Below are 72,089 nucleotides of genomic sequence, written 5' to 3' on the forward strand. Positions count from 1 at the left end.
CATTTCATGAGCATAATTTACATTATCGCACCTTATTTCATTATGATTTCATTACTTTTACTTATTTAGTTGGAGAGCTGCTCTTTGCTTGTTTTTGTTGATAGGATGTGAATTCGGAGGTAAAATGAACAAAGAATCCTTAGAATGGGTATTTCCAACATAACAGATGGTCGTGGAAAATACGAGAAGAAAAGGGCATTCAAAAGACCATCAAATTGGAGGTTTAATCAAGGAATACACTCTACCTATGTTCCTTGACACATACATATTCCTACGATTGAAATTTGATAGAAAACAGAGCTAAAACGGAGTCTAGAGCCTCCAAAACATCCAAGTAGTGCTTTTAGGCATAACCATGTCAATTCTGGCCATTTTCCCGAGATAATCATGGTCTGGCTATGCCTTTTAGGAACGACTGTGTTAGCCTCCTCCCAGACTATAGATTTTGAACCACCATAACTTTCATCTCTATTAGAGAAGTTAGATAATTTCAAAATCTACAAGTTTGGTTCAGAGTACAAACCAAGAAAACCAAGTCTAAAAGGCGAAAAATCTATTTTGGCAAAGCACTATAAATCTAGTAAATATGAAAAACTACATACCAAGCTTCAAATGACCATAAATTTCTATCTGGTTTGAGCCATGGGTTGTACGGCCTATAAAAATATAGATAATTTTAAGATCTACAAGTTTGGTACAGAGTCCAATCCAAGAAAACTGAGTTTAAGTGGTAAAAAATCTATTTTGCCCTAGCCCTATAATTATGGCACATCAGGACAATTTGGGGGAGGTATAAAAGAGTCAAGAAAAACCTTCTTTGAGGAATATTGGTCCGGAGACTCAACCCCCTTCCTTGGGAGACGATTTTTCCCTTTAGGGGAAACCCTAGAGCAATCATCTTCTTCCATTAAGATGATTTGTCCACCTTGTGTAGGTGCAGCGGAGGCCGACAAGAGGGGGGTGAATTGCTGAAAACAATAAATAAACTATACCCTCTTCGGATTTCAACTCAGAAAAGTAATAGTAAAATAATAACAAATAAAGAAATAGAAATTAAGCAGAAGACAGGAATTTAACCTGGTTACAACCAAGAGGGTTGTTAATCCAGGACAGTAACAAAAGTGCAGTAGAAGATCTCCTTTTGCTGAAGGCGGAGAAGCCTTTTACACTTTGAAGCTTAGAACTATTGCTAGGAAAGACTATACAATTGATTGCTTGAGTTGTATTGAATTCCTAGTTCCAGGGGCCTTTAAATAGCCTATGGAAATCTGATCTCGAGGGTCCAGGGCGCCTCCAACAAGGGTCGAAGGCGCCTCCAGGTAAGTGGTCGGATAGAACTCTATCCGCGGCTCAACGATCGTTTTGACCAGGCTTAAGGCGCCTTAAACCTTATTGAAGGCGCCTCCAAGGTGGAGGCGCCTTCAACAAGCTTTAAGGCGCCTCCATTACTTGTTGAGGGCGCCTTGAGCTCGGTTTCCAGCCTGATTCTTCCTTTGTTTTGACTTCTGACGCTCCGATCTTTTGGGTGATTGCGGCTAACTGAAATAGAGCTCACCCGAACCTAATTCCCGGCCTTCTCCTCGAGCAGCCTTCCTCCCCGGCTTAACGTCCCTCGAACGCCGCGTACATTCTTCTCTCCCACCGGTGTACTCTTCCGCAGCTCTCTCGTCCTTCGGATGCACCGAGCCCGTCGACTCCCTTCCCATGTCGTCCTTCTCGATAGCTGCATCTTCCGCTCGACTTCCTGCGCTCCTAAGTTCCTGCACACTTGACATAGGGTTCAAACACAAAGCAGGACCTAACCAACTTGGTTGATCACATCAAAACTACCACGGGGTCCAACACCTCAGAGTGAGGATTTCATCCGAGAAGACCGGTAAAGCATTGATAAACATTCTCTTATCTTTATTTCATGTATTGAGTTGTAGATTGCTATTTTTATTTATCTCTTGGGTGTATTTCCTTTGCTATGGAGTAAATTATCCAGATTCTAAGATGTAGGGAGTAATTATGATATGATGTTGATGTGTGAACTATGTATTTGATCATTTCCCTATTCTATGATATGTTTGTACCTTGTTCTTGTTTGATTGAATGTGTGTGAATGAGAATGTGATGGAAGTAATTAGAGTTTAATGAAAATTTTCTAATTTAGTGTTAGAAAGTAAATTGTGTAATCTAAACTGTTTGATAGGGGGCTCAAATATGATAGGATATACTTTTAATCGAACTTTCTAGTGTTTCTTCCTTACTTAATAGCATTGAACTTGATGTAAACATACTAATTAGAGTTTAATAGATTTTTTCTAATTTAATGTTAAAAAGTGATTTATGTAATATATACTGTATAACCAGGGGCTCTCATGTGACGGGGGGTATCCCTTTAACTGGACTTCTATGTTATCTCTTTATTTAATAACATTAAAAATAGTGTAAATACTCCGGTACAACCTTCATACATTTGTATTAGTAATTTGGCTAGAATCCTTACAAGAGTGTAAATATGGAGGTGAGGTGAACAATACATAAAGCATCAACTAGCATCATATTGAAATCAAAATCCTAGAATCATTTTTCCAAACCAATTCCTCATTTTTTGATCATTTGCTCTCACCAGGTCTCTCTCTCTCTCTCACTCTCTCTCACTTCTCATTCTCTTGAGCGCACTTGACTTCACACAACCTTTGATTGTCTAAATAACTACTCAACTAATGTTTAATCAACAGTTCATATGGATCAATATTTTATTACTTGACGATAACCATGCACTTATGGTTAGACAATAAGTTTTGGACACCATTGCTAAGAACTATTTTCGATTAACATTAGTTGATTAACAATTTAGTTAATTTAGATTATCTTTCTTTCTTACCATTCCTATTTCATCTCTCTTCTTTTCTCACATTTCTATTTATGCAAGTGGCAAACTCTCTATTTATGCAAGTGACAAACTCTCTTTGTAAGCTGAATGGATACTCAAACTCAATGGTTTGACAATTTGATGCTGTGAATCTTTCTGACTTTTATTGTGAGCTCTGTAGTGTAGCAACTGTCAGCATATCTATCTCCACCTATAGCTGACTCACACGATGTGCCAAGCTAATCCTTTCTGTAGTCGTCTCCATTATCCCGCTCTTTAGTCGGGTGATTGTCACCTGATCAAAAGCGGGATCAGTTCAGGCGATCGATTTCCAACTACGAGTCCTGAGCCAAAGTCAGAACTTCTTAAGAAGGGGCTACGACTAACTGGTTCTCCAGTTTAGCTATGCGGACCTATAGATCTTGCATGCCTTGCCAGATCTCAAGGTATTATTGGGCAAATATCATTAATTAGGACCTTTGCTTAGTCCTATTCAGTAGAAGTTCCTATGCTAAAGCTCAGATGGGCTTGCCCCTAGATGCTTCTTCGGTGTTCCTCCATGAGAGGGCCACTAGACCATAGAGGGTAAGATCCAACTTGTGCTCTTCTTGAATTGGTTCTTGGGATAGCTCCATGGTAACTGGGACACCCTCTTCACCCCCAACAAATCCTCCCAATGACTCGCCAGATTCAGATCCATGGGAGCATGCGAAGGGCATGCCCTCGTGCGGGAAGTTCTTGATTTAGTATGGGACAGGAAAGAAGGAGTCCTAGGAGATGATGGGATGTGCACCAAGGGAAGATGGGTCATGACTGGGAGGCTCTTCGACCCGACTGGTGCGTCTGGTGGCTGAATTGGCAAATGGATCATTGCACCTAGGGATTCGGCTAGGACTCGGGCGGGGGAGAATGGGCCCGAGCGACCAGTTGAGGATCCAGATGGGTGATGCCTTTTCTGTAAAATTCTAAGAGGGCCTCCGACTCTGCAAATGAAGTCAGTGTTGATACGCTGGATTGATGAATTGGAGACCCCTTCGGCTCCCCTGTCGGGCTCGGTGATCTCACCATCGATTGGGGAACCACCTCCTTTGGGACTGTAGCTAGAGTTGGAGGTGCCCATTCCTCGAGTGCCTGATACCATCATTTTGTCACGATATTTAGGTTTTCATATTCATGTTTTTTATTCTTCTTGTGTATTAAATTCATATTTATAGTATATTTTAAGAGTTTGGATTCATTTTAAGTTTTGATGTGATTTATCTTATATTTGTAAAATTATTGATCAATATTTGAATGTGATATTCTTTGTAGGCAACCAAGAGACATGGACTCGATTCAAATTAAATTTGGAGTCAAAGTTAGGGCTAAAGGAAGAGAACTAATTTGGTTTATTATGAATAGTCTATTTAAAATCTAGGGAGATCTGAGTCATTTGTCAAAGATATGATTCATTCAAGTTAAATGAGAGTAGATTATAGTCATTCATCAAGATCTGAAGTTTTGAATTCAAATCTGAGTGCTCATAACCGTTGGATCAGATCTAAGTTAATTTCCACTATCGTTCAGATCTGAAATCAATTCAAAACCGAGAAGCTACAGTCGTTTCCGTTCGTCAATTTTCTACGAGAGGGATCGAGACAAAATACAGGAGAGAAAAGGCGAGCAGAGGTTCATCTAGCATCGCCACTCCTCCGAGCTTCGATCATCTTCTCCATCCATTGCCAGGTTTTTCTAGCAGCGCTAGCAATCCGAGAGGAAAGGGGATTCCCTTCCTCCTTGGATTTCGTCACCAAGCCAAATCCATATCCGTCCACCTTTATCCCTTTCAAATCGACGTTGTCTCCACTGCAGGCAACCACCGAGCTGCCCTTCGCGTAGTTTGGGGTTTTTCACATTGCCGGAAGCAGTTGGACATTCCGAGATGCCTCCTTCATCCATTCCTCGCCCGCAGCTCCTCTGATCACAGTATCATCTTCGCTATCAACACCAACGCATGATCATCTTCACAGTGCAATTCCGAGCTAAGGGATGCCCTATTGTGAGTTGTAAGATTGTTACATTCCGATCTTTAGATCACTAAATTTTTAATGTGCAATTTCCATTTTCATGTGCTTAAATTTTGGAAGAATGTGGTTTAATTCCCTACATTTGAGTCTGAATTTAGTTGATTGTTAGATCTTAGTGTTCTTATTAATACCATTCATGTTCAATTTCCATATTGCAGTAGATTAGGTTGGTTTAGAATTCCTTGTTTTTGATTGCATGAATCAAGTTGTCTTTGTAGTATAGTTCCTTTATTTTCAATTGATGCATAAGTTAGATTAGATTAGGTGCCATTAGTTGCTTTAGTTTCATAATTGCTTTATGCTCCATTAATTCGTGCAATCATAATTTAACTTAGCTTAGGTTGTCTTTCATTATTCGTCTTTTCCATTTACAGCTTAAGTCCAAAACCCCAATCATTTACCAATAATTTCAATCCCAGGAATTATCATTCAGCCATTACATTCGTTGGGAGACGATCCGAGCCATTCTCTATACTGCATTAGCATAGAGAGAAGGGTCAGTATTTTATTTGTACCCATTTCACGACAAAATCGAGTTTTATCAATTTTGGCATTGTTGCCAGGACTACAACAGTATTTGATAATTTTAGGATTGTTTCTTTTCTATTTGTTCATAAAAAATTGAAAAAAATAGTGTGTCAAGTGCTTTCATGTCCAGATATCCATGTTTTGATTTTATATATTCCTATATCTTTTGATCTTATTTGCTAATGTTTCAGTATAAGAATAGAAAATTTCTTTGATCATGGATCCATATTATCAACAATTGGAGGTGTTAGTGGGACTTATGGTTCTGGTTGGAGAGAAAAACCAGATTATATGTATGGGAACATGCAACAATGAAATCCTGAACCTCAGTACTACTAGCCTCAATGTTATTAACCTAAGCCTCAATACTATCCACTCATGGAACAACAAAATAGGTATGAGTCATTTCAAATACCTATAAGTCTAATTGGGTGGATTATTTACATTTTAGGTATGAGGACGCACAAGGACAATTTACTGAGTCATATTCAGCATATCAATGGGATTTTAAAATGATTATATGCCTACTTGGTCACAACCATGCCAACAAGTCAAGGCAACCTCCTGGGGAGCAATCCAAGACTATAGTGAAGAAGTCTTTGCCCTCAATCAAATAAAAACTTTAATGCTAAAAGTGGATGATCTCTTACAGCAAAATGAAGCATACATGCTCCAATCCTAGCAAAGAAATGAAGCGTCATTACAGAATTGTTAAATATAGTTGGATCAAATTGCAGCATCCATCAGCTAGCTACAAGCACAAGTCTCCAGTTAATTCCACTTAGAGACCATTCCTGATGGGATTGATGTGCTTGAGGAGATGGATTGTAGAGTTTGTAGTAATATTGTCTTTGAGTCTACAACTCTACAGGACTCCTCTACTTCCTTGCATTGTGATATTGTAGTTGTAAATGATCCTTACTCTGATATTATTGTTGTTGTATATTTTGTTTGTAAAATTTTTATTGACACTGTTGATGCCGCAAGAGTAGATTTTGTTGATGATGTAGGTGTTTTTGATGATGATGGGAGCTAGTTGAGTTTGACTATGCATTTGCTGGTGAAGATAGTGTAGGGATTTTTGTTAATGGAGGTAGAGCCTCAAGAATCACTTCCTTTGGTTGTACATTCACCTGAGCCAGAGCTTGACCTAAAGCCAGAGCCATTACCTGACCAAGAGGAGGCCACAGTCATTGTTTCAAAACCTCCAAGTACCTTCCAACATGACAAGGTGAGCATTCCGTCTAATCTTTTAGAAAATTTTATGGAGGTACCCATTTTTGATTTTATTAGATGTGATGCATTCTTCGATACATTCTTTGCAAAGGTTGATTTTATTTTATTTCATTCTTACCCTGTATGCGTACGGGAGGTGTTGTCTTTCCTTGGCTTTGTAGGTCGTTGTAGCCTTCTAGAGTGGTTACTCCATCTAAACCGCCTCTGACTTCTGGGCTGAATTTTCCAAGAGCTCACGGTGGGAGAAGAGGTGATCACCTCAATTCTTAGCATTCCACTTCCGGAGTGGATTTTGTACCTTAACCGTCTTCAACCACTTGGACATACTTACGAGGAGTTAACAATGGAGGGAGCAGTGCACCACAATACTGATCACACGAGGATAGCTCTCTCATCTACCGAGACTACTCCATTATCGGCGTAGCCTTTACTCTTGAACCATCTTCAACTGCTAGGAATAAAGGGGAGTCTATTTTTTTTTCTTTTCTTTTCTTTATACTTTATACTTTCTTTTGTCTTTATACTTGAGTGTTAGTTTGCATTTGATTCTTTGCTTTCACACTTAGCACTTTTCACTTTGTTTTGTCTTTCCTATACTTTGTTTGGTTTGAATAAGTTCCTCATGCATTCTTAGTAATACTTTGAGAATTGTAAAAGTTCTTTAAGTTTGACCGTCAAGTTCTAGGTCATTTGATATGATTGACTGTTTAACTTGCATGATATTGGTTTGTGTGGTGATGGATTCTATTTTGATCAATTGAGTTTGATTGCCAAAATTACTTAGAGAGGACTACTACATGCCTATACTTTATTCTCTTTTTGTGTGATATGCACTCATGACAATTGAAGTCTAGAACTTGCTTTGCTTCTTTTTAAAATCACAATATCATTGGCATGCAATGAATATGATGAAGGATATTTCTTTCCCCATCCTTTGAATTCTTTTCCTTTCAAATGTTAGTTGAATAATTCACTCAACAAATTTATCTTCCACCATACTTGCTTGAGGTTTATGGAGGTTCCATTGTGGGATCAATTCAAGAGTTGTATTGTCAGATGTTATATGAAGTCACAATTCAAGTGGAATTTCAGCCATATTTTGTTGGAAGTCAAAACAGATTTTTCAAGTTTTAAAGAGATAGAAGTGGTGGAATATGTGTGAAGTTTGAGTTCAAATTGGGAAGTTGGTTTTAGAGAATCAGAGCAGGAATTATGGTTACCTGTTGATGTTTTTGTCCTTGGCTCTGTTTAGGGCAGTTTGAAAGTAGGGAAGTCTGATTTTGGCTGGGTTGTAGTGCTGAAAAATAAAAATGAAATGAAAGTTGGGTTGTCCAAAATTGAAGTGGTAGAGGATTGAGGAAGTAAGGTAGCTGATCTGAAACTGGTTTTGGAATCTGACTTCTAATCTCTGAGGTTAATTACAAAAGCTGAATTCTAATTAAGTTACTAGAACCTGTTCTTTCCTCCTGCTGCTGCCAATTAAGAAAGCTTTGAATCAAACTCTAGAAACACTTGGGAGTTAAATGATGAACAAGACTGAATCTCCAACGGAATTTAGGGAATCCAACCAGTACCTTGCAAGACTCTAACAACTTGAGCATCCAACCAAGTAGCTGAACTTTGTGTTACCTAGGGACTGTTGGGTACCAAGTCTCCATGCTGATCTTGACCAGCAACAACATGAAATTAGTCTCCTGTTAGTTTAGTGTTAAATGAGATCTTTCCTTGATTTCAACTCCTCATAAATAAAAGATGAATTTCCTTGGATCCTCAATTCTGAAACTCTGAAAGAATTCTGGATTACTGAATTGTAGAAGTTCTTTGACGATTGGATTGGAATCTGATCTCAGAAGCTGCAGTTGAAGCAATGGTGATCTTTCTCTTGCTGTCCTGTTAGCCTAGTATCAATTGATTTATTCTTCAAAAACTCAACTTGTCATGACCTAGCAGTTGGAATAGAAGTTAGAAACTGAAATCTGGAAAACCAGAATTCAGAAACTAGTTCATTCCTGGAATTCTTTGGTGACTCTGAAATTTTATCTGTTGAATTGAAGAGATTGATAACAGCTTGAACTTTAATTCCTGTGTTGCATTAACAATTGATAACCTCTTCTAAGCTAAATTCTTGATGACTTGAGATGAAACTTCCTTAAATTCGAAGTTTTGAAACTGAAGATTGAAGCAACAAGGCTTACGGATCAGTTTAATTTTTAAAACTTTTTAGAATGGTTTATGATCCTGTTTTCTGAGTTCTGAAGTGCAGGAAGTCATTAAACTACTTTGAATCTAATTTCTAGAATTTAGGTCTGTGGATTCCAACTTCTGAACCTGAGTCTGTAAAATTTCAGAAGCAGTTGGATTCTAGTGTAAACTTTAATCTCAGGAAAGAAGAAAAAAAGAGAAGCCACTTCATGTGCCAATGTCTTTTGTGGTTTCTTATCAGTAACAATTTGAATTCAAGCTCCTAGTAGTTCAATGTTAAATGAGAACTCATTCCAAGCTAAACCCTTCATGATTTTAACTGAGATTCCCTTGAATGAACAATTCTGAAACTGAATGCAGTGTTGTCCCTGGAACTCAAGCTTGAGTTCTGAAATGGATCTGGAATTCATACATTGCCCACAGTTAATGTTGGTGGGGATGCTGAAATCCTGAAGAAAGTACCAAGTGTTCAAGTAAGAAGGGAAAAAAAACCCGTGAAGCTAAAATTCTGGAATCAAATGCAAAGTGGTGGAGTCAAATTCTCTTGGATGATTTCCGGTCTAATTCTTTTCTTGAAGGGAGTTTTTTTTTTTTTCCCGATACAAGGAGTGGATACACTTTTTGATACTAGAGTTTAGAGAAATAACAGAACCACACCAAGTACATAGAATTAAGATTCAGATGTTAAACCTGGAAATTATGCAACTACTCAAACATGTTGGATGATCATGCTTGCAATTTTCTGGAATTTGAATCTGGTTTCTGAAATTGATCTTTGAAATTCAGAAATTCCTTAGGCATTGAGTTTGTTCTAGATTCAAAAAAGTAAGCTCAGAAAGGTGCAAGTGCTGCTATGGAATTGAACCCTAGAATGTCTGAAACTATAAAGTACAGATTTCTCTGATGTTTTCCAAATCGAATTGCTTTGTACGAAAGTCTGGTGCTAAACTTGTTGGGAATGAGTGCTCTTGAGTTATATGGTGCACAGAGGGAAGTATTTTATAGAATAATGGAGAGCTTATGTGGATATGAAGTTACCTGTTTTGGCTAAGAAGTTGAGTTGTAATTGGATTAACAGTGCTATGTGCCAAGTTTTCTCTGCAGAATTTTTATCAGTGAAAAGTTCAAGAGAGGTTTCTACCTTTTCATTATTAATTGGTGACTCCTTCTCTCCAAGCTCTTATGATTAAAAAAAAAACCTGCAAGTTTTTTTTCCTAGAGCTGCGAAACAAAACCCTGAATTGTTGCTGCTAATGCCAGAATTGCTGGAAATTGAGTTGCAAATGCTGAAACTGAAATCTGGGACTGGTTCAATCTGGTAATTCTATTGAATCTCAATTTTGGGAAATGACTTTTGAACATCTATAAGTTCAGGATTAACAGGGACTTGACCTATCTGTACAGATTGCTGCAGAACCAGGATCTGTGCAGTTCTGAATTGAAATCAGAAATTTCAAGGAATGGTGAACTTTGGTTGATAATCTCAGCTCATCAACTCCAGGAGTCCTTGCTTCTTTTCAGCTGTGTATAATTTGACAATGAAGATGATAGAATTTGTAGACCTTCACCAAGTATGCAAGGACCAGAATTCAACCAATGAAGAAAAAAAACTGTGAAAACTGTTTCGTGCCAAATCTTCTTGCTATTCCTGATTTGCAGCAACTTGAATTTAGGCTTAAATCATTGCAGTGTTAATTGAAACCCTTTTCCAAACTTAATTCTTCAATGACCAAGCTAAAGTTATCTTTGATTCCAAAGTTTGTAACTGCAATCTGGAACCCAGAATTCAGAACCTGCAGCCCTGGAGTGAAATTTCTGAAGCTTAATCTGAAAATTTTAAATCTGTTTTTGCTGAGAGTTTAAACTGTTCATCAGTAGCAAATTCTTTTCGCACCAAGCCTTTGATGAAAGTATCTGATCAGTTAAAAACCAACCCCAGACATGCTGGAATGTCAGTCAACTAAATCTCTAAATAGGTAGAATTCTGGAAGCTGAAGTCTTGCTGATTTAAGTTGAACTCACTTCAACTTTCAGAATCAGAAATCATTTGCAATTTTGAATTCCTTTTGGTATGATTTCTAAAATCCTGAAATGCAATGGTTGGTCTCAACTTAGAGGTTTCTCTGAGCACAGAAATTTGGACACCATAGCATTCCTTTTGCAAAGTTTTGTTGGTTCATGAAGGAAGAGAGAAAAGAACACTTGCTCGGAGAGTATCAAGTAGAGAGGATAGCATGACAAGATTCTTGGGTGGTTATCAAATTGAAGGAAAGTTTGGCTTAATCTTCTATTTTGTCATTGACAAATGATGTTCTTCATTCCCCATGATAAATTCTTTGATACATCTCAAATTGGGTAACTCATAAGGTTTATTTCTCCAATTCTCTCATTGCTTTCCTTTCTTTTAAATTGTTTTAATTGTTTCACTTTGTTTCTTCTTGATCTCATTTCATTCTTAATAGATCCTTTTGATTCGTTCATGTTATATATTTATGGTGGTGGAGAAATAGAAAATGAGCAAGCTTATAGTAGTGAAATGTTGTGACATTGAATGAACCTCCACTTCCATGCATGATTGTGAGAGTTAGAGTGGGTACACCCATTTCCTATCATGTGAGGTTGCATCTTTCTTAGTTTATTAAGTGGATTGGAATCACCATTCTTATTGATTGATGTAAGAATTATATTCATGAATGTTTAATCTTTAGATGGTCTTAGTTAATTACCTTTTACTATCTTATAAGTATTGCCAGGAAATTATTTGGGAGATGATTTTAAGTCTTGTTTCATAGTTTTGTTTGCTTACTTGAGACGTACAAGAATAAGTATGAGGGATTTAAAAACAATCATTTTGTCATGATATTTAGGCTTTTATATTCATACTTTTTTTTTTATCTTCTCGTGTATTAAATTTGCATATATACTACATTTTATGAGTTTGAATTCATTTTTGAGCTTTGATGTGATTTATCTTATATTTGTAGAATTATTGCTAAATATTTGAATGTGATCTTCTTTGTAGGCAACCAAGGGAACATGGATTCAAGTCGGATTAAATTTGGAGTCAAAGCTAGAGCTAAAGGAAGAGAACCAATTTGGTTTAATCTTGGAAGTCCATCCAAGATCTGAGGAGATTTGAATCATCCATCAAAGATCTAGTCCATCCAAGTCAAAGGAGAGTGGATCACAACCATTGATTAAGATCTGGAGCTTTGGATTCAAATTTGAGTGTTCACAACCATTGGATCAGATCTAGGCCAATTTCCACCATTCGTTCAAATCTAAAATCAATTTAAAAGCAAGAAGCTACAATTGTTTTCGTTCACCAATTTTCTATAGGAGGGAGCGGGACATAATAGAGGAGAGAAAAGGCGAGCAGAGCTTCATCCAACATTGCCACTTATCTGAGCTCTAATCATCTTCTCCATCCATTGCCAGGTTTTTAAGCAATGCTAGCAATCCGAGAGGAAAGCGATTCCCTTCATTGAATTTCGTCACCAAGACAATTCTAGATCCGTCCACCTTCATCCCTTTCAAACCGATGTCGTCTCCACCACAGGCAACCACCGAGCTTACCTTCGCGTAGTTTGGGTTTTTTCCCATTGTCGGAAGCAATTGGACATTCCAAGAGGTCTCCTTCATCCATTCCTCGGTCGTAGTCCTATGATCGCAGTATCATCTTCGCTATCATCACCAATGCATGATCATGTTCACATTGCAATTCTGAGCTAGGCGATGCCCTAGTTTGAGTTGTAAGATTGTTACATTCTGATCTTTAGATCACTCCATTTTTGATGTGCAATTTCCATTTTCATGTGCTTAAATTTTGGAAGAATGTTGGTTTAATTTCCTGCATTCGAGTATGAATTCGGTTAATTGTTAGATCTTAGTGTTCTTATTAGTACCGTTCATGTTCGATTTCCATATTGTAGTAGATTAGGTTGGTTTAGAATTCCTTGTTTTTGATTGCATGAATCAAGTTGTCTTTGTAGTATAGTTCCTTTATTTTCTATTGATGCATAGGTTAGATTAGATTAGGTGCCATTAGTTGCTTTAGTTTCTTTAATCGCTTTATGCTCCATTAATTCGTGCAATCATAGTTTAACTTAGCTTAGGTTGTTTCATTATTCTTCTTTTCCATTTATAGCTTAAATCTAAAATCCCAAATCATTTACCAATAAATTCAATCTTAGGAATTATCATTAGGCCGTTACATTCATTGGAAGATGATCCGGACCATTTCTTTACACTGCATTAGCATAGAGAGAGGGGTTTCAATATTTTATTTGTACTCATTCCATGATAAAATCGAGTTTTATCAGTTCTTCCTCAGTAAGATCAACGATGGCTACTCTACATGCCTCCAGTTCTGTAATAGTAAGTTTTACCACCTTGTTAAGTGATGCTCTCATCATCGTGTCAGCTGTAAAAGATAATATGCATTTAGTTAGATATCAAAACTTATGATGATGAGAATTCTTACCAAATGAAACTTTGAGGAGAGTGAGGAGAGTCAGTCTAGGGTTCAACCCCAACATATACAACATCCCTTCTTTGATTAGGACATTGCTATTAAACTGCAAGCCCAACAACTTTTGGGATGCACTGAAGTAGCCCCACTCTAGATGATAGCCCTTCAAAGTGGGAGGTGGGGCTACTTCTCAGTGCCAGTGAGTCGACCAAGATATGAAACTTGGGGATTTGACGAAGAAGAACTGGGGTTTCTACCCTTATGTGATGAAGGGAGCTCCTTGACCAGGTTAATCCTGGCTCAGGAGGAAAAGAAGACCGCATCTTCTATCTTCTTTGGATAAAAGAAGAAATGGAAGATGCGGGGAGAAAGTAGGATACGATACAAACGAAAAAGAATTACCACCCAAGTTAAGATGCGGAATGAATTGGGGCGAAACTGTGATAATGAGATATGAAAATATTACGACATTTCGATAAAGAAAGCTGGGATAAGGAAGCGCAATCCACTCAACATGTGACTTTGGAAGAAAGTCACAAAACCTAGAGAAGGACAATATGGCCGGTCGTTATCGTTTGGGATCCCTAATAGATGATCAACGGGAATCCCATAAGCAGTCCTTAATTGATCCAAGGATGCATCGGTAAAGCTTGAAATGGTGGATCTATATCAGAGAGCAGAAGAAGATTCCTCACCCACAGAGTGCGCCGTTAGATTGCCAAAGACCGATAAAAATAAAAAATTGTAGGGATGAACTGAAACAACTTACTGAGTAGGAAGGAGAGCTCATAGACGAAGAAGACGAAGCGCGGAGAATGTAGAATCAACAATGTCTACAAAGATGTTCTTATCCAACCTAATATAGCCCGTGTAACACCTCCAAAATTTAAAAAAAGTCTACATAAATCATATGCTTGAAGAATTTAAATGTGCTAAAATAATTTAAATAAGCGATTTAAATAAATATTTATTTTAATGGCTCGAAAATATGTTTATTTAAGTATGAAATTTAATAAAAATTTATAGGTTTTCTATTCAATTACGAGTCGATGCTTATTTTATTTTAAGAACTAATTTTTGACAAATTAAGCGACTTCTTGTAGACTAGTCAAATAATTTCTAAAACTTTAATATTATTAACAATTTATGCAGGTTGTATTTGACTTTAATTGTGCCTAATTAACTAAGTTTAGTGGGCTCAATTAACCCTAAGTTTAACCTAAAACCCTAGTCTCCTTAGGTATTATTTTCGAAAAACTCACCATCAAACCTAGGGTTCCTAGAGGGGTTGTAGTCGTGGAATATAGCAACAAATAATAGTGACAAAAATGGAATTTTCAAGTGAAGTTAAGTCGTCCCCTGGTCGTGTACACCAATTCCTCTCATCGGTATTCAAAATTTGAGCATTTTAAACACAAAGGCATGTTTTTATAAATCTTTCTTTGCACCATTCAATCCATATTATGCATGCTTTATGTAATTATGCATGTAAATGATTATGTTAAAGTTTTATAAGTGTTTGATGTATTTTTACAAAGTTTTAATGTTTTTATCAAAGTTTGAGATTTGTTATGGATTGCTAGGGACAAGGGCTATTAAGGAGTAAGGGGGATGATGTCTAGTGGTCTTAGAAGTGTTTTATGTATGCTGGAAGGGTCTGGACAGAGAGGGAAGTGGTCGAGCTCATGGCTAGGGTTTTGAGACATGAGGTCGCAGGTTAAGGGAAGGAAGGGGAGGGACTATGCATGGCTAGGTGCAGTGGTGGTGGTGGGTCATGTCAAGGTCTAGAGTGTTGGTGCAATATCCCTAGGTCAAGGTTGACCTGGTTGACTAAGCTTGAGTTGGCTCAAGCTTGAGTCTTGATATTTGGATTTCGATGTTTGACAATATATGGAGATTGCAGATGCAATCGTCCGTTTAGGGAGATTGTTGATACAATTCTCCTCTGGTCAAGGTTGACCAGTTAGATGTGAAGAAGAGTCAAGTAGGTCAAAGGGTTAACCAGATACTTGACTGGAAAAGTTCTAACTGGAGGTTAGGCAGTTGAAAGTCCTAGTGAGTAAAGCCAGATAGTTGGGAAATCCTGGTGAGTGAAGCCAGGTGGAAGACCCAGTGAGTAAAGCTAGGCAGTTGGAAAATCCTAGTGAGTGAAACTAGGTGAAAGTCTTGGTGAGTGAAGCCAGACAGGTGAGTGAAGCTAGGCAGTGGAAAAATCCTTGCAAGTGAAGCTAGGCAGTGGAAAAATCCTGACGAGTGAAGCCAGGTGAAAACCCTAACGAGTGAAGATAGGTGAAGTCTTGGTGAGTGAAGCCAAACAGATGAGAAGACCTAGTGAGTGAAGCTAGGCAGATGGAAAGACTCGGTGAGTGAAGCCAGACACGTGGAAATCTAGGTGGGTCAAGATTGACCGGACACCTGGTATTAAGAAGTCTAAGTAGGTCAAAGGATTAACTGGATACTTGGCACAAGGAAATCCAGATGGGTCAAGGGTGACCGGACATCTGGTGGAAGGAAGTCCAAGTGGGTCATGGAGGACCGGACACTTGGCATGAGACGATAATTCTAAGTGGGTCAAGGAGGACTGCACTTGGTGATCAGAAGTCCAATGAGAAGTTGGCAAAGAGAAAGTTCAGATGGATCAAAAGTTGACCAAACACTTAGCGGTTGTAAGTCCAATAGAGAGTTGACATGGAACTAGGAAGTTCAGATGTAGTAAACTTTCGAAGCCCATAACTTTTGACTCGGATATCGGAATGAGGTAATCTTGGATGTGAAACGAAGCTCATTTCAAGCTCTGCACATTTTTCTACTTACCAATTGATTGGTCAATCAATTGGGGGGTCAATCGATCAACCAATCGATTGGTTGACGTGATTTGGTGCAAAAATGGTCTTAATCGATTGGGTAATCGATCAAAACTTCCCCAATCGATTGGTCAATCGATTGAGAGAGTTTTTGAGTGAATAGTGAGCTTCTGAATCGATCAGTTGATCAATTGACCTCCAATTGATTGAGCAATCGATTGGGGGGTTGGAAATCACACGATAGAGGATGAATCAATCGAGCAATCGATTCAGGCGCTTTCCAGAGAGCACAGAGTCACTCTGAATCGATCAGCCAATCGATTCAAAGCCTCCCCAATCGATTAAGAGTCATTCAATCGATTGGAATTTAACCATTACGCAGGTTATAGCCGTTGGCGAGCATCTTCTTCGCAGTCTTCCTCTCCAGCGAGCACAGCGACTTCTGTGCGATCTCAACGAGCTTCTCCACACTTTCACCGCCAGTTCTTGAAGGCTCTTGGGGACAAGTGCTAGTGCACTTCCAAGGTTCAAGAGGCAACAATAAGCAACAAGTATGCAAGAAGAAAGAGTTTTCATTTGTATTCTTATATTTTTTTCTTATGTGTGTTGTATTTTGTTGTGTGAGTTTGTAGGAGGCTTCTTCGCCTCCGGCTACGACTGAGAAGGAGTGTTTTTATTAGTGGAGAGCGTGTCGTGTGTGGATCCTTGGGTTAGTCCCCTCTTCTTGAGGTGGATACCATGTAAATCCTAAGTGTTAGCATTGCTTGAGTATTTTTCGCTGCATATCATCATCAAAGAAGCAAGCAACGAGTGTTGACAAGCTATTCACCCCCCCTCTAGCACCTATCGACCCTAACAAGTGATATCAGAGCGAGGTCACTCTTTACCATAATCATAGCCGGAAGGGGTAACAAGGCTAGAGGGTGAAGAAGTTTAGGCAAATTTATCAAGTCAAAGATTTCATCAAAGCTCAACTTCAAATGGAATTCAGAGAGGGATTTGGATTCGATACGAGGGTGCCTCCACCATTTGTGTCAACAAGCTTTGATTCTTAGAAATCAAGGATCAAAAATTTTCTTATGATGGAGATAGAGCAATGGTTTGCTATAATGGAAGACTTCGAAGCTTCAAAGAATTCAAAAGGCAAGATCCTCAAGAAGAGCAAATGGAGTCAAGAGCAAATCCAAAGGTGTGAGGCAAATGATAAGGTAACCAAATTATTGGTTAGTTTATTGCCAAGTCCAATTCTATACAAATTGGAGAATTTGGAGGTGCAAAAGAATTGTGGATCAAATTGGCTAAGTTTCATGAAGAACCCTCCACTACACCAAACCAAGAGAAATCCAAAGAGGGCATCTCATTGGAGCAAGTCCAAAAGGAAAAGGACTCGAAAGTTGAGAGATGCTCAACATCCGATGAAGAAGTCCAAGAAGCTTCATCTTCAAAGGAATGCAACAAAAAGGGCAAAGAGGGAGCATACTCTTTGTTCCATGTACAAGATGAAGATGAAGAAGCCTCCACCTTTAGGATTGAGGGGGAGCGACTTTCGATGACACCGGATCAAGAAGAAGGAGAGGCTTCTACTTCCGGGTCAAGTGAAGAAGAAGAGAATGAGGCAACCTCCACAAGTAAAGCAAAATCAATTGGAGGAGCATCATTGTCGAATCAAGAGGAAGCATCTACTTCCGGATCAAAAGGAGAAGATGTCATCCCTACAAGCAAAGGTATAACAATTTGAATTGTTAATAATAAAGATCATATTATTTGCTTTGAATGTAGGGGAAAAGGGTATTATAAGAGTAAGTGTCCTAAATTAGCCATGTAATGCCCCGGCCCGGGCGGGCCCCACCTGGACCGAACTGGGAACGCTACCCATAATTGTCCATCGGGTTGACGACTAGCTCCACAGACCACCGGAGGTCCTTTCAGCGTGCTTTGTCCTCACTCGCACGCACCCTGGAAAACTTCCCAGGAGGTCACCCATCCTCAGATTTCTCCAAGCCAAGCACGCTTAACTTTGGAGTTCTTTGAGTTTGGGCTTCCGAAAAGGAAGGTGCACCTTGGTAATATGGATAGTACCATCTAACCTTTTAAGTCATACTTAATCAGAATCTCAGAACCGGGGTATTACAATCACCCCCACTTAAAGACACAACGTCCTCGTTGTGTAACCACAAATCACACCACAAACAAATCCCAGAATCTCCCTTGCTAGGTGGTGCCCTGGGTGCTCCTGCCACAGGCGCACTCACGGTCGCAAGGTTGCTCTGATATCAAAAGGAGAAGATGTCATCCCTACAAGCAAAGGTATAACAATTTGAATTGTTAATAATAAAGATCATATTATTTGCTTTGAATGTAGGGGAAAAGGGTATTATAAGAGTAAGTGTCCTAAATTAGCCATGTAATGCCCCGGCCCGGGCGGGCCCCACCTGGACCGAACTGGGAACGCTACCCATAATTGTCCATCGGGTTGACGACTAGCTCCACAGACCACCGGAGGTCCTTTCAGCGTGCTTTGTCCTCACTCGCACGCACCCTGGAAAACTTCCCAGGAGGTCACCCATCCTCAGATTTCTCCAAGCCAAGCACGCTTAACTTTGGAGTTCTTTGAGTTTGGGCTTCCGAAAAGGAAGGTGCACCTTGGTAATATGGATAGTACCATCTAACCTTTTAAGTCATACTTAATCAGAATCTCAGAACCGGGGTATTACAATCACCCCCACTTAAAGACACAACGTCCTCGTTGTGTAACCACAAATCACACCACAAACAAATCCCAGAATCTCCCTTGCTAGGTGGTGCCCTGGGTGCTCCTGCCACAGGCGCACTCACGGTCGCAAGGTTGCTCTGATACCATCTGTAATGCCCCGGCCCGGGCGGGCCCCACCTGGACCGAACTGGGAACGCTACCCATAATTGTCCATCGGGTTGACGACTAGCTCCACAGACCACCGGAGGTCCTTTCAGCGTGCTTTGTCCTCACTCGCACGCACCCTGGAAAACTTCCCAGGAGGTCACCCATCCTCAGATTTCTCCAAGCCAAGCACGCTTAACTTTGGAGTTCTTTGAGTTTGGGCTTCCGAAAAGGAAAGTGCACCTTGGTGATATGGATAGTACCATCTAACCTTTTAAGTCATACTTAATCAGAATCTCAGAACCGGGGTATTACAATCACCCCCACTTAAAGACACAACGTCCTCGTTGTGTAACCACAAATCACACCACAAACAAATCCCAGAATCTCCCTCGCTAGGTGGTGCCCTGGGTGCTCCTACCACAGGCGCACTCACGGTTGCAAGGTCGCTCTGATACCATCTGTAACGCCCCGACCCGGGCGGGTCCCCCCCGGACCGAACTAGGAACGACACCAGAATTACCTATCGGTTTGATGACTAGCTCCACAGACCACCAGAGGTCCTTTCAACGTGTTTTTGTCCTCACTCGCACGCACCCTGGAAAACTTCCCAGGAGGTCACCCATCCTCAGATTTCTCCAAGCCAAGCACGCTTAACTTTGGAGTTCTTAAGTTTGAGCTTCCGAAAAGGAAGGTGCACCTTGGTGATATGGATAGTACCATCTAACCTTTTAAGTCATACTTAATCAGAATCTCAGAACCGGGGTATTACAAGCCAAGAATAAAGGCCAAGTGACACCTAAGGGCAAGGAGAAGCCTAAGGAGATCGTTCCCACAACAAAGAAGAGCAAGGAGTATATAGTGTATTTCTTGTGTAATCAAAAGGGACATTACTGGAGCCAATGTCCTGAGGGGAAGAAATCAATCAAGCCTAAGGGAGGAAGCACAAGTAAAGGGGGAGCTTCCAAGGTAAAACCCAAGGTATCATTTATTGAGTGTATCCCTTTAAATCATCGTAAAAAGTATGCTAGTTCAAATTTATATCACTTTAATGCTAAGACTACGACACCTAGGGTTAGGAAGGTAGATAACCATTTAGGAAATAACTTTAAGGATTTCAGTTATAGGACTAAAAATAAAAATGCTCATAGGAATCAAGAAAAATCAAAATCTATAGATTTATGGAAAGAAAATCAAGTCTTGAGGTCAAGGCTTGATAAATTAGAGAAGTCCCTAAAAAGGATGGAAAATATCCTTAAGGGGCAAAATGAGCACAACCTGGGCTAGGAACACAAAAGTCATCCAATAGTTATAGGGGTTTGGGATACAAACCTAAAACCAAGAAGGATGTGTCTTCTTACCATAGGGTTCCATATAACTATAGAACCAACTCTAGGTCTAGGGGCAAAGTCAAGGATATAAGGGAAGTTATCCCTAGGAGTATCTTTGCAACGACCAATGTGACTAAGACTTCTAAGAAGTCTAAGAAAGTCACTAAGAATGTCACAAGGGAAGCGATCCTTAGAGTGGACTTAGAGAAGGTGACCAAGGCTTCTTAGAAGCCTAACAAGGTCATTAGGAAGGTATCTAGGGAGGTTATCCATAGTGAGTACCTAGAGCATCCAAGAAGCACCAATAGGTTTTGGCTTCCTAGAAGCATTTTCTCTACCCCTTAGATGGCTTAGAGAGTGTTAACTCTAATTGGAAGGGTAGTTAACCCAACTTTGATGAAATTGATACTCGGAGAGCATTTTCAAGGTTAGTATTAACCTTTGAAAATGAAGTGGATTATCATTTACTTTTTGGAAGAGTAAAGTGTGCCAAAATTTGAGGAATTTAATTTAATTTTCATTGGCACAAAAAGGAAAGAACAAAAGAAATGTCAAGTTGGATTTTAACATTCTCTTGGGAAAAAGTGGACAATCTAGGAGTTAATTTTAAATTAGCTAAGGTTTAAAGATACTTAGATAGGTAATCTAGGTATATTTTATTTATGCAAATTTGCCATGATTGTTTGCCCATCATATGCCATGGCATTATATTTTGCATCTATGCTTTATTATGAAAAATACAAAAATATCATATCATGTCATACATACATCATGTAGTTATAATAAATATTCTTTTGAAAATTATTCATCTTGATGTATACCATAAATCATCACGCATTAGTTTAATTTTCTTACAATTAAGGACTAATAGCATTCACTAACAAGTAACATCCTAGGTAGATGTTCATAATTCAAAATGCCTAGATAGATATGCACGATCCCTAGTTTAGGGCAAAACTAAACTTTACATTTCACAAAGAACTATAAGGTGACTTGTATGTATTTTAGTACACACTAGATACAAGTGAGATGTTAGGATGATGAACAAAACTCGAGATATTGATTTAGTACATTCTTTGAGTTTTAAGTTCATCAAAACACATAGTTACGTGTTTTCCAATCATTGGGAAAGCTAATGTACAAGTCATGTGCATTGAGCCCAAAGAACATTGTTGGATATTGGTTTTGAAAATGATTTTAAATATACTTTGGAAAACCATGGTGAAGACTATCTTTTGATAGTAATTATCATTGAAAAGTTAGACACAAACTAGAAGAGAATATTGAAGTTTTTACAAGTTTTCAAGTATGTATCAATCTTTGAAAATAGAAAGTATTTTCATAGAAACCTATTTTTCCATGATAGTATATACCCTAATTAAGTAATGTCTACATGAGTTTTCATGATTTTTAAATCTTTTAGGACATTTCTGAATTTTGCTGAAATTCACTTTCAGGAAATCAGAGCTTTAATCGATCACCCGATCAATTGGAGTGTCTCAATCGATCGGGCAATCGATTGATATAGGGTTTCACGCGAGCAGAAGCTCACTGAATCGATTAGCTGATCAATTCACTCCAGCCTGGATTGATCAATGGATTGATTCACGTAGTTTTTCTGTGAGCAGAAGCTCGCAGAATCTATCATGCGATCGATTGAAATGGTTTCAATCGATTGAGACCCAACCCCAATCGATTGAAAATGCTAATTTTGGTTGGGAAAGTCTGATTTCAGTATTTTAAACCATTTTTAGTATAGGTAATCATTTCTAACCCCTTAAAACACATTTATATACATTTAGGGAGAGTTTTCATGATGAAAACAAGGATGGATTGGTTAAGGGAGACTAGAAGTTTAGGTTGAGGTTTAGTTCCAATATTGAATTTTTGAATCACAAAACTTCTAAATTTGGGTTTCCTAAAGATTTAGGGATTCCAAGTCATTGTTGGTGCAATGCCAGAGGTTACGAGCATGTCTTAAGGGGGAGTTACTCTTTAAGGACATGAAAATTGATTTTTCATAAACCTTGGAAGGTAGTTAACCTTCCTTAGTGTAAATGCTCAAGATTGAGCATTTGAATACAATGGAGAGTGGATATCTTCATTGTTTGGTTGTGTATGCTCAAGGATGAGCATTCGATACAAATGATGGGCATGAGACCTTCATTTGGATTGCTGGATTGGTTAATGCTCATGGGTGAGCATTGAATATGATGAAGGGTATGGGACCTTCATTATGGTGTTGTGAACAACGAGTGAAGTTGTGAACAACAGTGAGTAACTCTTCAAGGGAAGAGTTTTTTTTTATGTGTACCAATAGGGGAGAATGTAGGGTTTAAATTAGGTCTCCATTACCTAAACAGGGAGTTTGCCCTCTAGGAAAGGGGGAGAATGAAGAAAACCCTCATTCATGCCTTAGCATGAAAGGAAGTTGAGGCTATGGGATTAGCCTAACTTAAAGGTATTGTCAAACATTAAAAATGAGGAGATTGTTGGTGCAATATTCCTAGGTCAAGGTTGACCTAGTTGACTAAGCTTAAGTTGGCTCAAGATTGAGTCTTGATGTTTGGATCTCAATGTTTGACAATACATGGGATTGTAGATGCAATCGTCCATTTGGAGAGATTATTGATACAATTCCCCTCTGGTCAAGGTTAACCAGTTAGATGTGAAGAAGAGTCAAGTAGGTCAGAGGGTTGATCGGATACTTGACTGGGAAAATCCTGATTGGAGGTTAGGCAGTTGAAAGTCCTGGTGAGTAAAACCAGGTAGTTGGGAAATCCTGGTGAGTGAAGGCAGGTGAAAGACCTAGTGATTAAAGTTAGCCAGTTAAAAAATCCTAGTGAGTGAAACTAGATGAAAGTTCTGGTGAGTGAAGCCAGATAGGTGAAAGTCCCGGTGAGTGAAGCTGGGTAGTAGGAAAATCCTGGTGAGTGAAGCCAGGTGAAAACCCTAGTGAGTGAAGCTAGGTGAAAGTCCTGGTGAGTGAAGCCAGACAGATGGGAAGTCCTAGTGAGTGAAGCTATGTAGATGGAATGACCTGGTGAGTGAACCTAGACACGTAGAAATCCAGGGGGGTCAAGATTGACCGGACACCTGGTATTGAGAAGTCCAAGTAGGTCAAAAGGTTGACCGGATACTTGGCACAAGGAAATCTAGATGGGTCAAGGGTGACCAGACATCTGGTGGAAGGAAGTCAGACAGGTGAAAGTCCCGGTGAGTGGAGTTGGGCAGTGGGAAAATCCTAGTGAGTGAAGTCAGGTGAAAACCCTAGTGAGTGAAGCTATGTGAAAGTCCTGGTGAGTGAAGCCAGACAAATGGGAAGTCCTAGTGAGTGAAGCTAGACAGATGGAATGACCCGGTGAGTGAAGCTAGACACATAGAAATCCAGGGGGGTCAAGATTGACCGGACACCTGGTATTGAGAAATCCAAGTAGGTCAAAAGGTTCACCGGATAATTGGCACAAGGAAATCTAGATGGGTCAAGGGTGATCGAACATCTGGTGGAAGGAAGTCCAAGTGGGTCATGGAGGTCCGAACACTTGGCACGAGACGGTAAATCTAAGTGGGTCAAGAAGGACCACACTTGGTGATCAAAAGTCCAATGAGAAGTTGGCAAAGAGAAAGTCCATATGGGTCAAAAGTTAACCAAACACTTAACGGTCATAAGTCCAATTGGGTGTTGGCATGAAACTAGGAAGTTCGGAGGTAGTAAACTTCCGAAGGCCATAACTTTTGACTCGGATATCGGAATAAGGTAATCTTAGATGTGAAATGAAGCTCATTTCAAGCTCTACACATTTGTCTACTTGCCAATCGATTGGCTAATCGATTGGGGGGGGTCAATCGATCAGCCAATCGATTAGTTGACGCGATTTAGTGTAGAAATGGTCTTGATTGATTGGGTAATAGATCACAACTTTCCCAATCGATTGGTCAATCGATTGAGAGAGTTTTTGAGTGAACAATGAGCTTCTAAATCGATTAGTTGTTTGATTGAAACCTCCAATCGATCGGGCAATCGATTGGGGGGCTGGAAATCACACGATAGAGGCTGAATTGATCAGGCAATCAATTCAGGCATTTTCCAGAGAGTACAGAGGTGCTCTGAATTGATCAACCGATTGATTCAAAGCCTCCCCAATTGATTGAGAGTCATTCAATCGATTGGGATCCGATCGTTGCACAGGTTATAGTCGTTGGCGAGTGTCTTCTTCGCAGTCTTCCTCTCCAGCGAGCACAACGACTTGTGTGCGATCTCAGCGAGCGTCTCCACACTTTCACCGCCAATTCTTGAAGGCTCTTTGGGATAAGTGCTAGTGCACTTCCAAGGTTGAAGAGGCAACAACAAGCAATAAGTAAGCAAGAAGAAAGAGTTTTCATTTGAATTCTTATATTTTCCCTCTTGCATGTGTTGTATTTTGTTATGTGAGTTTGTACGAGGCTTCTCTGCCTCCGGCTACGACTGAGAAGGAGTGTTTTTATTAGTGGACAATGTGTCATGTGTGGATCCTTTGATTAGTCACCTCTTCTTGAGGTGGATACCAAGTAAATCCTAAGTGTTAGCATTGCTTGAGTATTTTCTGCTGCATATCATCATCAAAGAAGCAAGCAATGAGCGTGCGACGAGCTATTCACCCCCCCCCCCCCCCCCCTCTAGCACCTTTCGAGCTTAACATAGAGAAGTCCTAGGGGAGGTGCTAATCGGTCTGGAGTCGAGGGAACTATGGAGGGATAGACTATGAGCTTGTTCCCCACCTAGGAAGCATCATTTGAGGGAAAAGGGATAGGATTGTGCATGGGCTATGTGCAGGCTGGTTGCTGGTTTATCATGGTCCAAGAGGGTCCTAAGATGGTTATAAGGGTCTAGTCGAATCATGGTTCAAGTTGGGAAGGAAGTTTTTAAGGTTTAAGTTGAAGTTTTGTGGTAAAAAGTTGAAAACGTAAAGTTTAGGAGTTTATGAGTATGATAAAGGGTAAAATGGGAAAGTTATATTTGAGGGAAAAAAATAGAAGTCCTAGCAGTGTCCTAAGTAACCATAATAAATGCTTGAACAATTATATGAAAAGTTTAATAAGTTTCGAGGCTTTATGCTAAATGTATGAAATTTTTGGATGCATGCTTATTTCATGAAAATGATAAAAAGGACATTTATTTTTTAAAAGAAAAGGAAAGGAAAAGTATTTTTGAGGAATGTGATTTGACTATGACAAAGAGGATGTGTGAGGAATTTGTCAAAAATATGGATGGTGAACATACAAATGATTGATGGGAAAATCACGAGGGAAAAGGTCCCAGAGGAACCCCATTTATGGAAAAAGGCTCTAGAGGGACCCCAACATCAGATTTTCATATTTGTGCCAAAGGGATGCGATGAAGAACTGGTCATTAAACTCTGCCACCTGGTACTGTAACGACCCAATTTTCCCTATTTCAAGTTCTAAAAGTCCATAAAAATATTTGGAAATACTTTTAAAATATTCTAGAGATTTTTAGGAATTTTTAGAGTATTTTTACGTAATTTTTTGGAGGTCGTTTAGTAGGGTTACAAAAACAAAGAAGTTTTAAAAAAAAATGTTGAAGGTGAGATTCGAACCCACGATCTCGGGTCGGACTGACCCAAGCAAAACCGGCCCAACCAACTGAGCTACACGGTTTTTGTTAATCATATATGGAGCGATATATATTTAACTAGTAGTTAGGAACAGTAAAATAAATTGGAAATAAAAGGGGCGCGGCTGAGAATCGAAGCCCAGACCTGTGGCTTCGAGCAAAACTCAACGGACCAACTGCGCCAGCGGTCTTTGCTGATCAGATATGCAGCGACAAGTATATAAGGTAAAGTTAGAAACGAAAATAACCTAAAGTATAAGATTTAAATCTTATTTCGAAAACCAAAAATTTTCTCTCATAATTCCCGATCCTTCACGCGCGACGGCGTTCCTGTGCTCGGGTAGAAACAACGCCGAGCCTAGGGCATCGATTTCAACGACCGGTCGAGCATCTTTTTGTGAGATCTTCACACGGTGGTGGTCACCTCGTCGAGGAGAGTACACGGGTGTCAAGGGCTCGCCGAAACAGCCACACCTCCGAAGCCCTAGAGGTCGTCTCCGTCGGTTGTAAGTGCAAGAACAAGGGGTGAGTTGCTTCTCACCTGCAGTAGGAGTGGTTCCGAGCTTCGATTTGTTTTCATGGTTTTCGGATTTTTGGTTGTAGAGAAACATGATGTTAGGGATCTTGGGATAGATTTAAGATTTTGCTTGCTCTGTTACTAATCTGTTGAAGCATGTTTAGAGTTTAGAACAACTTTTTCTTTAACTTCATATTTGCAAGCAAGAACAATTTTGTATAGGGCTGATAACAGTCATAGCCGATTACCTCAAGCCAAAGTGTGCAGTTCCAGTACCTTTTAGTTACTGCCGTGCATGAATAGCCCTCATCTTAAGCCTACTGTTTAGATCTTGGGCAGCATTTTAGTTTTGATTTCTTCTTGTTGTTTTAATGAACATGAACAACCCTTATATTTAGCATTTCAGTTTGCTTGGATTTCCTTACTAGCTTGTCAAGCAGAGAACAGAATTGTTTCCATATTCTAATCATAACCATGTGCTTAGTTGAAAATTAGTATTCCAGGAAATACCCTAGATTATTTAGATGATAAGCTCATAGTATGCAAATTTTAGTGCTTTATTATTAGATATACATGAGCAGATTTTCTAGATTCCATTGCATGCCTGGTAGTTGAATTTGTTTTACTTTCACAGCATGCTTAAGTCCTCATTACTACTTGCTTAGTTGGGATATTTCACAGTTTGATCTTCTATAGCATTTCTAAGAATTTCTTAAATTGCATGCTTAGCTTTACTTTCACAGCAGGTTTAAGATGATTTATTTCCCTTTGCCATTAGATGTGCACGGTGATACTTTCTAGTCTCTTTTGCTATTAGAATATCTTGAGCATGCAATTATTAGTTTCTTTGCTATCACATAAGCATGAGTTTCTGTCTTTAAGAACTATAAGCTAGAAAGACTAAGGTCTAGACTTGATTTCAATTCCAGAAGATTGAATATCAAAAGCGCACACAAGGTCCATTGGGTGGGCTCCTAGATCGCCCCTAGGCACAAGATCGCCTAGAATTACCTTAGTAGTTTCAGGATTAGCTACCTCGACTCTTATTAAGGATGCACGTAAATTGGTACTATGCCGAGCCCAAAAGAAGTTTATTATTATTTTGAAGTATTAAAGTATGAGTTTTGAAACAAATGAAACAAGTTTCAAATATGTTTAGAATTAGAAAGTTTAGTTTCTTGTTGTTTGAAGCATTCAGTAGTAGTTTTATTTGTTTCTTGCTATTAGATTATTCAGCATGTTTAGTTTTATTTGCTTTCAGCATGCTGTTATAGTTTTATTCTTATGAGCATGTTTAGTTTTACATGTTTAGTAGTTTTACATGTTTAGTAGTTTTACATGTTTGGTAGCTTTACATGTTTAGTAGCTTTACATGTCTAGTAGTTTTACATGTTTAGTAGTTTTACATGTTTAGTAGTTTTACATGTTTGGTAGTTTTACATGTTTAGTAGCTTTACATGTTTAGTATGCTTCTCTTATTGGTTTATGAGCATATTTAGCTATACAATGATTAACATTTCAGTTAGCATGATTTCCTTTGCTATTTATAAGCATGAGTAATTTTATATGTTAGCATTCAGTTTTAGCATGTTTTTATTTATATACATGCATATCGAGTTTTTGTGAGTAGATAGCGCTCACTAAGCTTTATGCTTATAGACTGCATTTCCTCCTACTGCAGATAAAGGGAAAGAAAAGATACAGTGAAGGAAGGCGACAAGGAGATGCAAGAGGAGTGTGTGATGTGTGGACTATGGAGGTCCTTGGGACTTAGCTAAGGAATTCATTTAGTTTAAGAATGTGATTAGTTTGATTTCTTATTAAGTTGATAAGGAAAGGATGTAGTAAGAAGTTATGTTTTCGGTTTTTCATTATCTGCATGATTTGAATTATTAAACTGCGTGGTTGTGGTTAGTTTTCATTTCTTATTAAACTGCGTGGTTGATTGAAATATATTTCCAGCCGCCTGTGGCTGAGTATATTATGCTTGTATTATGGAAAATGATCACCGGTACAGGGGAGACTCTGCCGAAATTTTTCGATAGGGTTTTCCTAGAGATTTTTAATAAACTGGTTAAGTAGAGTTAGTAGATAAGTAACGGTCACTCTTAGAGAGTAGTAGTAGTAGTAAGAAGGGTGGTCGTTACAGGTACCATAGTTTTTTTATAGATTGATTAATCAAACAGAGAATAAAGGAGTCACTTTCAATGAACAAACTTCACCTAAAATGTTTATGATTAATGATGAGGAAAAAGTTATATCATACTTAAAGTATTTTAAAGATTTTTATGAATATAAATGCAAATGATTTTAAAATTAAATGTATTTTTCTTAAAATTATTTTTAAATGTATGTGAATGTATATTTATGTATTAGTTATCATGGTTTGAATGTGCTAAGTCATTAGACTCACTAGGTTTGAATGGTTGCAGTTGAGGATGAGATTGAGGTAGGAGACTCTGACTCTTGATTTGATCGGGTTGGGACTCCCTAAGATCTTACATTTCCACATAAAACTATGATTAATGATTTTATGAGAAGTTTCATGAGAGAATTAAATACTTTTTAAGTTAAATGTTGGGTTTTTTTTACTAGTTGGTTTTGAATAATTTTGGATAATATGGATTAGACTGATTTTAGATGGATGATAAATTTAGATTTTTATTGTAGTTGGGATTTATTTTAAGAATGATAGTAAATTATCTTTTAAATATTATATTATATATATAGTATTTCTCATCTATATTTTTTCTTCTTAAAAATAATTTAAGTAAAGTGGAAGTTAAGGTCATTTCAGTTGGTATCAGAGTAAGAATCTTGTAAGGGTTATGTTTACTACCTGTTCTGGAAAGCTCAAGGAATCAATTCTCAAGTTTGTAAGTTTGCTTTTATGAATGTTAAGTTAAATGATTAAATGTTTTATTGTTATTTTTGAGGTTTTTGAAAGTTATGTTATATTGAATGATTTACATTTTGATTAATGTCGTCCATGATTTATTCTTTTTTTTATTAGCAAAGTGATCTTTTTCTTAAAATAAGCATAAATAAGAAAATATAAAAAAATAATTGATTATTATTGAATTATCAAATCATTAGAACTACTAAAAAAAATAAATAGATAGATAAAAATTCCCTTAAATTATAATTTTAGTTAAACCATGTCATAACTTAAAAATAGTTTTTTTTTATATAAATAGTCACTAAGTTCATTAAAATTTTACTTAAAGTCTAATGTTAGTTATTATATCATTAAATTTATAATAGTTCTTAAATGTTTATTTTAAACCATTAAGGGTCGATTTTCTTGGATCAATAAGTAGGAGAAAGGAATTGGAAGTAACTAGTCATATTACATTAATCAGGTGCAATGTTTTGACAGATTCCCTCAAGCCTAGTGTTTATCATTCCATTAATGTGGTTGCTACAATAGGGCTACATGCCATTGATCCTTAGTTGTTTTAATGGAATTAGGTATAGGGGATAATGAAGATGAAATTCCAAATGTTAGCAGACAATTTGCAAAAGCAAAGAAATAGTAAGACCTTTACATACTGAATTTATTATTGAACAAGATAAGCTTAGATGTAACAAGAGTAATAGCTTTGTACTATGTTTTTATACTAACCTGGCCAAAACAATTTTATTCTTGCTCTTAAACATATTAAGTTATCCCCAAGAAGAGCACAATATTGATGTAAACTGTGAAGAGTTTGCTCGATTTATATTGATATACCTATAGTTTGTAAATGACCATCATCATGGTCTAAAAGATCCTTCTTAGAGCATTTTTGAAATGTCATAGAATTCTTGAGGATGCTTCTCTATGATCATGATATGAAGCTTCAAGAATTCACTAATCAGACATACAATAAATAAAATGTTAAGCCCTGTGAAGGTAAGGCTATTTAGCATCTAACTATTCTCTTATATTTATTTGGACCTGATAATAACTCTTTTTATCCTGATATCAATATATGACATTTAAATCTATGGGAATATCAACTAGCTTTATTCTTCACATACCATCCTCCTTGAGTAAGTCAAGTATATACTTCCATTAAGATATTGAGAAACATAGATCTTTCCCTCCTAATTGAACAATCTTTTTGTTATGAAAGTGTGGTAGATTGCCAAGATCTTTAAATTTGATAATGAAGGTATGCTTTTGGTGTTGTGATTCTTAGAGAATCATCACTAGCAACGATGATATCATCCAAATCGATAATAAAAAAGGACATGTGCCATGGCATGATAGGTATAATAAAATATTAAGATTTTTTTGATACACTTTTAAACAACCCAAACTGAAGAACAAAGCTGAGTTTATTACATCCTAAGGAGTCATTTCTTTAGATTACACATGAAAACTATCTTTCCTGAGTAACAAATTGAGATATTTGTTGGATATATAATCTTCATATATATAAGTGCCCCATGGTACTTTTGATGTGGTCAACCAAGTCAAGTTATGTCCTGTTGTGGTTTGATCCTTATGTCTAAGTGTGTGGAGCTTAGGAGCACAGAAGTCAAGCAAAAGATGTAACTAGCCAAAAGGACGACACGAGAGAGAGTCGACAGGCTCGGTGTGCCCGAGGGACGAGGTGTTGCGGAAAAGTACGCTGGCGGACGAGAAGGAGGCGTGCAACGTTTTAGAGGGACGAGAAGCCGAAGCGGAAAGTTGCTCAAGAAGGCCGAAAAATAGGTTCAGATAAGCCCTATTCCGGAGGTTGACTTCGGTCTGGGCGCTCAGATCACCTGGGCGCCCCTAGGTGCCTCACCCAGCGGGGATCGAATTGACACCATCCGAGCGCCCGAAACCCTTTCGGGCATCCAGATTGAAAAGTTTATCAAAACATGATGTGGCACGATCCATTGCAAAGTGGATAAAATTCTATCCACATTCAGACACCTAGAATCCTTCCAGGCGCTCCGATCAGGACTATAAATACAGCCCTGATCCCAGAAGCTAAACTGTAACGACCCATTTTCCCTATTTAGAGTTCCAAATGTCCATAAAAATATTTAAAAATGCTTTAAAAATATTCTAGAGATTTTTAGAAATTTTTAGAGTATTTTTGCACAATTTTTGGAAGTCGTTTGATATTTTTATTAAACGAAAGAAGTTTAGCTCAAAAAAAAAAAAAATTGTGCAAGCCAAGGTTTGAACCCATGACTCGACCCGAGCCGAACCTCAGCCGGACCCAGCCAACCAACTGGGCTGCGGTTATTTCATGAAAAGATGGGAACCGAAATGTAATTAAGATATAGTAAAGGACAGAGATAAGCCTAGGTATTAAAGGATAAGTTAAGGAGAGGAAATTTCACCCGAACCCTAACATCTTTTCCTCTTCTCCTCACGCGTGCGTCGGCGCTTTTGGGCTCGGGCGGAAACGCAGCAAGTTAGGTTTTGGTCTCCGGCGCCGGCGAAGCCCTTTTTCTGGCTGGCCTTCGACCGTGGGTGGTCATCCCGACGAGGGGATCTCGGAAGCACCAAGGAGCCGCCGAGTTTCAAGCTCCACCCGGAACCCTAGCCGCCTCTCCCCTTCGGTTGTAAGTCCAAGAACCCTCGGTAAGTACTACTCACCTGCGGTAGGAGTTGCTCCGAGCTTCGATTTGATTTCCTTGCTTCCGGATTTTGCTGTGCCGAGTGGATTTATATGCTAGGGCTTATACTTCTATGCTCCGATTATCTAGCCTAATTGCTAAGGTTGGTTTGAGTTGTACAGGGTGCTTGCTAGGACCTGTTGATTTCGGTATATGCTGTAGGTTGTTTTTTTTCTGTTCGGATTTCTTCCTATGGTTTCCGGATCATGCTTTACAGAATAGGGATTCGACCTTCTTGTTCTGTTTCGGATTTAGCCATGTAGTGCTATTTTGATGCTAGGGTTTGGCTTCATTCTGTCCTTCAATTACTACTTAGTTATCTTACCATGTAGTGCTATTTAATTAGATTCTCCATTGATGAAACGTTTAAGGACAGCCTTGAGGTTTGCTATGTAATAGAATCGGTATAGTGCTGTTCGTTCCTTTAGATAGGCGGTTTTAAATCCTTGTGGCCGAGTAAATAGCAATGAACAGCTAGGGATGCTTGTTGGATAAGTGTAATTGCTTAGTTTCAGTTTGGTTTGAAGCATGCTTAAAGGTTTCCCTTACTCTATAACAACTTAAGCTGTGAATAAGTTTGTATAGGTCTTTTTGTGCTTTGCATTGGGCAAGAACAACCCTATAATCAGCATTCCTGTTAGACCCTTCTTTTGTGCTAGGTAGTGGGCACGAACAACCCTAGACCCAGGAACATAGTGTTAGCTTTCTTGCTATTTAATAAACATGATCAGTTCTGTTTAGTAGCACTGAGAATTTAGTTTTTCTTGCTATTAGAATATCATGAGCAGAATTTAACGCAGAATTTTAGTATAGTTAGATCTCTTTGTATGCAGAATTTTGCATTGTAGCTTAGTTCATCCTTGCTAATTCCATGCACATGAAGAAAGGTTGTTGAGTATTGCTCTTAATTGCTAACTATGGGTTAGAATGCTCTTGGAAAAGAAATTCTGAATTTTCTAGCATTAATACAAGTATGATCAGCATTTGAATAGCAAGAACAACCCTTACCTAGTTAGAATGGATTAGCATTTTCCTTCCTACTCAAAGGGCAAGAACAACCCTGCATTTAGTTAAAATGGTTTAAGCATTTTATTGAGTATAAGTGCAGATTTTTTTTATTAGTCATATGTGCAGATTTTTATTAGTCATGTATGCAAATTTTCTAGTGTTCATTTGCTATTTTAACAAGCATGAACTGCCATGTATTCTAATGGAAAAATAAGAATCTTATTAAATACTTTTAGAAGTATTAACAAGTAAAAGAAAGAAAAATAAAAGGAAGAGAAAGGCCAAGGCCTTAAGTAGATCTCAAAGTCAAGACTTTAGGGATTCATGGCACACAAGGTGTTTATTAAAATGCCAAGGCATTTAAAGAAGAAGGAATTAAGATTATAAGTATTTTACTTTTAAAAAGAGGCTAGTACCCGACTTCACAAGGTTGTCGTTAAACAAATCCAGGTGTCCAATTCCAAGGTCTTGGCCCTGGTAGACCAAGGTCTGCTCTTTTAGGATTGGTGGCTCGCTACCCCAACCTATTAGGGAACGCGCATAAGATGGTACTATGCCTGGGCCCAAGAAGAAGTTGATTATTATTTTGAAGTATTATAAGTATAAGTTTTTGAACAAGTAAAACGAGTTTTACATAAACCTAAAGTATTAAAGATTAAGTTTAGAACAAATGAAATAAGTTTCATATAGTTCTAAAAATCAGTAAGTTTAGTTCTTTATTCTACCATGTTTATCTAGTAGATGAGTAGTTTTTCATGTTTACCTATTAGATGAGCAGCATGATTAGCTATTAGAATTACAGGAGTAGATTCTTTAGTTTTCCTTTGCTATCAGTTTTACATAAGCAGGTTCCTTTAGTATTATTTCCAGTGTTCAGTTTTATTTCTGTACACCATGAGTAATTTGCTATTAGATGAGTACATGCAGCTTTTCCTTTAGCATTTCAGTTTTCGTATTGTTTTTATGCACTTCGAGTTTTTGTGAGATAGATTAGTACTTACTAAGCGTTTTCGCTTATAGATCTTTTGTTTTTTTTTCCTCCTACCGCAGATAAAGGAAAAGCTAAGATATGAAAGGGAGGCAACAGGGTGGTGGTGGTGATGAAGATGTGTGATGACTAGACTATGGAGAGATCCAGTATTAGCTGACAAAATTGTCAAGACTTTATGTTTAATCCTTTTAGTTTCCTTAAGTGTTATTATGAGTTGAGACTGTATTTAAGTTTATTCCGTACTTTACTTTTATTATTTGTGGAGTGATGTAGTTGGTTGTTTTTGCTAGAGTAGTTGCTTTGGTTATAGTGTGATTTTATTACTGCGTGGTTGTGAAAAAATGTGTTCCAGCCGCCTGTGGCTGCGTATTTATTGTTTGTATTATGGATTTGGTCACCGGTACAGGGGAGATTCTGCCGAAATTTTTCGGTAGGGATTTCTCGTAGTTAACTAGCGTACCGGTTAAGTAGAGTTAATAGATAAGTAACGGTCACTCTTAGAGAGTAGTAGTAGTAGAAAGAAGGGTGGTCGTTACAGTTGGTATCAGAGCAGTGTTCCATTCTCCAGCATCACACACACATCAGCATCATCCTTGCCGTCTTCAAGTAAGAAAGTATTTAAGTTTTCTTTCTTATGCTTTCCTTATTATTTGCAGTATAGAGTATTTGCTTGTATGCGCTTTAGTAAGATAAAAAGTTTGTTTCTCTTTATGCATACATATGTATGTTTAGAAAGGATTATGTTAGAAAGGATAAAGAATATATCAAGTCTTTCTTTTCTTTGCATAATTAGATGTCAAGAAGAGGACGCCCCCGCACCGCTCGTACTGAGGACCAGGCTCAGGAGAACGAAGAGCCCAGAGCAGCTGAACCAAATCTCGCTGAAGTTGTTGCTCAACTCCAGAGACAGGTAGCAGAGCAGCAGCAAGTGATCGTCAATCTGATGGCGAATCAGCAGCCAGTTCCTCCCACTCCTCCAACAATCACTGTGGAGACTCCAGTGGTGACTGAGGTTCCACCAGCCGTCCTGGAAGTCCCCACAGCACCTAGAAGACAAGAAGCATATCTGATACAGTGGCTGAAACTGAAGCCAGAGAGTTTCTCAGGCACGACTGAGCCCTGGGATGCTCAAGCTTGGTTTAAGACACTGGAAAGCACCATGGAACTTCTTGACTGGCCAGAAGTCGAGAAAGTCAAGTGTGCTTCATTTTGCCTATCTAGAGATGCTCGTATGTGGTGGGAGAGAGTTAAAAGTAAGAGAGCAGTTAATCAGATGAGCTGGGCTGAATTTGAAGCAGAGTTTTATGAAGAATTCTTCCGTCAGCGAATCACCAATAAGCATTATGAGGAGTTCATAGAATTCAGACAAGGTGACTTGTCAGTGGAAGAAGCAGTAAAGAAATTCAATAGGCTAGCTCGTCTCTGCCCAGAGCTAGTAAGCACGGAGAAGGAACGAGTCAGACTGATGCTCAGGATGCTGAGGCTAGTGATAGCACTTAATGTGAGTAGTGGAGCTCAACAGCCTCAGACTGGTGAAGAGCTGGTCAGTAGAGCATTAGTTGCTGAGCACTATCTGGACAGCATCAGAGCACAACGAGTGCAGCAAAAGTCAGTCAAGATCGAAGACAAGACAGCTGGGAGTCAGAAACCTCAGGCAAATAAGCAGAACTGGAAAGGCAAGGGTAACAAAAGAAAGCAGTGGAACTCAGGAGGTAACCAGAAAGGAGGACCAGCAAATAAGCAGACCAAGATCCCTCTCTGTCCTAAATGTGGGAGAACACATCCAGGAGCCTGTCTTTTGGGTAAGACTGGATGTTATGCATGTGGGCAGGAAGGACACATGGCTAAAGAATGTCCTAACAAGCTCAAGGCACCTCAGCCACAGCTAATACAATATGGAGGCAAACCTCAGCTACATTATATGCCTGCAACTTTGGAAGGACCTCAGATCAGTCAAGGAAGGTTGGAAGCCCCACCAGTTCCAGCCAGTGCCAGAGTATTCTCCCTCACCAAAGAAGAAGCTGCTAGTGCCTCGACGGTCGTAACAGGTCAAGTAGTTATTTTTCAGCATATAGCTACTGCACTATTTGATACTGGGGTGACCCATTCTTTTGTATCCATACCTTTTGCCAAAGAATTACAGGTACCTACAGAAAACATGAAGTTCTTGACGACCCTACCTTCGGGAAGTCATGGAATCCAAACAGTGGCTTCGGGCTGTACCAGTCAGTGAGCTATGTATAAATCTGGTGGTCCTCGCCATGCGAGATTTCGATATCATTTGGGTATGGATTTCCTCGGCAAGTACAGTGCGACTGCTGCAGAAGGAAAGTGATCTTTAGTCCGAAGGTGAATCATCCTTTGAGTTCACGGGGTGCCAAGGAGGAAGACCCAGTTCCTTTCTCTCTCACAGCTCACCGGATGTTAGCTAAAGGGTGTGCTGGTTTTCTTACATTGTGAGTGCTGAAGAACAAGAAAGACCCAAGCGGGAGTAGTCTGTGGGTATCCGGAGGTATTCCCGGAAGAACTACCGGACTACCTCCCAGCAGAGAAGTGGAGTTTGAGATTGAGTTGGTTCACTGGTCCAATTTCAAAAGCTCCATACCGCATGTCTCAGCAGAGCTGAAAGAGTACAGGAACTGCTTGACAAAGGCTTCATCCGCCTAGTCATTCACCATGGGAGCTCCCGTGTTGTTCGTCAAGAAGAAAGACGGATCTAGCGGATGTGCATAGATTATAGAGCTCTAAATCAAGTGACAATCAAGAACAAGTACCCCTCCCGGGATCGATGACCTATTTGATCAGTTGAGAGGGGCGACAGTATTCTCAAAGATAGACCTGCGCTCTGGGTACCATCGGCTAAAAGTGAAGGAAAGAGACATACCTAGAACGGCTTTCAGGACCAGATACGACACTACGAGTTCGTAGTCATGCCTTTTGGTGTGCCTGCAGTTTTCATGGACCTGATGAACAGTGTTCAGAGAATACCTTGACAAATTTGTCATTGTGTTCATCGACGACATTCTAATCTATTCCAGAACCCCAGAGGAGCATGACACGCATTTGAGGATAGTACTGCAGACTCTTCAGCAAAAGCAACTTTACGCTAAGTTCTCGAAGTGCGAGTTCTGGTTAGATCAGGTGGCATTTCTAGGTCACATAATTTCTAAAGAAGGCATTCAAGTGGATCCAGCAAAAATAGAAGCAGTCAACAACTGGAGTAGACCCAAGAACGCCAGGGAGATCAGAAGCTTCCTTGGTTTAGCTGGGCACTACAGGAAATGCGTGGAGGACTTTTCCAGGATAGCCTCTCCACTAACAGCCCTCACCAGGAAGAACAAGAGATTTGAATGGTCAGATAAATGTGAGCAGAGTTTCCAAGAGCTCAAGAAGAGACTGACCAGTGCTCCTATTCTGACTGTTCCAGAAAGTGATAGGAGTTTTGACATCTACAGTGATGCTTCCAAGATGGGCTTAGGAGCTGTACTCATGCAGGAAGGAAAAGTAATAGCTTATGCTTCCAGACAACTCAAAGATTATGAAAAGAACTACCCCACTCATGATCTTGAGCTGGCAGCTGTGGTCTTTGCACTAAAACTCTGGCGACATTATTTGTATGACGTTCAGTGCAGAATTTTCACAGACCATCGGAGTCTTAAGTACTTCTTCACTCAGAAGGACTTAAACATGAGACAACGTAGGTGGCTAGAGTTGGTCAAAGATTATGACTGTGAAATCCTCTACCATCCAGGCAAAACTAATAAAGTGGCAGATGCACTAAGCAGAAAATCCAGTGCATCCCTGATGTCTTTGTCATCATTAGCCCTACCACTGCAGAAGGAGTTGTCAGATTTTGGAATGGAAATTATTTATGGGCAACTCTCTACATTGACCTTAGAGTCAACCTTGCTTGAGGATATACAGAGAAAGCAAAGTGAAGATCCAAATATCCAAAAGATCAAGCAAGGGATACAAGAAGAAGGAAATTCGGAGTTTCGAGTATCAGACAGTGGAATTCTTTATCAGGGGAGCCGCCTGTGTGTCCCCAATGATGAAAAGCTGAGAAAGAAAATTTTAGAAGAAGCTCATAGTACACCTTACTCCATGCATCCTGGTTCTACCAAGATGTATCAAGACGTGAAACAGAGATTCTGGTGGTCTGGACTCAAAAGAGATGTAGCCAAATATGTCAGTACCTGCCTGACATGTCAGAGGGTCAAAGCAGAGACCAGGAGGAGTTCTACAGCCTCTTCCTATACCAGAGTGGAAGTGGGAAGACATATCCATGGACTTCATAATAGGTCTCCCAAGAACCACAAATGGATATGATGCGATATGGGTGATAGTGGACAGATTGACCAAGTCTGCTCATTTTCTAGCCATCAAGGTGTCCCACTCTATAGAGCAGTTGGCACAGCTGTATGTTAAAGAGGTGATCAGACTTCACGGAGTTCCTAAATCTATTGTTTCTGATAGAGATGGGCGTTTCACCTCTCATTTTTGGGAGTGTGTTCAGACTGCACTGGGCACCAAACTCAAGTTCAGCACAGCCTTCCATCCTCAGACTGATGGACAAACAGAGCGAGTAAATCAGATTCTAGAAGATATGCTCAGAGCTTGTGCACTAGATTTCAAAGGAAGTTGGTGCAAGTATCTATGTTTAGCTGAATTTGCCTACAACAACAGCTATCAAGCCACCATCAAGATGGCACCTTATGAGGCACTGTATGGTAGGAAGTGCAGATCACCCATTTGCTGGCAAGAAGCAGGTGAAAGAAGAGAGATGGAAGTGGAACTAGGCATTCAGACAAAGCTGATAGATGAGACTACTCAGGTTATCCAGAAGATCAGACAGAGGATTGAGACTACCCAGAGTAGACAGAAGAGTTATGCTGACACATGTCGTAGGCCACTTGAATTTCAAGTAGGGGATTTAGTCTTTCTCAAGGTCGCTCCTATGAAGGGAGTGACGAGATTTGGCAAGAAGGGCAAATTAAGTCCTCGTTATGTAGGACCTTACCTGATCACAGAAAGGATTGGGAAAGTAGCTTACAAGCTGGACTTACCATAAGACATGTCAGCAATACATAATGTATTTCATGTCTCCATGCTAAATAAGTGTTTTCACGACCCGAGCCAAGTGATTCAGCCTCAGTCAGTGCAGATCCAAGAGGATCTTAGTTATGAGAGCAGACCTACACAGATAGTGGACAGAGCAGTCAAGAGACTAAGAAACAAAGAAGTACCACTATTGAAGGTGGTCTGGCAGAACCAGAATCACGAGGGGACAGTATGAGACAGAAGTATCCAAAGCTATTCTAAGTTCGAGGACGAACTTTTTATAAGGTATGGGGGATTGTAACGACCCAATTTTCCCTATTTAGAGTTTCAAATGTCCATAAAAATATTTGGAAATGCTTTTAAAATATTCTAGAGATTTTTAGAAATTTTTAGAGTATTTTTGCGCAATTTTTGGAAGTCGTTTGATATTTTTATTAAACGAAAGAAGTTTAGCTCAAAAAAAAAATTGTGCAAGCCAAGGTTCGAACCCATGACTCGACCCGAGCCGAATCTCAGCCGGGCCCAGCCAACCAACTGGGCTGCGGTTATTTCGTGAAAAGATGGGAACCGAAATGTAATTAAGATATAGTAAAGGACAGAGATAAGCCTAGGTATTAAAGGATAAGTTAAGGAGAGGAAATTTCACCCGAACCCTAACATCTTTTACTCTTCTCCTCACGCGTGCGTCGGCGCTTTTGGGCTTGGGTGGAAACGCAGCAAGCTAGGTTTTGGTCTCCGGCGCCGGCGAAGCCCTTTTTCTGGCCGGCCTTCGACCGTGGGTGGTCATCCCGACGAGGGGATCTCGGAAGCACCAAGGAGCCGCCGAGTTTCAAGCTCCACCCGGAACCCTAGCCGCCTCTCCCCTTCGGTTGTAAGTCCAAGAACCCTCGGTAAGTACTACTCACCTGCGGTAGGAGTTGCTCCGAGCTTCGATTTGATTTCCTTGCTTCCGGATTTTGCTGTGCCGAGTGGATTTATATGCTAGGGCTTATACTTCTATGCTCCGATTATCTAGCCTAATTGCTAAGGTTGGTTTGAGTTGTACAGGGTGCTTGCTAGGACCTGTTGATTTCGGTATATGCTGTAGGTTGTTTTTTTTCTGTTCGGATTTCTTCCTATGGTTTCCGGATCATGCTTTACAGAATAGGGATTCGGCCTTCTTGTTCTGTTTCGGATTTAGCCATGTAGTGCTATTTTGATGCTAGGGTTTGGCTTCATTTTGTCCTTCAATTACTACTTAGTTATCTTACCATGTAGTGCTATTTAATTAGATTCTCCATTGATGAAACGTTTAAGGACAGCCTTGAGGTTTGCTATGTAATAGAATCGGTATAGTGCTGTTCGTTCCTTTAGATAGGCGGTTTTAAATCCTTGTGGCCGAGTAAATAGCAATGAACAGCTAGGGATGCTTGTTGGATAAGTGTAATTGCTTGGTTTCAGTTTGGTTTGAAGCATGCTTAAAGGTTTCCCTTACTCTATAACAACTTAAGCTGTGAATAAGTTTGTATAGGTCTTTTTGTGCTTTGCATTGGGCAAGAACAGCCCTATAATCAGCATTCCTGTTAGACCCTTCTTTTGTGCTAGGTAGTGGGCACGAACAGCCCTAGACCCAGGAACATAGTGTTAGCTTTCTTGCTATTTAATAAACATGATCAGCTCTGTTTAGTAGCACTGAGAATTTAGTTTTTCTTGCTATTAGAATATCATGAGCAGAATTTTAGCGCAGAATTTTAGTATAGTTAGATCTCTTTGTATGCAGAATTTTGCATTGTAGCTTAGTTCATCCTTGCTAATTCCATGCACATGAAGAAAGGTTGTTGAGTATTGCTCTTAATTGCTAACTATGGGTTAGAATGCTCTTGGAAAAGAAATTCTGAATTTTCTAGCATTAATACAAGTATGATCAGCATTTGAATAGCAAGAACAACCCTTACCTAGTTAGAATGGGTTAGCATTTTCCTTCCTACTCAAAGGGCAAGAACAGCCCTGCATTTAGTTAAAATGGTTTAAGCATTTTATTGAGCTTAAGTGCAGATTTTTTTTATTAGTCATATGTGCAGATTTTTATTAGTCATGTATGCAAATTTTCTAGTGTTCATTTGCTATTTTAACAAGCATGAACTGCCATGTATTCTAGTGGAAAAATAAGAATCTTATTAAATACTTTTAGAAGTATTAACAAGTAAAAGAAAGAAAAATAAAAGGAAGAGAAAGGCCAAGGCCTTAAGTAGATCCCAAAGTCAACACTTTAGGGATTCATGGCACACAAGGTGCTTATTAAAATGCCAAGACATTTAAAGAAGAAGTAATTAAGATTATAAGTATTTTACTTTTAAAAAGAGGCTAGTACCCGACTTCACAAGGTTGTCGTTAAACAAATCCAGGTGTCCAATTCCAAGGTCTTGGCCCTGGTAGACCAAGGTCTGCTTTTTTAGGATTGGTGGCTCGCTACAACAAGTAAAAGCACAGATGCTGGGCCCAAGAAGAAGTTGATTATTATTTTGAAGTATTATAAGTATAAGTTTTTGAACAAGTAAAACGAGTTTTACATAAACCTAAAGTATTAAAGATTAAGTTTAGAACAAATGAAATAAGTTTCATATAGTTCTAAAAATCAGTAAGTTTAGTTCTTTATTCTACCATGTTTATCTAGTAGATGAGTAGTTTTTCATGTTTACCTATTAGATGAGCAGCATGATTAGCTATTAGAATTACATGAGTAGATTCTTTAGTTTTTCTTTGCTATCAGTTTTACATGAGCAGGTTCCTTTAGTATTATTTCCAGTGTTCAGTTTTATTTCTGTACACCATGAGTACTTTGCTATTAGATGAGTACATGCAGCTTTTCCTTTAGCATTTCAGTTTTCGTATTGTTGCATTATTTCTATGCACTTCGAGTTTTTGTGAGATAGATTAGTACTTACTAAACGTTTTCGCTTATAGATCTTTTTTTTTCCTCCTACCGCAGATAAAGGAAAAGCTAAGATATGAAAGGGAGGCGACAGGGTGGTGGTGGTGATGAAGATGTGTGATGACTGGATTGTGGAGAGATCCAGTATTAGCTGACAAAATTGTCAAGACTTTATGTTTAATCCTTTTAGTTTCCTTAAGTGTTATTATGAGTTGAGACTGTATTTAAGTTTATTCCGCACTTTACTTTTATTATTTGTGGAGTGATGTAGTTGGTTGTTTTTGCTAGAGTAGTTGCTTTGGTTATAGTGTGATTTTATTACTGCGTGGTTGTGAAAAATGTGTTCCAGCCGCCTGTGGCTGCGTATTTATTGTTTGTATTATGGATTTGGTCACCGGTACAGGGGAGATTCTGCCGAAATTTTTCGGTAGGGATTTCTCGTAGTTAACTAGCGTACCGGTTAAGTAGAGTTAATAGATAAGTAACGGTCACTCTTAGAGAGTAGTAGTAGTAGAAAGAAGGGTGGTCGTTACATAAACAACATTGAAAAATACTGAGAACAACACTTGTAATCGATCTTAATGAGTTTAGCTTTGAGTTGTGATCTTTGACTACTATAAGAGGCTTCTCTGCATGAAGAAGACATTAGTGAGCTTTCAAATGTCTTGGATTAGCAATCCGCTGATTGCAAACCAAGTAAATTATTATGCCTCGTTTTCTTATCTATTAATCAGTTTCTTTTTATACAAGTACTTTATTTCTAAAATTTCAAGAAAGGTGCTTGCTTTTATTGTACAGGGTTATTCATCCCCCTCTAGCTGACTGCCAAGGGACTAACAAGTGGTATCAGAGCAAGGTCGCTTCCAAAGGACTAATCGCTGACCGAAACACAAGAAATGGCTAGAGCTAGCATCTACCCTCCCGTGTTCGAGGGGGAGTTAGTAGTTTGGAGGTGTCGAATGGAGGTATATGTAGGTGCAGCGGAGGCCGGCAAGAGGGGGGGGTGAATTGCTGATAGCAAAAATAAAACTACCCTCCTCGGATTTCAACTCAGAAAAGCAATAGTAAAATTAAAACAAGCAAGGAAATAGAAATTAAGTAGTAGACAGGATTTAACCTGGTTACAACCAAGGAGGTTGTTATTCCAGGGCAGTAGAAAAAGCTCAGTAGAAAAATCTCCTTTGCTGAAGGCGGAGAAGCCTTTTACACTTTGGAAACTTAGAACTATTGCTAGGAATGGCTACACAATGATTGCTTGAGTTGCTGTTGAATTCCTATCTCCAGGGGCCTTTAAATAGCCTCTAGAAATCTGATCTCGAAGCTCCAAGGCGCCTCCAACGAGGGTCCAAGGCGCCTCTAAGCGAGTGATCGGATAGAACTCTATCCGAAGGCAAACGGTCAGATTGACTGGGTTGAAGGTGCCTTCAACCTGGCTGAAGGCACCTTCAACCTGGCTGAAGGCACCTTCAACCTGGCTGAAGGCACCTTCAACATGGCTGAAGGCACCTTCAACCTGGCTGAAGGCGCCTTCAAGCTGGCAGCTCAACTTCTTGACTTCATTTCTAGCTTGCTTTGACTTCAACGCTCCGATCTTTTGGGTGATTGCGGCCAACCGGAATAGGGCTCACCCGAACCCAATTCCTAGCCTTCTCTTCGAGCAACCTTCCATCCCGGCTTAACGCCCCTCGAACACCGCACACGCTCTTCACGCCCACCGGAGTACTCTTCCGCAGCTCTCTCGTCCTTCGGACGCACCGGGCCCGTCGGCTCCCTTCCCGTGCCCTCCTTCTCGCTAGCTGCGTCTTCCGCTTGACTTCCTGTGCTCCTAAGCTCCTACACACTCAGACACAGGGATCAAACACAAAGCAGGACCTAACCAACTTGGTTGATCACATCAAAACACCACGGGGTCCAACAGTATATTTTAAAACTAATTTCAATATTTTACTAATGATTAAGTATGATTTTAATATGCCCGAGAGCAAAGAAGGAAAAGAACTTGAGGAACATCGATGGACTGAGAAGCAACGCAACGATTTTATGGAAAATGGTAAGGATGAGTTCCACCTTCTGAGCATTTTGCCTACTAAAGATCTCGATAGAATCATCAAATACAAGAGTGCAAAAGAACTTTGAGAAAAGTTCTTGAAGCTCTACGAATAACCAAAAGAAGTAGAATCCAACTCCTCGATGGATACCGAGTCATCGTCAGAAGAATCCGAGACTGAGAAAATTGCCGGAACATCCCTTGTAGCCGAATACCTACCTGAACACAATGAAAGCTCGTCCGAGATGAGCATCGATGAAGGGGGATAGTCTTCGGAAGAAAGCAGCAATGAAGGGGGGATCATCTACTGATGAAAATGATATGGTAAGTTAGGTATGTAAACTTCCTCTAAATCAACTGTCTGAGTGCATTAAAATGATAAGTGGATCTTTTTGCAAAACCAGATTTAAGTATGTAAAATCAAAGAAAGAATATGGATGTCTAAAAGAAGAAATTGATAAATTAATAGATAAAAATACAAAATTGAAACATAAAATTGAAATGCTAGAAAAAGACAATCCATGCTCAAATCTTTCACATGCTCTAGAAAGAAATTTCAATTACCATCGAAGGCTAAATTGGTATTTTAGATATCATGAGGGTCAAATTAAAAAATTGTCACCAAAGAATATTCCTAAAAAGCTTTTAATTAACCGAAGGAACCTATTTTGGATTTCAAAATCATGCATAATTTTTTTTTTTCATATTATACTTTTTGTTTGCTTAGAATTATCAAATAATTTTTTTTTGCATGATTTCTATTAGAAATTAATCATATTTTAATTTTTCCAAAAATACTTTCATTACTCATCTATGGAAAAAATTTTAAATTTTTTTAATCGTTGTATTATTTTTCTATAAATTTTTAACAATTTTATATTTTTAAATTTAAAAATATCTTGCAGTACTATTTTTTGTAAAAGTTATTATTTTGTGAAACTTTATCATTTTTCTCTATCTAAGAAATATTCTGATTTTTTTTTACCGTCGTTGATGAATTTTCTATGAATTAATTTTCCAAATATAAATTTTCAATTCTTGAAAATTAATTTTTTGAAAGTTTATTTTTTTTATAAAAATAATTCCTCTATTATATTATCATAAAATTTCTCATAATTTTTTGAGCTTAGAAACAATTTTTAAGCAATTTTTAAAATTTTAGCGAAAATGAATCTTTATATTGAAAAGAATTTACTACCACTTAAATTCAATTCAATTTTTTGTAAAAAATTTATTTCAGCTTTGGATATTTATGCTTAATAGTTATAAAAATTCTTAGAAGTTTTGAATAATTAAAAATATTTTTTTTTTCAATTAATGGTTTATAAATTATAAAAATCCAGATTTTCAAAATTTAACAATTCATGATTTTTCTGGATAATAAACATCTTTTTTTTACCCTTAAACTTTATTTTACATTTATTTCAGGTTGTTTTCATGGATAACCCCTATTTTTAATATGATGAAAGGGGAAGAAGTGGACATTAAGTCTAGGGGAAGCGTAATTTATCTAATTTTTTGCACATTTTGTACTTGCAAAATTTAATACCTTGTTATTTATTTCTTGATTTATCCTAACTTAACTTAGGGTGCTCACATTAAAAAGAGAGAGATTGTAAATATCCCGTGGTAGTTTTGATGTGATCAATCAAGTCAAGTTAGGTCCTGTTATGGTTTGATCCTTGTGTTTAAGTGTGCAGGAGCTTAGGAGCACAGGGAGTCGAACAAAAGACGCAACTAGTGAGAAGGATGGCACGGGAGAGAGTCAACGGGCTCAGTGCATCCGAAGGATGAGGTGCTGCAGAAGAGTATGCCGGTAGACGAGAAGGAGGGGAGTGGCGTTTCCGAGGGATGAGAAACCGAAGAGGAAGGTTGCTCAAAAAGGTTGGAAAATGGGGTCGGATGAACCCTATTCCAGATGGCCTGAATCACCCAAGTAAGCAGAGCTGGAGCGGAAGATCTGGACCCAAGCGAGTAGTGCTGGAGTGAGAGCCCTGACAGAAAAGACAGTAGGGAGGTTGACTTCGGTCCAGGCGCCCAAACTTGGTTCGAGCGCTCAGATCACTTCAGTGCCCCCGGGGTGCCTCATCCAGCGAGGGTCGGATTGACACCATTTGGGCACTTGGAACCCTTCCGAGTGCCCAGATTAGAATGTTTATCAAAACACGACGTGGCGCGATCCGTTACAAGTGGATAAAATTCTATCCACGTCTAGGCGCCTAGAACCCTTCCAGGTGTCCCTATTAGGGCTATAAATATAGCCCTGATCCCAAAAGCTAAACAATACTGAAAAATATAGAGAACAACACTTGTAATCAATCCTAATTGAGTTTAGCTTTGTAGTTATGAGTTTTGACTATTATAAGAGGCTTCTTTGCTTGAAGGAGACATTAGTGAGCTTTCAAACGTCTTGGATTAGCAATCCCCTGATTGCAAACTAAGTAAATTACTGTGCCTCTTTTTCTTGTCTATTAATTAGTTTCTTTTTATATAAGTGCTTTATTTCCAAAGTTTCGAGAAAGGTGTTTGTTTTTATTATACAGGGCTATTCACCCCCTCTAGCTAGTTGTCAGAAGACCAACAATATAGAATATGAAGCTAAAGAAGAAATGAAGAGAAAATAGACAAATGAGGGATACGAATATGAGATATATCTAATAAGAGGATGTGAAATAGTGCACTTGTAGAGTGCTTTTAAAAAAGCAATGTTGCAGTCAAAATCAAAAGAAGCTAGAAAACTAGGGTCCTTAATGCTGCTAGGTTGGTGTTTAAATAATTACAGATAGTAAATAAAAAAATTGTCTATAGACTATAGAGAACAAAAAAAGGTGATAAAGATGTAGAAGTTTTCCGACCAACACCCTTACTCATCAAAGTGACCTTTCTGCTAGAGTGACATGAATAGGATGAGATGTTGGTTTACACAAAGAGAATACTAGACATGCTTAGAGTTTCTAAAATTTGGAATTTGTATTCATCTAGTAATCGCTTTGTGCAAGTAGTAGAATTACCTATATGTAACAATAATGACACAGACTAAATATATTTGAGAGACTTGCCATATGAGAAAATGTTGATGCACTGCAATTGATACCTAATGATCTAGCAGTGAAGAACTTGCTATTAAGAATACCATAATGAAGAATTACTTTAGATGAACCCATACTGGGGAAAGTGATAATCTCCATAAATTGACAATCAACACTAGTGGACTGATGGAAGATGTCTTTTGACATAGAGTCCTGATAGGAATTTTAATCCGAAATATGATGAAGAAATCTGCTTAAGAAACTAGAAAACATGTACCTAGCAAAAGCATGATAGAGTGCAAAATTTTAGACAATTAGATTAAGTATGAACTGAATATGTGAGTTTATGCTTTTCAATTATCAAGACAAGGTGGATTTCGAGGATGAAATTCATTTTAAAGGGGGTAGAATTGTAACACCCCCAAAATAATAAAAAAAAAAAGTTCATGTAAACTACATGCTTAAAGAATTTAAATGTGCTAAAATATTTAAATAAATAATTTAAATAAATATTTATTTTAATGGCTCCAAAATATGTTTATTTAAGTATGATATTTTCTAAAAATTTATAGGTTTTCTATTTAATTATGAGTCAATGCTCATTTTATTTTAAGAACCATTTTTTGACAAATTAAGCGACTTCTTGTAGACTAGTCAAATAATTTTGAAAACTTTAATATTATTAACATTTTATGTAGGTTGTATTTGACTTTAATTGGGCCCAATTAACTAAGTTTAGTGGGCTTAATTAACCCTAAGTTTGAATAACTAAAACCCTAGTCTGCTTAGGAATTAATTTTGAAAAACTCACCATCAAACCTAGGGTTCCTAGAGGGGTTGTAGCCATGGAATATAGCAGCAAATAGTGATAAAAATGGGATTTTCAGAGGAGGAATAGTGAAACTAAGTCATCCCCCGGTCGTGCACTCTGACTCCTTTCACTGATATTCAAAATTTGAGCATTTTAAACGCAAAGGAACATTTTTTTAAACCTTTATTTTGCACCATTCAATCCATATTATGTATGTTTTATGTAATTATGCATGCAAAATGATTATGCTAAAGTTCTATAAGTGGTTAATGTATTTTTACAAAGTTTTGATGTTTTTATTGAAGTTTGACATTTGTTGTGGATTGTAAGGAACAAGGGCTACCATTAAGGAGTAAGGGAATGATGTCTAGTGGAACTAGAAGTGTTTCTTGTATGCTGGAGGGGTCTGGATAGAGAGGGAAGTTGTCGAACCAATGGCTAGGGTTGTTGAGCCATGAGGTTACCTATTAAGGGAAGGAAGGGGAGGGGCCATGCATGGCTAGGTGCAACAGTGGTTGTGGGTCATGTCAGGGTTCAGTGGAGTCCTAGGAGATGTGCTAACTAGTCTGGAGTTGAGGGAACCATGGAGTGCTCGACTATGGGCTTGTTCTCCACCTAAGGCACATGATTTAAGGGAAAAAGGGCTAGGATTGTGCATAAGCTGTGTGTAGGCTAGATGCTAGTTTGTCGTAGTCCAGGAGGGTCCTAGGATGAATGTAAGGGTCTAGTTGAGTCATGGTTCGAGTTGGGAAGGAAATATTCAAGGTTTGAGTCAAAGTTTATGGTAAAAAGTTAAAATTGTAAATTTTAGGAGTTTATTGGTATGATAAAAGGTAAAATAGAAAAATTATGTTTGTGGAAAAAATAGAAATCCTGGCAGTGTCCGGAGTAACCATAATAAATGCATGAACAATTATATGAAAAGTTTTATAAGTTCCAGGGCTTTATGTTAAATGTATGAAATTTTTGGATGCATACTTATTTCATGAAAATGAGAAAAAGGACATTTATTTTTTAAAAAAAAAGAAAGGAAAGGAAAAATATTTTTGAGGAATATGATTTGATTGTAACAAAGAGGATGTGTGAGGATCCTTCAAAAATACAGACGGTGAATTTACAAATGATTGATGAGAACTAAGGGAGTTTAACATCGGATTTCCATATTTATGCCAAAGGGATGTGACGAAGAAGTGGTCGCTGACCTCCACCGCTTGGTACCATGATTTTTTTATAGATTGATCAATCAAACAGAGAATAAAGGAGTACTTTTAATGAACAAAGTTCACTTAAAATGTTTATGATTAATGATGAGGAAAAAATTATATGATGCTTAAAGTAATTTAAAGATTTATATGAATGTAAATACAAATGATCTTAAAGTTAAATGTATTTTTCTTAAAAGTATTTTTAAATGCATGTGAATGTATATTTATGTATTAGTTATCATGGTTTAAATATGCTGAGTCATTAAACTCACTAGGTTTGAATTATTGCAAGTGAGGATGAGATTGTCGCAGGAGGTTCTGACTCTTAATTGGACTGAGTTGGATAGTACATTTCCGAAGACCTTACATTTTCATATAAAACTATGATTTATAATTTTATGAGAGGTTTCATGAGAGAATTAAATACTTTTAAACTTAAATGTTGGATTTTTATTTCCTAGTTGATTTTAAATAATTTTGGATAATATGGATTAGACTGATATTAGATGGATGGTAAATTTAGATTTTTATTGCAGTTGAGATTTATTTTAAAATGATAGTAAATTAGATTTTAAATATTATATTATATATATAGTATTTATCAACCATATTTTTTTCTTCTTAAACATAATTTAAGTAAAGTGAAAGTTAGGGTTGTTTCAGCCCGACTCGCTCAATAGGGACCGTTGGATCTCTGTTGTTATAGGAGCGACACAAATCTTTCACTGTAGGATCAAGTACATAGAACAAATAAAATCTAAGTAATCATTACCTAGTAAAAGACGATTAGTCTTCTCTACCACGGGTCATATCATATTAATTTGATACAATATCGGAGGCACACTAGTGCATTCTGGGCTCAAGAATTGAGGCAGATGACACAAGCGGTGTTCTTAAAAGGAGTGGTTGTATTTAAAGGCATAATGGTCGAGGCATGCTGACATTTAGTATGTAATCTCTTTAGAAATACATAATGGATCTACCACGTGGCTTAAGTAGTCGAAGCATCTGGAATTATCCCGATCACACAACCGTCCATCAGTTGAACTTTTGCCTCCTTTGACTAGACTTAAAGAAGAGACTCGTGATCCAGAGGATAATTAATGGGTGCCACATGGATAAAAGGAGTTGGTGATCCTACTGAGGTGGTGGTTTTAATAAAGGGAAAATCAAGTCGACCTTTGACTTCTAGGGTGCATCCCAACTTCTTGGGCACACCCTGACTTCTTGGGCGCACCTCGACTCTTGGGGCACGCCCCGACTTTTAGGGCACACTCTGGCTCAGCGTCCTGACTTCTTAATCTCCCATCTCCTTGGTGTCTCAACTTGGAATGCAAGACCATTTCTAGAAAAGTATAACTGTTGCAAAAATCTCAAATAATTTCGAGAAAAGGATAATTATCAAATAAATCTCGAATTATTTCGGAAAGAAACAACATCATGAATAGGTCTTGGATTATTTAAGGAATTAAATATTGATAATATGAGGATCCGAATGGAAGGAAAAAAATTATCGTTTCCTTATAAAAGGTAGTCCTTTCCGACATTCAAGGTACATGCACACATACGTCTAAACCCTAATACTCTCTTTTCTTTCTTCTTTATCATCTAACTTGAGCGTTGGAATGGTTGTACCGGGAACCTTGACTGTCATTATAACTTTTTTCTTGTTGTTTGCTATCATCTAGGCTCGTAGAACCACACTATCCTCATTGTCATCAAGTGATTGGTGATTAAATTGCCAACAAAATCAACTCACAAGTGAATCACTCGTCGCCGTTCCTAGGAAGGATCATAGTGATTGTTCTATGAAACTTATGCAAGTTCTACATTTTGTGTGGAATTATCTCTAAATTTATTGAATTTTGATATGTTTGCATTAAACTCTTCTCATGAGCAACGGAAGAGTATTTATTTATATTGAGACCACTAATCCCCAACTGATCGTATTGTTTTCCTACTTAGGCTTCTTTTATTTGCTTCTTTGATTCTAATATTAATAGCCACCAAAAGATTTTAAATTCCAACTATCAACACAAATACTCAAAAGTATTGCGCACATGTTTTCAGTCTTTTGAGTTTTACATACACGACTTAATAGGTATTCAATATCATGATCATTATTATCTTTCTTTCGTAGCTATTGATGCTTAAATTTTATGCATGTCTCTAATATAATAAGTGTGTTCTGTTGCTTAGAAACTTAAATCCAATTTGTGCTATTTTTCAATGAGTGATTTTTTTTTTTGACAAATTGCTAGTTACGTCATGGAAGATTGTATACTTGTGTTTAATTTAGCATACACTTTAATAGAGGAGATACTTAAGTTTTGTTTACATTACAGAAATATCCACTAAAAAAATCAAGAATACCGACAGGTATACCGACAGAATATTTATTCAATCAGAAATATTTTCAGATTTCTGACAGAAGTATAATTCCTTCGACAGTCCTCGACAGAATCTATATTTCGTCGATAATCTCCGACGGAAGTATAATTCCGTCGGAAAACCCTCAATTGGAATTAGGGTTTGGCTTGTTTTACTAATAGAATTAATATTTTCGTCGGTAAACTTTATCATTTCTGATGGAAATATATTCCATCGGTATTGCCACTTCAAAAGAAAACCCTAACCCTTTGCATTTTTTCCACCCGCGCTGACTTCGCTCCATTTTCCTTGATCGCTGGTAACCCCTCCTCTCCCCCTTTCCGACGCAAGCGGCTCGGGTGGTGGCCGCCAGCTGCCTGCTGGCCCCAGTTGCCAGCTGGCTGCCCATCGGCCGCTAACTACCTGCCTAGTGGCCTCGTCGACCGCTAGCTACCTGCCTAGCGGTCGCGCCGATGACCAACTGCCTGCTACCTATTGGTGGCTATGTTGGCTTACGCCGGCTGCTAGTAGCAGTTCCTACTTTGAATTTGTCATTTTTTGTAAAAGTTTGAGCTAAATTATTTTTATTTTATTACCAGATAGCATTTGTTGCTCTTCTCTGGGTGACCTACACATCTTCAGGTATAATTTAATAAATTATACTTTATATTATTTAACATGTTTCAATTAAGATATATGTTTTTCTAGTATGTTAATGTATAACATAATATAGTCATTTTGCTTGTTTTGTATTAGTATGTTAATCTAAGCTAATTTTTAATTCTCAATTTATTAGTTTTAGTTGAAAGTGTCATAAACAAATCTTTGATGTACAATCAATTAGAAAATGGATGTATTAGAGATGATTTTATTGCTGAAGTTGAAGAGTTTGTGAATTTTGCTAAGAGTCATCTAGAATGTATGAATGATGCTAAGTTATGGTATCCGTGTAATAATTCGAAATGTAGGAATAGAGCCTACCATAATGAGGATACCGTGAAAATATATATTTGTAGAAATAGTTTTGTGCCAAATTACTACAATTGGTACTGTCATGAAGAATCTTATTTGTATGAATCAATTGGGCCTTCTGGTGGTTCGTCATCTGCCATAACTTTTCCTGTGCTTGAATCATCAACTAATGATATTACAATGCAATCAATGATTCACGATGTGATGAATGCTGCAGTTGATTATTCCAATATAGATAAAACACCAACACACGAATATTAACAATTATATGAAATGTTAAAGGCTAGTGGCCGAAAAGTGTGGGAAGACATTCTCTCTGGTCATTCCCAACTATCAACTACTGCAAGGTTATTGAATATGAAAGCAGAACATTATTTTTCAGAAAGATATTATGATGACATATGTCAATTGATGCCAGAATTACTTCCTTCTGATAACATAATGACTGATAGTTTTTACAATACAAAGAAATTAGTTAGAGGTTTAAGTTTGCTGGTAGAGAAGATTGATTATTGTATAAACAACTGCATGATATTTTAGAATGAAGACAATGATTTAAGTGAATAAAAAATCTGTACACACCCTTGTTATAAGCATGATACTCGCTTACCAGGGTAGAAAAAGAAAAAGATTGTTTGGAAAGTGATGTATTATTTTCTGTTAACTTCTAGACTTCAACGTTTGTATGCATCTACTGCTACAACTTGCCACATAATGTGGCATCATCAGCATGAGCACGATGGAGGTATAATGTGTCATCCTTGTGATTCCCTTACATGAAAACATCTTGATGTTGTATTTTCTTCTTTTGCAATGGAATTACGTAATGTGAGATTGGGACTTTCTGTAGATGGATTTCAGCCATTTGGTCAGTTAGGACAACAATATTTATCTTAGCTAGTTATATTAACACCATACAATTTACCACCATGGATGTGCATGAAAGATGAATTTATGTTCCTTACAATTTTTATTCCTGGTCCAACCAATCCCAAAGAGAAGATAGATGTTTTCTTGCAACATCTGATTGCCAAGTTGAATGAATTATGGAATGTAAGGTTGGTGACGTATGATGTTGCAAGTAAAACTAATTTTAGATCGCATGCTACATTATTATGGATGATCAGTGATTTTCTAGCATACTCAATGTTGTTAGGATGGAACATGACTGGTAAATTAGTATGCCCACACTACATGATAAAGTATGATGTATTTTCATTACCTTACAGTGGCAAGGTATCTTGGTTTGATAATCACTATAAATTTTTACCACTTGATCACCCTTGTAGGTGAAATAAGAAAAATTTTCTAAAAAATATTGTAGTCAGACAACCTCCTCCAATCCATGCTTCTGGTGAACAAATAGATAATTATGAATTTCTACCAGTATCTCAATTGGTTCCTATGAGATAAATAAATATATTGTTAGAATGTGCAAGTGTGGTTGAAAGAAAATGAGTAATTTTTGGAAGTCGCCGTATTGGAAGTATCTACTTATTCAACATAATTTAGATGTCATGCATATTCAGAAAAATTTCTTCGATAATATCTTTAACACTATGATGAACGTGCCTGGAAGAACTAAATATACTGTAAAATCACATGAGAAATTAAAAAAACTAGTTAATAGACCAGAGTTGTATTAGGATAAAACAACTAATATATTTTCAAAGGCTTGTTATACATTGGACAAAGATAGTAACAAACTTTATATAATTGGTTGAAAGAAATCAAATTTCCAGATAGATATGCCTCAAATATGGCTTGATGCATGGATATGAACAGATTAAAGATGTTTGGAATGAAAAGCCATGATTGTCATATATTCATGCAAAGACTTATTTCAATAGCTTTCCATGACTTACTTCCTTAAAATATTTAGCAAGCACTCACTAAATTAAGTCTATTTTTTTAGAGATTTGATTGCGAGGTACATTATGATGGATAATATGCTTTGGCTAAAAATAGACATTCCTATCATATTATATAAGCTGGAGTGCATATTTCTACTTAGTTTTTTTTATTTAATGGAACATTTACTAGTATATTTATCATATGAGGCACAAATAACAAGTTCTGTGCAATACAGATGGATGTATCCATTTAAATGATTTTTAAGGAAATTAAAAAATAATATTAGTAACAAAGCAAAAGTTGAGGGCTCAATATGTAATGCTTATATGGTTGAAGAAGCATCTTCTTTCTGCTAATATTATTTTATTGATAGTGTGCAAACAAGATATCACAGAAATTCTAATGATGATCCTTAGCCGATAGACCCATCGATGCTTTCTATTTTCAAATTTCTAGATGGCTAATGGGTGCATCACTTTCTAGATGGTTAATCAAAGAAGAATACCATGCTGCAAAAACATCATACTCTTAAACTGTGAAGAGGTCAAATCATACATAAAGTAAGTTAACTTCTTTAATCAAATATTTATTCTCCGTTTAATTATTTTGTTTGGTATCCAAATTTTATATAATTACTTTCTTTTTTAGTTTATACGAACAACAACTATATCTATAAAATTCATCAATTGTTGCAAGTGAGGTAGCTGTAAAGTTAAAAACCGAATTTGTATTATGGTTTCAAATATATCCAAGTTAGAGAATTTGTGAAATTTTTTAGTTTATGTCTATTAATAAGTATACTAATTTATATCATAACAATTTTTATAAGTGAAAGACTGTAGAATATCAAATGTATAAGATGATAGGATAATGAATATTACAGCAGGACCGCTCCATAAAATAATGGTGCACTCTGGTTACTATGTTAATGGTCGTAAATTTCACGTGGCACAACGAGATTTTTGGGGATTAACCTATAATTCTGGTGTTTCCGTCAAAGGATCTATGGATAACAATAACACTGAGTTTGATTACTATGGTAAACTTGACGATATCATAGAGATTGAATATCCTGCATTACCTATAAAGAGGTTTGTGTTGTTTAAATGTTCATGGTATGATTCAACCCCAAGAAAAGATACCAGAATGCATCCAAATTATAATTTAGTTGAGGTTAATGCAAATAAAAGATTCAACAAGTTTGAACCTGTCACGCCCCCAGAGGAGTCCATGCAGAAAAATTTTGACAGCATCTCCCCTGCACCGGTGACAATCTGAGGCATACATACATACAAAATACATCAGTCACATACGGCTGGAATATACACATAACCACGCAATTATATAATCATCCCACTCGGCTGTAACAAGAATAAACACAACTACGCAGTTATATATATATTAAACAGCCCACACGACTGAAAGTAAAACACAGCAGAAATCACAAATAACGATCACAAAACCACAATACAACCAACTTCGAGCCGACTCGGCTTGACACGACAACCACCACATCAAATCAAATACAAGATACTACAAAGCCAAACTCCATATAAAAGATACAAATACACGATTCAGTACAAAACCAAAATAAAGTGTATAGAAGCACTAACAGTACGGGAAGCTCGGTGTGACATGGGACTGGTGAGCAGGATCTCCAGGCGACTCCATAAATCCTTTACCTGCCTACCTGGCGAAATAATCAATTTATGGGGTGGTGAGTATAAAGACTCAGCGGGTAATAGATAGATAGTGCATGAGTATAGTAAAGAACTAGAGATACAAAGGTATACAGTCTCGTAGGGAAAATAGCAGATACTAAAGTGATATCATAGTAAATGTCCATACCTGAAACCATATCCTAGGCTAGTAAGGTCGGGAATAGTACAGACTTGCTGTGGTTTTGCTCATAACTACAAGAGCATCATGTGAGGTATACTACCAATAAGTAAATCAGTGTCTAAACACATACCTCAGGTATATATCTCAACCTATGTGAGCATATCAGCATAAGTAAATAACAACAACATAATTAAGCAATAGCAGTATAAGTAAGCAACAGTATCAGCACGTATAATAATAACAGTGTATGCACGGATGGTCACTCCCGCCCACCACCCCTGTACCATGACCCCTATATGGTCGAGAGGCCGGGACAATGACAGACTGTAAACCACTCCAGCTACCACTACTCTCGAGTGACCGATGGGGCAGTTGCATTGTAGCTGAATAGTTACGTCTGCGATGGGGGTCCCTGCTGCCCACGACTCCAGCTATCACTACCTAGGAGTGTGCGAGTGGAGGGGGGCACAACAGGACAAGCGACACACTCCAACTACCACTACCCATGAGTGGCCGAGCGTGCGACCCAGGACAACGACCCTCTCAACCATAAGGGAGACATGGTCACCAGCATGCATGCAATGACATGCTGTGAAAATGCAGCAGTCATCATATATATATATATATATATATATATATATATATATATATAAACAGAAAACAGATATGCTACATGAAGCCAGCATGTTCAATATGAAAAATGAATAAATAGCAGTCAAAGCAGGTAAACATGGTATCTGGTATCTATATATATCCAGTATCTAGTATCTAGTATCTGGTGTCTGGTATCTGCTAAATATCATAGATAGCAATGAGAGACTGTATAGATACAGAAATGAGTAGCTCAAAGATTGAGTAGAAGTATTAAACACAGGAAAAATAAGAGTGGAGTCAAGATAAACACAGTAACTATTTAAACATTTAGCTCATGCACCAAGATTAATGTACTAAAGAGATAAAGCAAGAAGTACTCGCCTTTATACGTAGATCGTGACAAATAATCTCACGTCAAGACGCTCGTTCCAAATCCAAGTCTTGCGATCACATATACATTTAGTTAATTACATAGAATGTAATTAACTAACAACTCCCCCACTTAATTAGAGTAATTCTAATCACACATGGTTATAGATTAATCCTCAATTAACCTTAACCATACAACAACCAAATTAGATTAGGTTTACCATGAATCATCTCTATAGCACCCCAAATCAACGAATCATTTAATCCAATAAAAATTCTTCTCTTAATTACAAATCCACTATATAATATAATCAATTTCTAACTACCACATCTGATAATCCAACCAACACAACTAGTTACTCATCCGTAACCAATCACAACTACCTTAGATTAAACATGCTATAATCACATTTGATTAAGGCTAAACATAATTTAGTTCCATCAACTCACCCGAATTGGAGACCTCTCTGTTAATTCATAATTGGAGAAGTGCTCGCTACCAAGGATCGCGACCGGAGCAAGATGGAGTTGTTGATTTCCAAATCCAACACCCTACATAACAATCATCATAGTCATCTAAGCATTAAACCCAATCCCATGTTGACAACCCCTTCTCCAATTCTATAAACATCTTACCTTCATATGGTTGTTCCCTTGTTATCTCATAGCCGAAGACTTAATTGCCAGAAAGGGTGATCAATGGAGCTGCTGCTGGAACCGGAGATAAGGCTACGAATCGGTTCTACAATCCATATATAGATCGAATGAGTGCCATGGCCAACAATCAGAAGAAAAATGGAAACAGAGGTGCTCACCATACCTCAACCTACCTTGATGACAGAACCCACCTCAAGCAGCAAAGGAAAGCCCGACGAAATCTGCTTGACTCTAGGGCTCAGGAAGATGATCAAGTGGCGGCGATGGACGCGAGGGGAAGAGGGAGATGGAGAAATGGATCATCGGCGACACTCTGGTGGAGACGTGCGGCGCGACATCGGGCTGAGACGCACGGCGTGGCATCAGGAGGAGACACGCGGCATCGAGTGAAGACTCGCCGCGCAACATTAGGCGGCGATGGCATCGGGCAGATGCTAGGGCACAATGACGAAGAGGAACTGGGCAAAGAAGATGTGAAGGCCGAGATCGGGTAGGGATTGGAATTGATGTCGAGCAGGGAGAGGGAGAGGAGAGGTGAGCAGCTCCACACCGACGACGTCGGCCAGTAGGCGGCGATGAAGGGGAGAGGCTCGCGATCGGGGCAAGGGGAGAAGAGGAGTGGGGTTCGTGAAAAGAAATCAGGAATTATAAAGTAATTAAGATTAGAAACTTAGGGTTAATTAATCAAACCCTAACTTCATTCCTCAATCAACTCCCACTTAATTGGGTATCCAAACATACTTTCTCTACGCCGGATAGCTTTATCCTCTTAAATGGCTCATACGAACTCCGTTTAAATCCCAGAAAATTTCTAAAAATTCCTGAAAAATTCAATAAAATTATTTGTCAAATAACCATATTATTGAATTATTATTTGAGCATCGTATTTTACATTCTCCCCCACTAATAAAAATTTAGTCTCCAAATTTATTGCTTAACTCAGGGATCCTCATCAAAGGGTAACAACTAAACAACATACTCATATACCACTCCATCCAAGTATCATAACAAATCTCCAACTGTAAAAGATGACTCTGTGGGTTATGAGCTCACTCTGCTTCCACTACTCACCCACTGCTGTCTAACCAATGGTGGGTAAATCAATTTCATCTGAAATTCGTAATTCCTTATCAACAGATCCTCAAACATTTGTATAGGGCGCTCAAACTATCCATCTGTCAAAGGGTGGAAAGCTATACCAAAACATAGCTTTATACTCATGGTCTGCGGTAAAATCTGCCAAAAACATGAGGTGAGTCGCGGATCTCAATCCAATACAATACTCGGAGATATACTATAAAGTCTGATAATATCTGTACAGTATAACCCTACTAAGTGATCCAAAGGGTCCACCCTATGGATCAGTAGAGAGTGAACAAAGCTAATCAACCAATCAACGATTATCCAAATCGAATCATATCCTTTTCTATGTCCTGGTTAGTCTCACAACAAAGTCCATTATAACAAACTCTCATTTTCATTCCAGTATCTGAATCAACGGTGACAATCTTGTTAGTCACTAATATTTAGCCTTCACTTGCTGGCAATCCTACAAAATTCGCAATGTTTTTCCCCATGTTGTTCCACCCATAGGAACACTCCAGGTCTCTATACATTCGGATATCACCCAAATGTATCGCAAATCCCGAACGATGTGTTTTCTGCAATAACTCCTCTCGGACAGGATGTGACTCAGGAAACACATAATCTCCCACGAAGATAACAAATCTCATATAAATGATGTCACCCCATTTTCAGCGCGAAAATGGTAGCTACTAGCTTCAAATCATGAGGCAGATAATTTTTTTTTTCTCATGGTCTTTCAGCTGTTGAGAAAAATAAGGTGCTACTCAACCTTGTTGCTTCCAAACTGCACCTAAACCCTAGTACAATATATCTGTGTAGAGTATAAATCCGTCTACACTAGAAAGTAAAACTAAGACGGTGCAATTATCAACTTCTCATTTCAATTCATGAAACTAGTCTCAAAAGCATATGTCCAGGAAAATTCCACACTCTTCTTAGACGGTCAAGTCAACGACATAACAATGCTGGAGAAACCCTCAACCAATCTCCGATAATATCCAGCCAGACCAAGGTAGCTGCAAGTCTCCTGTACAAACTTCAATTACTCTCAACTGGTAACAACTTCTATCTTTTGTGTATCCACAGATGTACCCCTACTGGTGACCATGTGTTCCAGAAATCTCACAGAAGACGATCAAAATACGCACTACTGAACTTCACATATAGATGTTCCCGTCAAAACATCTCTAGAACTATGTGAAGATGGTGTATGTAATCCACCTCGGATCTAGAATAGATCACAATATTGTCACTGAAGACAACATCACTGATCCAAATACCCTAAGAATACCAAATTCATCAAGTTCCTGAAAACATCTAGGGCACTGTAAGACTAAGTGATAAAATCAAGGACTCATAATATCCATACAACAGACATAATCGTAAGATTACCTGACCACGAGTCTATGATCAAATCACCAACTACAAATCACCGAATCCGTAATATCAAGGCATACTACTCCTCAGGTTACTATCAACATCAAAGACTAAATATTAGACCATCAAGTCAAATATTCACTAATAGATCATCAGAAGACAACATATCACCATATATGATCTCACAATATCCATCAATCCCAAGAAATACTCAACATTAATCAAACCTAAAAATTTTCCTAGTAACCAATTCTCATCATGATATACTATCATGATGTAGAAATATATCATCATCCTATCAATGATGTATGACTACTGAAGTCTAAGGAATATGTCAAATTCCATCCTTTAGATACTCAAGTATCCACAGTAAAGGAAATAACATTGCAAAGTGTTAGTATTAGCCCTAGTACCAATTATGAGATGATTGTAAAGGGCACATTATTGTATCATATATCATTATTAATAAAAGGCAAAATTGGTTACAATATTTATTTCAGTTCAGTGCCAATTGAATAAGTATAATAATATCCTTGAGTAGTAGATTCTTATTTACAATATATCAATTGGTTGAATTGATAGTGAGATATTGTAGAGAACACTACTCTTAACTATTCCTAGTCAAGCATTAATATACAAAGGACAATATTAATGCGTTGAGACTAGCATGTAGGTCAACGGATGACTTGATCTCACAAGTCATGGATATGAGATATCAGGTTGACACATGGGTATATATTAGAGAATATATACTGAATGACTCGCCATGAGAATGTTTCATGGATTATTATATGAGTGTCATAAACATTTTCATGTGACTATTGGTATGAATAGTCCTTTGACCTGAAGTTACTACGGTTCCCTACATAAGGAGTTGCGTACTTTGGTATCGACAAACGTCACCTATAACAAGGTGGACAATAAAGTCGATCACTGGGTATGCAATGAATTATGTAGAGGGATGTGAGTGATGTAGATGGGATCTATCCCTTCCATATGATAGAAATGATATCTGTGGGCCCGTTGATTAGTAGGACACAAGAAAGTATGGTTATGTGCAAATGAGTCAATATGAGATATTGGGTTTATTTTATTGAGTGTGTCTACTTAGAGATCAAGAAACACAAAGGTTGATAAGAGGATGGCACGGTCTATGCCTCATTGATTAACCTAGATACCAAGGATAGAGGGACCAAGTCATACAAGATAATAGCCACGGATAGGTTAGGTTGGATCTTGACCTTCTCGTCACTTGGGTAGCAATGATGCCTTGCTAGATGTCACTCATTTCTTATGTATCTAAATGGTTTTAGATACATTGCTAACATTATGAGAGCCTATTGGATCACACACAAAGAACACGTTGACTTGGAGATGGATTATGGGGTTAAGTTTAATCCGAATTACACACATTGGGTTAGACTCGAATGAATTCGGATTAGACTTATTAAGTAATTGGTTAGACTCATTGGTTTATTGGGTTAATGGCTTATTGGGTTAATGGTTAATCCAATATTCTAAATCCAACCCATTAAGATTAATGAATATTAATAGAGATTAATATATCATTAATCAAAAGGAAAATCAAGAGACAAAAGTATTTCGTATTCATTGGATGAATACAAAAGCCATTTGTAAAAGTAACCTTTAGGTGAAGTAACCTTTTTGGTAAAGTAACCTTTTTGGTGAAGTAACGTATTTGGTAAAGTAACCTTATATAGTTGAAGTGACCTTTTGGGTGAGTGTGCTCTTCTTGGTTTTGCTCTTCTTCCTTTTCTACTCTTGGCCAAAAACAACCTTGTAAAGTTGCAAGCACAACAAAGGTTGTTTCTTTTCCAAGTTGTGAGTTTGTGAGACGGACGGAGAACGTGTTAGTGTGGATACCGTAGAGGTGCGGACGTACTGATCGCGCTGAGATCCGCATTTAAAGAAACGTTACTGTCAGGATTGCGAAGGGCACGCAGCAAAGGTATAACTTTCTCATGTAGAAGAATTAGTACTTAGTATATGGTTTCCTTTCGCATGGATCTTCTGGAAAGGAACTAGATGTTTTCCGCTACGCTTTTGCATGTTTAGCGCCCTAGTTCCTAACACAAAGTCCAAAGGGTCACTCACCTCCTGACCAAAAGTCTACCCATCTAGAGAGTATCTCCACAACTCTCATAGTCGTGCCAAAACTATCCTCCATCATACCCGTAAATGTCTTCCGACAAATGTCGATAAAATATCGAACATCCTGATCTCACATATAAACTTCAAAACCTTTAGTAACTGATCATGTGGTCAAGGTCTTGAGCTACTTATGGAGACAATGATAGTTGAGTCTACTACCCATTGTCTTGTAACACATCCTACTATGATTACTCCACCTGAGGTTCAATAACCTCTAGTGAAGTACACACAAAGGTAGAGAAGCACTATCGACAAATAACTAACCAGCATAACTGTCGATCGTCGCTCTGCTCCTTGAACATCATCATCTGATATTCCCACTCGGTGACGGTGGAACTTCATAGGTGTTAATAAACTAACACCACCTCCTTCGCATTATTACGATTCGTAGATCTCTAGATATCATCGAGAATATCTAACCCTATCCGATTAGTCTATGAGTCAGGATCTCCCATGGAACAACGCTAGACGAGTCAACTGATCATCACCTTATAAACCATTACACTTCCAAAGGAAGTAGAGAAGTACTCTCTCAGAACACCTAGAAAACAATCATCAAGTGATGTCTGGACCTTCAGAAAACATCATCTGCTTCTTCTTCCACGTGGTGTCTGATCACGTAAAAGTTAAGCAGCTAACTTCAACTTTTCTCCACCAGTACAAGTCATATATCTGAATGTACTCATAAAATTATATAACCATGAAATGGTTGTATCTCGTAAGTGTTAGGCAGTAGCTCCACACTTTTCCACATTCGTGGGGGCATCCATCCAAAGCTACCCTCTAGGTCATCCTATCAGGTACATACAGTCCATAGTCAAAGTCCCCATGGAATAGGATACATCAATCCTCTATAGACTAGTCAAGCCAACAATGGTATGCGACTAATTCAGTCCATTCTATGTCTGTACAAGTCATGTACTCAAATGTGTCTTCCAGGTTATCTAACCAAACACAAATAACCCAAAGGTCTGAATCTTCATGAAATAAAGTAATTCGGTCTTCTACTGACCGAACTAATAAAAGTACTCAGTACACTACAACCACACCGACAAGAATGGATCATCCTGCTACTGATCAACTCAACGAAGGTAAATCGGTCCTCTACTAACCGAAACAACAAGAGTAAATTAGTCCTCTACTGACTAAACTGCCAAGATAAATTGACCCTCTGTTGACCGAACTAACACGAGTAATCCGATACTCAACTGACAAATCAACATGATATTTAGAAGATACTATCCACTACCAACTTAGTGATAACAGAAACTAATAATAATGGTGGTATGGTAAAAGAAATCCCATGAGACTGTAATCCTTGATCTCCAGTTGGGCCAACCGTGAGCAATGATTGGCCCAACACATGTGATGTATGCTACAAAACAACTAGATAGGTACTAACAAAAGAGTACTAATACATGACATAACTATCAGAACAACTATGCATGTGTGCAAACAGAGATGCAAGATAACAATATGCAAACATACCTCCTATGGCTTGTAGATTCCTGCCGCTACCTGTCCCAAAACTCAAAATGTCACATCGAAAAACTAAATCGCGAAAATCCAAATCACGAAAAATATGCCTCATAAACCTATAGCTCTAATACCTATAAATTATCACGCCCCCAGAGGAGTCACTGCAGAAAAATTTCGGCAGCATCTCCCCTGCACTGGTGACAATCTGAGGCATATATACATACAAAATACATCAGCCACATACGGCTGGAATATGCACACAACAACGCAGTTATATAATCAACCCACTCGGCTGGAACAAGAATAAACACAACCACACAATTATATATATATATATATATATATATATATATATATATATATATATATATTAAACATCCCACATGGCTGAAAGTAAAACACAGCGAAAATCACAAATAACGATCACAAAACCACAATACAACCAACTTCGAGTCGGCTCGGCTTGACACGACAACCACCACATCAAATCAAATACAAGATACTACAAAGCCAAACTCCATATAAAAGATACAAATACACGATTCAGTACAAAACCAAAATAAAGCGTATAGAAGCACTAAAGGTACAGGAAGCTCGGTGTGACATGGGACTAGCGGACAGGATCTCCAGGCGACTCCATAACTCCTTTACCTGTTACTTGGCAAAATAACCAATTTACGGGGTGGTGAGTATAAAGACTCAGCGGGTAATAGACAGATAGTGCATGATTATAGTAAAGGACTAGAGATACAAAGGTATACAGTCTCGTAGGGAAAATAGCAGATACTAAAGTGATATCATAGTAAATGTCCATTCCTGAAACCATATCCTAGGCTAGTAAGGTCAGGAATAATACAGATCTGCTACGGTATTGCTCATAACTACAAGAGCATCATGTGAGGTATAATACCAATAAGTAAATTAGTGTCTAAACACATACCTCAGGTATATATCTCAACCTATGTGAGCATATCAACATAATTAAATAACAGCAGTATAAATAAGCAATAGCAGTATAAGTAAGCAACAATATCTGCAGGTATAATAACAACTGCGTATGCACGGATGGTCACTCCTGCCCACTCCCCTGTACCATGACCTTTGTATGGTCGAGAGGTTGGGACAATGACAGACTGTACACCACACCAGCTACCACTACTCTCGAGTGGCCGAGGGGATAGTTGCACAGTAGTTGACTCGCTACATCTGCGATGGGGGTCTCTGCTACCCGCGACTTCAGCTATCACTACCCATGAGTGTGCGAGTGGGGGCACGATAGGACAAGAGGCACACTCTAGCTACCACAATCCATGAGTGGCCGAGCGTGTGGCCCAGGTCCACGACCCTCTCAACGACAAGGGAGACATGGTCACCGGCATGCATGCAATGATATGATGCGGAAAATGCAGCAGTCATCATATATATATATAAGCAGAAACCAGGTATGCTACATGATGCCAGCATGCTCAATAAGAAACATGAATAAATAGTAGTCAAAGTAGGTAAACATGGTATCTAGTATCTATATATATCTAGTATCTAGTATCTCGTGTCTGGTATCTGCTAAATATTATAGATAGCAACGACAGACTGTATAGATACTGAAACGAGTAGCTCAAAGATTGAGTGAAAGTATCAAACGCAGAAAAAATAAGAGGAGTCAAGATGAACATTGTAACTATCCGAACATTTAGCTCATGAACCAAGATCAATGTACTAAAGAGATAAAGCAAGAAGTACCCGCCTTTATAAGTAGATCATGTCAAACAATCTCACGTCAAGACGCTCATTCCGAATCCAAGTCCTGTGATCACATAGTATATTTAGCTAATTACATAGAAAGTAATTAACTAACAACACCCCCACTTAATTAGAGTAATTCTAATCACACATGGTTATAGATTAATCCTCAATTCACCTTAGCCATACTACAACATAATTAGATTAGGTTTATCATGAATCATCTCTATAGCACCCCAAATCAACAAATCATTTAATCCAATACAAATTCTTCTCTTAATTACCAATCCACTATATAATATAATTGATTTCTAACTACCACATCTGATAAACCAACTAACACAACTAGTTACTCATCCATAACCAATCACAACTACCTTAGATTAAACATGCTATAATCACATTTGATTAAGGTTAAACATAATTTAGTTCCATCAACTCACCCAAATTGGAGACCTCTCTGTTAATTCACAATCGGAGAAGTGCTCACTACCAACGATCGTGACCGGAGCAAGATGGAGTTGTTGATTTCCAAATCCAACACCCTACATAACAATCATCACAGTCATCTAAGCATTAAACCCAACCCATGTTGACAACCCCTTCTTCAATTCTATAAACATCTTGCCTTCATATGGCTGCTCCCCTGTTATCACACAGCCGAAGACCTAATAGCCGGAAAGGGTGATCAATGGAGGAGCTGCTGGAACCAGAGATAGGGCTATGAATCGATTCTACAATCCACAACCAATCACAACTACCTTAGATTAAACATGCTATAATCACATTTGATTAAGGCTAAACATAATTTAGTTCCATCAACTCACCCGAATTGGAGACCTCTCTGTTAATACACAGTCAGAGAAGTGCTCGCTACTAAGGATCACGGTCGGAGCAAGATGGAGTTGTTGATTTCCAAATCCAACACCCTACATAACAATCATCACATTTATCTAAGCATTAAATCCAATCCTATGTTGACAACCCCTTCCCCAATTCTATAAGCATCTTACCTTCATATGGCTGCTCCCCTGTTATCTCACAGCCGAAGACCTAATTGCTAGAAAGGGTGATCAATAGAGCTACTGCTGGAACCGGAGATTGGGCTATGAATCGGTTCTACAATCCATATACAGATCGAATGAGTGCCATGGCCAACGATCAGAAGAAAAATGGAAACAGAGGTGCTCACCATACCTCAACCTACCTTGATGACAGAACCCACCTCAAGCGGCGAAGGAAAGCCCAACGAAATCAGCTCGACTCTAAGGCTCGGGAAGATGATCAAGTGGCGGCGATGGACACGAGGGGAAGAGGGAGATGGAGAAATGGATCATCGGCGGCACTCAGGTGGAGACGCGCAGCGCGACATCAGGCTGAGACGCACGACATGGCATCAGGAGGAGACGCGCGGCATCGAGTGAAGACTCGCCACGCAGCATCGGGCGGCGATGGCATCGGGCGACGATGGCATCGGGCGACGATGGCATTGGGCAGATGCCAGGGCACAATGACGAAGAGGAATTGGGTAGAGAAGATGAGAAGGTCGGGATCAGGTAGGGATTAGAATCAGTGTCAAGCAGGGAGAGGGAGAGGAGAGGTGAGCAGCTCCACACCGACGACGTCGGCCAGTAGGCGGCAATGAAGGGGAGAGGCTCGTGATCAGGGCAAGGGGAGAAGAGGAGTGGGGTTCGGGAGAAGGAATCGGTAATTATAAAGTAATTAGGATTAGAAACTTAGTGTTAATTAATCAAACCCTAACTTCATTCCTCAATCAACTCCCACTTAATTGGGTATTCCAAACATACTTTCTCTACGTCGGATAGCTTTATCCTCTTAAACGGCTCATACGAACTCCGTTGAAATCCCAGAAAATTTCTTAAAAATCCAATAAAATTATTTGTCAAATAAGCTTATTATTTAATTATTATTTGAGCACCGCATTTTACATTCTCCTCACTAATAAAAATTTGGTCTCCAAATTTATTGTTCAACTCAGGGATCCTCATCAAAGGGTAACAACTAAACAACATACTCATATACCATTCCATCCAAGTATCATAACAAATCTTCAACTGTAAAAGATGGCTCTATGGGTTATGAACTCACCCTGCTTCCACTACTCACCCACTGCTGTCTAACCAACGGTGGGTAAATCAATTTCATCTGAAATTCATAATTCCCTATCAACAGATCCTCAAACATCTGTATAGGGCACTCAAACTATCCATCTGTCACTACAAGAAAAATCCTCATAGATATCAGTTTTCCACCTCTATCTATTACAAAATCGACCGATGTCTATGAAGGCGATGTAAAAGGTCTGCTATTTTAGACATCGGATTATAATCGGTGTAGTATCACTTAACGACACCGATTTTTGAATCGGTTATGAACCGGTGTAGTATCACTTAACGACACCATTTCAGCAACGGTGTAAAACCAATGTAATATATGTTAATAACACCAGTTTTGGCAGCGATTTACGACCGATGTAATATTAACAACACCAATTCCATCAACGATGTAAAACTGATGTAATATCAGTTAATGACATCGATTTTGGCAACGGTGGAAAACTGATGTAATATCAGTATTGTTCAACGACACTGATTCGATTTCTGAAACAGTGAAAAATCGATAGTATACAACATTTTAATAGTACAAAATTTAGTTAATATTATTATACATCGGTGTAATATTTCCAAGATAATTAACTATGATGCCTAAATCACATTGGCTGATGACAAATCACCGACAGGGGCTAAATCACCTTGATTAAAAGTTTAAAATAATCCAACTACATAAACAATAATTTTAATCTTTCAAATTCAATTCATTAATAGTCGACCCAAATGATATCATCGAGCAGTCCAAATTTTGGTCGAAAGGTAGCTATTGCAGTATCGGATGAACCGCAACAAGCAAGCGAGATGCAAACACCTTGATTTTGCATTTCTGGTATCAAAAATGGTCTACAATAAAGGGGAAGATATGTCATCAATCCAGAAATAATTTGATATCACTATGACAAAATACCAGCAACCTTGCCAATCTATCATGAAATATTTCTGTATTTATGAATATGATGATTACAATCCAACTGAAATGAGGAACAAAATAAAGCTCACAATGAGAATGAACACCACGAGAATTAGTCCCATAAACCATGCTCGAACACATTAAGACGAATCACACTCGAGATTGAATTGTAAAAAACTGAAAAGAACCGTAAATTCTACAAAGTAATGATGTCCCAGCCATACCTTCGACAGTTGAAGCCGACTTCCTAGACACAAGGACCTGAAGAAGAAGCACTGAAAATCCTCCCACTACCATCATTTAGCACAACGGAATCAACAGAATGGACTGGGTGGCTAGTTAAACCCTCTATTACTTGCATGGGTTCTGAGGTCTGGCGGATATAAAAGACCAAGAGCATGCCATTTTGTGACTATTACAGAAAATTGTGTTACGAAACCTTCTCTGCATGAATACAAATGATTAACACTAGCTAGCAATTGCCTTCATAAAGAGCAGATAAGCATACCTGCAATCCAGCATACACATTATGTGAATTGCTTTTATCTCCGCAGCATGACCAAGTAGGAGCCTGCAAATATTATACTTGCTCAAGAGACTAAGAGGAAGCCTTTTACATCCAGATATGAGAAACAATTGAAAACTTGTCAACTTTTGGTTGAAGTTTGACAAAATATTTCCAATCTGTCAGGGAAAGCTTTCCTCATCCAGATACGAGAAACAATTAAAAACTTGTCAACTTTTGGTTGAGGTTTGATTGACAAAATATTTCCAATCTTTCAGGGAACTATAGGATTGCCATCTTCTGCAGCCTTGGTGCGGAAGCTTGGTGTACGGTGCATGAAACTGCCACAGCCTTACCATTGCAAGAGACTGGTTCGACGACTCGAACTCGTGACCACCGGAGTTAAAATTGTCTAATATACAAATAGTAAAAGAAAATCAAACTGGACCTAGGATTCCTAGCACGTATTTAAAAAATAATAAAAGCCAATTTGCTTTGTGGAAGGGAAAAAAACTAATGCAGACTCGAAATTTGGCAATGTAAAATATAACACAATACATCCAACAAGCATTGTATGTCAAGAGAACTAAACCAAATAAACAGAAATGAAATTTTTTGAATAGTACCATTGAGATCAAAGAACTACCGATAAGTCATACTTAAGTGCAAGGTTATTACTCGTCATACTGAATACAAAGTGATCAGTTAGGTCAAACAAGGACATTTACTGAGTTTTGCAAGATGATATTTGTCCAAAAGAAAACACACTAACCTGTAAAGTAATAATTTCTTGCCCAATGATGCAAGAAGTGGAAGTCCATTTGGAAGGATACGAAGATCCTTAATAGCGCTAGTGTTGGGAGGAAGCTCTATATTACTTACATGTTGACTTAGCAAGCTAATCTGCACAGAATAAAATAGAACATTACACGAGTATCAAATGACCCTGGCCAAAATAAAGGAACTAGCAAATTGATACATGTACTAAGCAAGTAATTTTAACATTGACACTTATAAATAAAAATAATAATAATAAAATCTGATGTACATGGTTAATTAAAAAAAAAGAATATAATCTCTTACATTTATTAAGAAACATTCCATATCTTTTGCACACTTCTGATAACAAAACACATGAACAAGATAAAAAGGAAAAGTAGGACTAACGCTCAACAAATTTGCAAGAAAACTTATAAAAAAATAGCCAATGACATGACATTTTGCTGGTCATGTTACTACACTTTCTTAGGATGACTCTCCAATGATGAAAAATGATAAGAAGATGCTACATGCAACTAACTGCATGATGAAATCACCTTTTGCTTATTAATCTCCTTGAGCAATACATTTCTCTGCACAAACAAAAAAACATAAAAAGTAATAAGAAAATACACTGGGTAAATTCTTTCAAATTACATATATGATAATTCTTCACATTCTCAGATATCTTAATGTTCATTCAAAATATCCCTCAGAAAATATATTATAAAGAGAAGCATATGCATCCATGTGAATGTAAGATTCCTAAGGGTCAGTCAAATCAGATACATGCAAGTCAAACAATATATTTCAGCATATATTGATTTAATTCAATTAGTTGACCCAACTAAGTTAAACTAATAGGTTTATTCTAAAGCAACAATAATACACCCATGACTAAAAGATATAATTTGCCTATTCCAGCAAAAAAAAAAAATGCAACATAAGGCCCTAATGATAACCATCATTGTTATAAAATGCATCCACATAAACTGTTTAACATGGCTTCATAGGCTTATGGAGTGAGGAGCTTTATAGCATATGACACATAAAGGATTTAATATGTTAGCAAAATTTCTAGCTAGCATTGACTTAGACTTTAACAAACTGGGAATTTTATTAACATGTAAAATATTTTTTATGGTCAAATGCTAAAAGCTCCTCACTCATTGGAACAATGCAGTTACTTTATTCATTCCTATTGGCATCCAAAGGTTTCATTCCTAAGGAAAGAGCTATAGATGAAGTTAATAATGTTAAATAGTGCATAAGCAACTGGATTTTTCTTTGTAGGAACATTTGCATACACATTTTCAGATAAATTGATACTCGAATCATCTACCAATTATATAATGGCTTGTACTAATCACAAGGTATAATAGTTTTGCAATGTTCATTTTATCCAATGAAAATGGTTTGTTGAGTTCACATGGAAGATACATGATTTATGTTTTTATATAAAAACTAAAAAAGAGAATGTTCAGCAGTTTATAAAACGCACTGGATAAGATAAAGGAAAAACAAAAAGGTTACGATATCAATATCTAATGGTTACAAATAAAAAAAGGAACAAAAAATACACAGAATACAACACATATAGAACAATGAGTCCTCTAATCTTACCTCTATTTTAAGAAACATGTTTTCCTTCTTTAAACATTGCACTTCCCGAAGATAACCAAATTATTCAGCATTTATACAGCATGAATAAATAGATCCTGTAGTGTAGAAAGAGATGCAACCTTTTCTAGATCAGCATTAGGTACAGCAATCACTGGTGCATAAAGATTAACAATTTCTTTTCGCCTAAACTTCTTACTACGTTGAGGACACTACCAAATTGTGCCAATAAGAATTAACAAACAGATACGTTATAAAAATAAAAAAAAATGCATAATTTAATTGGAAATTGGATTCTAGTTCCAGAAGTCAGAGAAGTACCTTTCCAACATTCTTTCCACATTGTTTTAGCCATCGCTCAAGGCAGGATCTACCATAAACGATCGATTGTTGTTTGGATCGATGATCTGAGTTGCAAGGGGTTGTTAAAAGAAACATAAGCAAGGTCGTCATCAAACAACAAAAGGTTCCTAAGGAACTACAAAAGCAAGAAGATAA

General features: G+C 38.0%; 2 long non-coding RNA genes across 5 annotated transcripts; one reads left to right on the forward strand and one right to left on the reverse strand.

The window, feature by feature from the left end:
- Nucleotides 1–4,499: 4,499 nt before the first annotated feature.
- On the forward strand, nt 4,500–12,700 carry LOC121980332. The gene is made up of 4 exons (XR_006111496.1): nt 4,500–4,898; nt 5,346–5,422; nt 6,465–11,259; nt 11,915–12,700. It is a non-coding gene; the product is annotated as an uncharacterized LOC121980332 (long non-coding RNA).
- A 42,875-nt stretch (nt 12,701–55,575) lies between these two features.
- Nucleotides 55,576–58,429, reverse strand: LOC121982712. Of its 4 annotated transcripts, XR_006112205.1 has the most exons (5): nt 57,970–58,429; nt 57,791–57,896; nt 57,605–57,706; nt 55,963–56,039; nt 55,576–55,623 (listed from the first exon to the last, which is right to left on the reverse strand). It is a non-coding gene; the product is annotated as an uncharacterized LOC121982712 (long non-coding RNA). The 4 variants fall into 4 exon arrangements; XR_006112203.1 differs by lacking the exon at nt 55,576–55,623 and having other exon boundaries at nt 55,716–56,039; nt 57,985–58,429; XR_006112204.1 differs by lacking the exon at nt 55,576–55,623 and having other exon boundaries at nt 55,716–56,039; nt 57,975–58,429.
- Nucleotides 58,430–72,089: the final 13,660 nt, after the last annotated feature.

This window comes from Zingiber officinale, chromosome 5A (genome assembly GCF_018446385.1).
Source record: "Zingiber officinale cultivar Zhangliang chromosome 5A, Zo_v1.1, whole genome shotgun sequence".
Lineage (NCBI taxonomy): Eukaryota > Viridiplantae > Streptophyta > Magnoliopsida > Zingiberales > Zingiberaceae > Zingiber > Zingiber officinale.